The sequence below is a fragment of the Danio rerio genome, chromosome 16 (genome assembly GCF_049306965.1).
Source record: "Danio rerio strain Tuebingen ecotype United States chromosome 16, GRCz12tu, whole genome shotgun sequence".
In the NCBI taxonomy this organism is placed as follows: domain Eukaryota; kingdom Metazoa; phylum Chordata; class Actinopteri; order Cypriniformes; family Danionidae; genus Danio; species Danio rerio.
Genome location: NC_133191.1, coordinates 25,166,712 through 25,238,800, shown reverse-complemented (window position 1 = coordinate 25,238,800; position 72,089 = coordinate 25,166,712). Strand labels below are relative to the sequence as shown.

Here is a 72,089-nt window from a genome sequence, read left to right as displayed (position 1 = left end):
ATGCAAACTCCACACAAATGCCAACTGACCCAGCCGAGGCTCGAACCAGAGCTGTGCTGTGACGCAAACATGCTACCCACTGCGCCACCGACCTTACAGCCTTTTTTTTTTCCTAGCTTAGCACTAAGCATTGAATCGGATTAGACCATTAGCCAAAATTTACTATATTAATGCTTGACTCTTCTGTAGCAGGCTTTGGTGCGGTACCATGGCTTCAGCCAGCTCAATGATATTATGCATCGCTGTTACCTTGTGACCTAATTTTGCGTACTTCTTTTTATTGCACCTGGTGCAGCCATGTAATGGCAACAATGTCCTTGATTATTATGCCAGAATGAGAGTATAGTTCCAAACCATATTGACCTAAAATTAGCAACTTTTAATTTTCTGTTGGCTTTAGTACACAATGTAACTGCAGAACATTCATTCATTTTCTTTTCAGCTTAGTCCCTTCTTTAATCTGGGGTCGACACAGCGGAATGTTGGCGACTTATCCAGCATATGTTTTATGCAGCGGATGTCCTTCCAGCTGCAACCCATCTCTGGGAAACATCCATATACACACTCATTCACTCTAATACACTACAGACAATTTAGCCTACCCAATTCACCTATAGCGCATGCCTTCGGACTGTGGGGGAAACCTGAGCACCTGGAGTAAACCCACGCGAACATGAAAAGAACATGCAAACTCCACACATGCCAACTGACCCAGCCGAAGTGTGAACCAGCGACCATCTTGCTGTGAGGCACAGCACTACCTACTGCGCCACCACGTTGCCAACTGCAGAACAGTGATCCTTAATAATAGCACAATTATTGAATAATTTTTTTTTTTTTTTCCATTTTGGAGTGGGACGCTAATGGTTCAATCTGATACAATGACTATTAAAATAAGACTAATATGACTAAAATATGACTAATAAAAATGCTCCAATTAGACCCAGAGATCAGCTGAATTGATTAAAAAACTTGTGAAATCTTGAGTATTCCTTCAAGTTAGATTTTTTTCTTAAGTTGTAATGAATCATTTCTTCTTGGGCTAAATGAAAGTACAATCTAGAATCTAGAAATTGTGTTTGTTGAGTAAAGGTGGAAGCACACTGTACAATATACAGTATAGTAGGTCTTTAAAATTGTTTCTTATCAGACTGTTAGACCAGCTACTGTGTAAGCCCTGTCACACTTTGGGATCACAGTTCTTATTATTGTCAGACTGTACATTCAACTCCTTTAAACCAGACATACTGTAGAGACGAAGTCTAAAGTTCAACATCATAAACCCTCTGAATGCCCTGCAAAATATGGAATATGCCTAGTCAAATGAGCCAATTGAATAAACTCCAGCATGCAAACTTTTGAACAGTGATTTCCCTTTTAAAACGTAATCTGAACTGTCGGTTTCATATTTTGTCTGGTCTTCTGTTAATCTCAGAACATGGTAGATCAGGATCTAGATTTAAAGTATTAAATAAAAGTACAAACTAAACTCTAAAACAGAACAGAATACTGATTATAATAAATTGTATATGAAGAGTTCAGATGCAAAAAAAAAAAAAACTGACACAATGCTATCTGAAATGTTATTCTAAAATTAGCATTTTTATTAGACTCTTGTGTGTAACCAGCTTGCAAAATTCATGTGGCTCAAATCCGGCCCACACCACTTACATCCGGCCCACATAGCACCTGGAAGGACGACACTTTGCGATCAGCTCCTGTTTGCTATGGCCACAATTAAGACATAGCAGTAGCACATATCAGCCAGTATTCAACCAAATGAACTAGAACTGACCCTATTTAGGGCCACAGTTTGCTTTTATTCTCGCCCAGATCTGGCCTACACCGTACACTTGCTGGGTGTGGCAAAGTACAAAAATCCCAGCATGCATTGCAGTATGAATACATTCTGTAGCTTATTGATGCAACAGTTTTCATTATTTGCTTTTGATTCTCAGTGGTGTACAGTAACTAATTACAAATACTCAACTTACTGTAATTGAGTAGTTTTTCTCAGAAATTGTAATTTACTAAGTAGTCTTAAAAATTTATACTTTTCCTTGAGTACATTTTTAGTACATCTGTACTTTTACTCTCACTACTTTCCTATAACCTGCAGTCACTACTTTATTTTTTCTTGTTTATGGGATTTAGAAAAATCAGTCCTGTAATTCCAGTCCAGTCAAATCACACATAGAAGGTAAATTGCATTATAATGAACTACTTTAAGACATGTGCACTTTACATTGCAGCAAACTGTTTGGAAGAATTAAGTGTCCAAGAAGGTGTTCAAAATCATTTCACGCATTGACCCAGAGACTATTTAGATCAGGGATGCCCAAACCCAGGCTGTTTCTCAATTTCAAGAACACAAAGAATGGACTTGGGTTCTTGTGGAGATCGGTCTTGCCAGGTGTCCTTGGAATAACGAGACCACGAGGGCAGAGAACGCGTCCTTTGAGAAATTAGATGCTGCCTTCTTCCTGATGGTCACGTGACCTTCACACGTTTTAAATGGTAAATTATTTAAACATTACAGCATTCATACAACGATTTATTGTTTTCCCCCTTTTTAAAATATATACTTTGCATAAAAACATTATCAATATACTCTGCACAATATAAATAAAACAGATTTTAATACGAAATTCAGCAAACAAACACCTTAATGTGTTTATTCCTTTGTCCATGGAAATGTTTACTTTTACTGTTTCATTTAGGGAAACTCCTGAGGTAAATAAGTTAAACCTCTGAACTTATAAATCTAGATAAAATGATGGCTTCCCACCTCCAGTCGCAATGACTTCTGGGACTTCCAGAGCGAGCTCGGTGCTCGGTGCTCAAGTCTTCGGTGTGTCCTTGATATAAAGATGATGATGTTACACAAGGACACAAGACCGCTGAAGAATGCATATTGGGAAACAGCCACAGTCCTGAAGGGCCGATGTCCTGCAGATTTTAGCTCCAACTTGCCTCAACACACCTGCACGGATATTTCTAGAAAGCCTAGCATGAGATTGATTAGCTAGCCCAGGTGCATCTAATTGGGATTGGAACTAAACTTTGCAGGACACTGGCCCTCCAGGACCGAGTATGGGCCAACCTAAAACCAACCAAATATCAACGTCTAATGATGTTACAGCTTGACATTGTATCAACGTTACCACTATGACATCTATCAGATGTGAATTTTGGTTGCCATAAGTGATGAATAAATGTCAGTATTTGATGTCAATATGGCATTGGTTTAAGATGTTGGCTTGACATTGGATTTCGTTCACTTTCTAACAACCTAAAATCAACCAAATATCAACGTCATTTGATGTCATTATTGGACATCAAAATAATGTCCTTAGACGCTGACATTGAATTTTGGTCACTTGACATCACAACCTAAATCTAACCTAATATTAACGTCTAGTGACATTGTGTGCCTGCTGGGCAATAACTAAATGCACTACAGAATGTTACGTTTACAATGTAAATGTACATGTAAATGCATCAACTTTTAACAGCATAATACTCACTACTCATGAGTACTTTTAAAAGGGCTACTTTATACTTCTACTTTGAGTAATATTTACAATAGTTACTTTTACTCTACTCACACTACATTTTTAGGCAAGTAATGGTACTTTTACTTAAGTATGCTTTTTCAATACTCTTTCCATCACTGTTGATTCTGCAGTTTATGTAGACGTTGTTGATTTTATCAGTTTTAGTATCCTGTTTGTGATGTTTATGGGTTTTGTTCATTTTGTTGATTGTCTCCATTGTTGTGGTTCATACTCTGATTACTGATGTCTCCGTGAGCATAAGATAAACCATATAGGTTTTTTTAGCTTATAAACCTTCATAATTCTGTGACATGGGCAAACATGTTATTAAATTACTTTTAATAATGGATTAAACATTGGTTAACAGTAGTGAATTATATATTTTCATCACAGGTTGTGCCTCACTTAATTTTATTTGTTTATTTATTTATTTGTTTAATTCTTTACTTGTTTATTTATTTTTATTTTATTTTTTTTACTTGTCAGAGTTTTTAAAAGTTACAGCAGACCAAAGACATTTTATATTAAGAGGTTCACGGCTATGAGCCCAACTAAAACAAACACTTTTCTCCATGATGGTGACTTTAGTCTATGTTTCTTTATTTTATAACCCATTATCTTTAGATGTGTTTTACTGTTTCTTGAGCACTCAGTAGTGTAGACACTTGGATTTTGCTGTGGGGTTTAAATGATTAAATGTTTGAGCTGTAAAAACACAGTAAAATGTATTTTAAACAGTAATATACTGTGAATGTAAACTACAGGAGTGGACTGTTAAAACACATTATGTGGCTGACAACCCAGCTGCTAGTTTTTTTCTGTAAATTTACAACAAAATGTTTCACAATGTATAATTACCACCCATATCTGCCATGTCAAAGAGCTATGGTTTGACCTCTATAATTATCAACCCTTTAATGACCCCGTACTGTTCCGAATATTCACCAAAAGTAGTCCGCATATGTTTCAGGATAACTGGGCCACATTTGCCTTATCTTCTTTGGGTCGTTTTAGGCTCACAGCCACAAAAGCCAGAGCCCACTTCAAATATTTGCTAAAAGTGGGCCATATTTGATTTAGGATAACTGCACCACATTTGCCATATCTTCTCTTGGCCACTATAGACTTAAATTCACATTATCCATAGCTTACTGTGCCGAATAATCACCAAAAGTGGCCCACATATGTTTTAAAATAACTGGGCCACATTTTTCATGCCTTCTCTGGGTTACTATAGGCTCCCGGCTGCATCAGCCAGAGTTTACTGTGCCAAATATTTGCCAAAAGTGGCCCACATATGTTTTAAAATAACTGGGCCACATTATGTTCGCAGCCACATTAGCTAGAGCTTATTGTGCCAAATATTTGCCAAAAGTGGCCCATATTTGTCTTAAGATAACTGGGCCACATTTGCACTTACACATGTAGCCACTTTAGGTTTAGACCCAGATTACCCTTAAATGACTAGGCCACATTTTTGCCAACTGTTGTCCACATTTGTCCTCCATTATTTGGGCCAAATTTATCATTTTCCACATGGGCCACATTAGGCTCACATTCAGATTGCATTTTGCCATAAGTGCCAAATCTTTGCCTTAAATGGCCCATATATGAATTGGAATAGTTGCCCCCCCCCCCCCCCCCTTTGCCATTGGGCCACTTAATTTTGTCTAGGCCGAAGACAGACCATTAGTGCCGCATAACTGCCTAGTGTGGCCCTTATTCGTATGCTATCTGGGTAGGTTAAGTAATTGTACTTTTATGACAAAGAATAAGTTCTTCTTATGATCTTCAAAGTTAAATAACCCAACATAAACAAGGGAAGCTGAGAATGACGCTCATTTTTGATGAAAGTTTTAGATGTCGCGGTTTTTGCGTTTTTGCGTGTGTATGAAATGTATGGTGTGTATATGTATAGAGTGTATCATGTGTGTATGTGTATATAGAGTGCCATGTGTGTATATGTATAGAATGTATCTTGTGTGCATATGTGTTTCATGTGTGAGTGATGTCCAGTAGCTCAGTGGTTGCTTGACTCTCCTCTCACAAGACCTGAGTTCTATCCCAGACCCTAAAAGGAGTGTATCATGTGTGTATGTGTATGGAGTATATCATGAGTGTATCATGTGTGTATATTTATGGAGTATATCATGAGTGTATCATGTGTGTATATGTATGGAGTATATCATGAGTGTATCATGTGTGTATATGTATAAAGTATATTGTAGCAGCCCTTGATTTCCTTTAAATGAAGCAGAGAGTCTCAGATTTACAATGAATTCCTACACATTTACAGTGCATCATCATGCGTTTGCACACAGTTCACAACAAATGAGCTATGCAAAGCAACCTACCTAACAATAATTCATTCAGTTGACAATTTCAAAACAAAATAGTTTCCAAAAATAGACCATTTAGACATTTACATAATAACTTTTCATAAATCAAACACAAACATAAGTTACACACCTCACTGCGCTCACCAAGGGGTGCTAGCTTTAAACACATAGCTTAGTGTTGGTAATCTGATGGTGATGGTAATCTGGCTTAACAGTTCACACGAATATAAACATGAGATATTGCAAAAAAACAAAACAAAAAAAAACATTATAATGCATATAATCGTGCTTAGAGAACTTGCATTCATTTACATTTGTCACAGGAATTTATCACCAAGCTTCTGAGATGAGAGCGTTTTGATGAGTGCGGCATAGTAGGGTTATACAGGTTCCGAGGTTTGCTTTAAAGCCATTAACCTGAATTAGGTGAGTGAGGATTAACGACCTTTAGTGACCTCTTGTGGCCATTAACATATATTATGTGTGCATATGTAAAGAGTGTACGTGTAAAGAAAAATTGTTTCATGTGTGTATATGTATGGAGTATATCATGTGTGTATATGTAAACAGTGTATCATGTATGGAATTTATCGTGTGTATATGTATGAAGTGTATCTTGTGTGTCTGTATAGAGTGTATTATGTGTATATGTATAGAGTGCATATGTTGAGAGCAAATGTATAAAGTGTATCATGTGTGTATATGTATGGAATGTATCATGTGTATGGATTGTATCATGTGTGTACATGTATAGAGTGTTGTGTCATGTGTATAGGTATAGAGTGTATCTTGTGTAAATATGTATGATGTGTGTATGTATGGAGTGTATCATGTGTGTAGTTGTATATAATGTATCGTGTGTATATATAGAGAGTGTATCATGTATGCATATGCATGAAGTGTATCGTGTTTATATGTATAGAGTGTATCATGTGTGCATATGTATGGTGTGTATATGTATGGAGTGTATCATGTGTGTATATGTATAGAATGTATCATGTGTGTATATGTATAGAGTGTATCATGTGTGCATATATATATATATATATATATATATATATATATATATATATATATATATATATATATATATATATATATATATATATATATATATGGAGTGTATCATGTGTGTAGATGTATAGAGGGTTATGTGAGTATAGGTATAGTGTATCATGTGTGCATATGTATGGCCTGTTTTTATATGGAGTGTATCATGTGTGTATATGTATAGAGGGTTATGTGTGTATAGGTATAGAGTATCATGTGTGCATATGTATGTTGTGTATTTATATGGAGTATATTGTGTGTATATGTAAACAGTGTATCAAGTGTATAGGTATAGAGTGGATCATGTATGGAATGTATCATGTGTCTATGTATAAACTGTCATGTGTGCATATGTGTAGAATGTGTGTATATGTATGGAGTGTATCATTTGTGCATATATATGGAAAGTATCATGTGTCTATATGTATAGAGTGTATCATGTGTGCATGTGTGGTGTATCGTGTGTGTATGTATGATAAATTAAACATACACAATCCATACATAAAATCCTGCAGAGTCTGGGATAGAACCCTGGTCTCTGGTGTGAGAGGAAACTGACTTTACCACTGAACCACTCATACATATACACACTCCATACATAGGCATGCATGATACACTCTATACATAGACACACGTGATACATTTACACTGCATACATTTCATACATATACACACTTCATACGTATGGATAAATATGTACACACATGATAAACTTCATACAAGCTATACATACAAACTCTATATATTTGTACACATGATACGAACTATACATAGACACACATGATACATTTACACTCCATACATATGCACACATGATACACTATACATACACACACCATACATTTTATACATATACAAAGTTCATACATATGGATAAATGATACACACATGACACACTTACACTCCATAGATATAAATATTATACAAACACACACTATATACATATGCACACATGCTACACTCCATATATATACAAACAATACATGTCTGGGATAGAACTCGGGTCGCTGGTGTGAGAGGAGACTAACTTTACCACTGAGCCACTAGAAGTTGAACAACATGAACAACATATGAACAATATTCATATGCACACATGATACATTTACACTCCATACATACATACACATGATGCACTCTATACACAGAAACACTCCATAAATATACACATGCTAAACAAATACATTTGTACACATGATACACTCCATACATATTTACACATGATACAAACTATACATAGACACACTTACACTCTATACATGCTACACTCCATATATAAATGATACAAACACACAATCCATACATATGCACGCATGATACACTCTATACATAGACACACATGATATACATACACTCTATGCATAGACAAACATGATATACTTATACTCCATACATTTACATATTATACAAACACACTCCATACATATGAACACATGCTACACTCTATACATAGACACACACCATACCTATACAAACGATACACATGATTAAAACTATACATAGACACACATGATACATTTACACTTTATACATATGCATACACTCTATACATAGACACACTCCATACATTTACACACAAGACACACAGTCCTGTCAGAAGCTGGGAAAGAACCCAGGTCGCTGGTGTGAGAGGAGACTGACTTTACCACTGAAACTGGAAGTCAATAAAAACAAAGACACACTCCATACATATGCACTCTATACATAGACACACAATAAACTCTATATATTTGTACACATAATACGAACTACACATAGATACACATGATACACTTACACTCCAAAAATATGTACACATGATACACTCCATACATATGCACACTATACTCAAACACACATGATACATTTACACTCCATACTAGGGATGTAACCGTATTGTAAATACCGTCATACCGCAATAGCAATTTTTTTCAAAATTACCGTAGTCACATGACTCTATAAAACTATAGGTCTTCTGAGAAAATTTGCTCAGGCGAATGAAGCGATACATATGCACATGAAGCGATACATATGCACATGGATAAATTATACTTACACAAACTCCATATATATACTCACATGAAACACTCCTGTCAGAGTCTGGGATAGAACCCGGGTCTCTGGTGTAAAAGGAAACTGACTTTACCACCGAGCCATTGGAAGTAGATGAACACAGCTGATACACTCTATGCATAGACACACATGATATACTTACACTCCATACATATAGATTTTATACAAACACACACTCCATACATATGCACACATGCTACACTCTATACATAGACACACTCCATGCATATACAAACGATACACTCTATACATATCAAAGTCAAAGTCAGCTTTATTGTCAATTCAGCCACATGTACAAGACATATAGAGAATTAAAATTGCGTTACTCTCAGACCCAAGGTGCTTAACATTAATATAAAAAATATATATTAAAAAAAGTAGTTATGTAGTATATGTACACATGATAAAAACTGTACATAGACACAAATGAATCATTTACACTTAATACATATGCCTACACTCTATACATTTAAATGTAACATATGCACACAAGATACAATCTATACATAGACACATAGACTTGTCAGAGTCTGGGATAGAACCCAGGTGGCTGGTGTGAGAGGAGACTGACTTTACCACTGAGCCCATGGAAACTGATGAAAACAGATGATACACTCCACACATGATACACTCTATACATATGCACACATGATACATTTACATTCGATACATACATACACATGATGCACTCTATACACAGACATACATATACACATGCTAAACAAATACATTTGTACACATGATACACTCCATACATATTTACACATGATACAAACTAAACATAGACACACTTACACTCTATACATGCTACACTCCATACATATGCACATATGATACACTCTATACATATAGATAAATGATACAAACACACAATCCATACATATGTACAGTTGATACACTGCATACATATGCACGCTTGATACGCTCTATACATAGTCACACATGATATAAATACACTCTATGCATTGGAAAAACACGAGATATACTTATACTCCATACATTTACATATTATACAAACACACACTCCATACATATGAACACATGCTACACTCTATACATAGACACACTCCATACCTATAAAAATGATACACTCTATACATATGTACACATGATACAAACTATACATAGACACACTCCATACATATAAACACATGATACAAACTATACATAAACACACTTATGCTCCATGCATGCTACACTCCATACATATGCACATATGATACACTCTATACATATATACTCCATACATTCTATAAATATGTACTCACAACACATTTACACTCCATACATATGCAAACACGATACACAGACCTGTCAGAGTCTGGGATAGAACCCGGGTCACTGGTGTGAGAGGAGACTGACCTTACCACTGAGTCACTGGACTCACTCCCTACATACATAGATACACATGATGCACTCTATACATACAGAAATGATACATACACACATTCCATACATATGCATGCATGATACACTCTATACATAGACAAACATGATTTACATACACTCCACATGATAGAAACTATACATAGACACACATGATACACTCCATATGTTCCACATGATACACTCCTATCAGAATCTGGGATAGAACCCGGGTTTCTGGTGTGGAAGGACAATACACTCCACACTTACGCATGCATAACACGTCATACTCCATACATATGGAGACTATACATTCACACTCCATACATTTTATACATATGGATAAATGATACATACACAAATTCCATACATATACACATGACACACTCTATACATATACACACATGAAACACTCCTGTCAGAGTCTGGGATAAAGTCTCTGGTGTGAAAGGAGACCGACTTGACCACTGACCCAATGGAAGTTGATGAACGCAGACAATACACTCTATACACATACACTCCATACATACGCATACATGACACTCCATACATATGTACACATGATACACCATATATATATATATATATATATATATATATATATACTATATATACACACACACACACACATGATACATTTACACTCCATACATACCATACATTTCATACATATACATACATATACACACTCCATACATATGGATACATGATACATACTCACACTTCATACAACATGTGGCAGGGACTTAATTACATCACAGACTTTAAAAGTAACAAATCCGCCACTGTAAACATTGCTGCATCTCTCCTGGATGAGCTTAACTCATTCTATGCCCGCTTTGAAGCCCAGGACAGCACGCATACACTAAGCTCCCTTGCAGCCGAAACCGCAACTGCCAGTACACTCTCTGTTTCTGTAGCGGACGTGAGGAGATCACGAGCCCAGATGGCATCCCTGGACATGTACTTTAAGCATGCGCACACCAGCTAGCGAGAGTTTTCTCGGACATCTTTAACCTCTAGCTCTCTCTGTCTGTGGTTCCCACATGCTTTAAGACAGCTACTATTGTGCCCATACCAAAATCACCTAAAACCACATGCTTAAATGACTGGCGTCCAATTGCTTTGACACCAATCTTCAGCAAGTGCTTTGAGAAGCTCAATAAAACGCACATCTGCTCTGTACTGCCCGCTCACACTGACCCTCTGCAATTTGCATACAGGAATAACCACTCCACTGATGATGCAATTGCTTTTACCTTGCACACTCCTCTGTCTCACCTGGAAAACAAAAACACATATGTGAGAATGCTGTTTGTGGAATACAGCTCAGCATTCAACACCATAAAGCCTGCTAAGCTGGTGGTTAAGCTCCAGGATCTGGGTCTTCACAGCTCTCTGTGCAACTGTTTCCTGGACTTCTTGTCAGGCAGACGCCAGGAGGTCAGAATGAACAACATTACAACATCAACACTGATCCTAAACACTGATGCTCCACAGGGCTGTGTTCTCAGCCCACTCCTGTACTCCATGTACACACATGACTGTACAGCCAAACACAGCTCCAACGTCATCGTTAAATTTGCTGATGACACAACAGTGGTGGGCCTAATCACAAATAATGATGAAACAGCCTACAAAGAGGAGGTGCACACTCTGATGCAGTGGTGTGAGGAAAACCACCTCTCACTCAACATCAGCAAAACCAAGGAGCTGGTGGTGGATTTCAAGAGAGAGAAGAGAGATCACACACCCATCACCATCAACGGGACACCAGTGGAGAGAGTCAGCACTTTTAGTTTCCTGGAGTCCACATAGCTGAGGATTTAACATGGACGACTCACACAGATGCAGTGCTGAGGAAGGCACAACAACGCCTCTTCTTCCTCAGGCGTCTGGTATGGAAATAGCACCAGCAGCAATCACAAAGGCCTACAAAGGATTGTGCAAACTGCTGGACGTGTAGTAGGAGGTGAGCTTCCCTCCCTCCAGGACATCTACACTAGGCGGTGCATGAGGAAAGCCATGATGAACACTTAACACACCCCACACAGACAGACTCTTCCATACCCTCATTGCACACCATCAATATGTAGCATGCACTGCACTTTAACCAATCCATACTTGAAACAATACTGCCTACAACAACTATGTGGACAACTACTCATTGTACATATTGCTTTTTTGTATTTTGCATCATCGTTGTATTTGCACTACCTGTATTTTGTACTGTCTGTATTTTGCACTGTGGTTGTATTTACCTCTCATTGTATTTGCACTGTCTGTATTTTGCACTGTCGTTGTATTTGCACTGTGTATTTTGCATTGTCGTTGTATTTGTCGTCTGTATTTTATGTATATGTATGTATATATATATATATATATATATACTGATGATACACTCTATACATATACACACACCATATACATGATACACTCTCTCTCTCTCTCTCTCTCTCTATATATATATATATATATATATATATATATATATATATATATATATATATATATATATATATATATATATACACATGATACATTTACACTCCATATATATACACACTCCATACATATGCACGCATGATAAACTCAATACATAGACACACTTGATACATTTACACTCCATACATTTCATACATATACACACTTCATACATATGGATAAATATGTATACACATGATACAAACTATACACACATGATAGATTTACACTTCATACATATGCATACACTCTATACATAGATACACTCCATACATATGCACACACACGATACATTTACACTCCATACATTTTATACATACACATATGCACACATGATACATTTACACACGATAAACTCTATACATCTATACATTTGTAAACGATACACTCCATACATATTTACCCATGATACAAACTACACATAGACACACATGAAACACTCCATTCATATGCACGCATGATACACTCAATACATAGACACGCTTGAAACATTTACACTCCATACATATACACATATGTATACACTTCATACAAACTATACATAGACATACATGTTACATTTTCCCTCCATACATATGCACACATGATACACTCTATACTTAGCACATAGACCTGTCAGGGTCTGGAATAGAACCCTGGTCTCTGGGATGAGAGTTGACTGACTTTATCACTGAGCCCCTGGAAATTGATGAACACAAACGATACACTCCACACATGCACACATGATACAGTTACACTCCATAGATATAATGCACGCTATATATAGACACACGATAAGCTCTATACATTTTTACACATGATACACTCCATACATATTTACACATGATACAAACACACTCGATACAATTACACTCTATACATACACATACTCCATATATATGCACACATGATACACTCTATACATAGACACATAGACCTGTAAGCGTCTGGGATAGAACCCCGGTCTCTGGTATGAGAGGAGACTGACTTTACCACTGTTTTCATACATATACATTTTATACAAACACACACTCCATACATATGCACACATGATACAAACTATACATAGACACACATGATACATTTACACTCCATACATATACACACGTGACACACTATACATATACACACACCATACATTTTATACATATACCCATACATATACACACTTCAAACATATGGATAAATGATACATACACACACTCAATACATATACACATGATACACTTACACTCTATACATATACACATGATGCACACTATACATAGAGCCACTGGAAGTTGATAAACACAGACGATGCTCTCTATACATAAACACTCCACACAAATGTACACATGATACACTCTATTCATATGCACACATGATACATGCCTGTTCCTTTCAGAGTCTGGGTATAACCCGGGTTTCTGGTGTTGATAAACACAGACGATATACATAGACACACATTTTCACTCCATACATATACACACCATAGATAGACACACGTGATACATTTAAACTCCATACATATACACAAGATACACTCCTGTAAGAGGATAGAACCTGGGTTTCTGTATGAAAGGAGTCTGACTTTACCACTGACCCACTGGAAGCTGATGAACACAGGCGATACACTCCATACATTTACACTCCACACATAGACATACATGATACATTCTATACTTACACACACTTCATACATATGGACACATGATACATACACACACATGATACATTTACACGATACACTCCATATATATGCACACATGATACACTCTATACATAGACACACATGATAAATTTACACTCCGTTTATATGCACACTATACATTTTATTCATATACACACTCCATACATATGGATATATGATACATACACACACTCCATACATATGCACACATGATACACTCTATACATAGACAAACATGATACATTTACACTCCATACATATACACACATGACACTTTATACATATACACACAATACACTCCATAAATATGCACACAATACATTTTCTACTTGTATACAGTCCATACATATGCACACATTATACATTCTTTACATATACACATACACTCCATACATATGCACACATGATACACTCTATACAAAGACACACATGATACATTCTATACATATACACTCCATACAATTGCACACATGATACTCTCTTTACATAGACACACATGATATGTCTATGTAAAGAGTCTCTATGGAGTGTAAAAGAGTCTCTATGGAGTGTAAATTTATCACCTCCTGTCTGGGTCTGGGATAAAGCCCGAGTCTCTGACATAAGAGACGAGTCACGTAACCACTAAGTAGAAATCATAGTGTATCATGTGTGTATATGTACTGTATATGTATAAAATGTATGGTGTGTGTATATTAATAGAGTGTATCATGTGTGTATATGTACAGTATTGATTGTATAAGTGTAGAGTGTATTGTGTGTATATTTATATTGGTTTTTTTTTTAAGAAATGTTTTGTTAGATAAAAAGTATTACTATATAGTTATATTTAGCTTGTTTTGACACGTTTAAAGTTTGTGGCTAAGAAATAATAATTGTTTATGTTTGGTGTGGTCAGAGATAAATTTAGTAAATGCTTAATTTTGAGCTCTGTAAAGTAATGTGAAATAAAAACTAATTGTAATACGACACAATGAAACCAGGCCCATTTGCTCATGCTCATTGAGCAAGCTCATACACAACACACAAAAAGTTAAATAAATGAGGAGGCATGTGGAAATAACAAAATCTAAATCAAGTAATTTTAGCATGTCAAAGTCAAATTTATACATATTAAATATATTTCCCAACAACAAAATTGTGGTTAGTGAAAATATTGATTGGCTTAATGTTGGAAATCTACTAGCCACAGTGGCTGGTGATCAAAAAAGTTAATGTCAAGCCCTGATTTTTATTATTATTACAGTGAAATAATTCCTTAAAAATGACAGGGCGAGGCGAGCTTGTGTCGCGAACTTGGTGCAACAGAGATAAGAACTTTTCAGCAGCGGTGTGGAAGGAGCCTCCACTTTTACAAGTCGTTACAAGTCGACTCTACAAAATGTTTATAAAACAAACTTAATTTTACTTATCAAACAAAACATTCATTCACTCGCTTTTCTTAAGGGTATTATAGTAGTAGAATATAGCCTAAGGTGGATAGCGTTTTGCAAAAAATAAAAAAATAAAATAATGTTATGTTGTGTTGTGTACATTCTGGCCAAAACTAATTTAGAATCTTATTATTATTTATCAATCTTTGTATATATTTATGATGTATGTTATTATTTTTTTTTTTTACCAATATAAGATGTTTGAAAATGTTAAGATTGATATGTTGCATTTTTGCATGGGTTTTGATTTATTTATTAACTATTTATCGACATAAATTTCAATAAAAATATCCTGGATTTGAAAATATTGTGTTCCTGGCCTTCACTGAGCTCAAGTAATAGTTTAATGTGCAAAAATTTGTGAATGAAATTGACTGTTGATGTCTTAAATAATAATGTCAAATAAGCAACATTTCTCAAAATGGATTTATCTCGTTTTGCAACGAAACTTCATATGTTTAGAGTGTATCGTATTTTATCCCAGACCCTGACTGTAATGTATTATGTATGTATATGTATGGAGTATATCATGTGTGTATATGTATACAGTGTATATGTATATAGTGTATCATATGTGTATATGTATAGAGTGTAACTTGTGTATATGTGCAGTATAGATTCTATGGTGTATTTTTTTCCATGCCTAAGTTTGTCTCCCAATTAACATTGTTTGAGTTAGCTCAGAGTGTATTATGTTTTATAAATTTAATCCTTTTCAAACTGTGGTACCGTACTGTGACTCCCTTCTACTGGCTTGCAGAAGAATCGCTAAATAATAAAAGAATAAAATGAACACACAGCATTGGCTGTTCTCTGAAGCATTCGATCACATTGGTGTGCTTAGAACCCAGATAGCATACAAATGTGGGCCACTTTAGGCAGTTATGCGGCACTGGTGGTATTCCTTCACCCCAGACAAAATGAATGTGAGCCTGAAGTGGCCCACTTGTACAATGGCTAAGGGGTGCCAAAGATTCAAATTCATTTATGGGCCATTTAAGGCAAAGATTTGGCGCTTATGGCTAAATGTAATCTGAATGTGAGCCCAATGTGGCCCATGTGGAAAATTATAAATTTGGCCCAAATGACAGAGGACAAATAAGGGCAAAATAGTGGCCTAGTCATTTAAGACTAATTTAGGTCTGAACCTAAAATGGCTCACACATATAGGTGCAAATAAGGCCCAATTATCTTAAAACATATGAGGGCCACTTTTGGCAAATATTTGGCACAGTAAGCTTTTGCTATTGTGGCTGTGAGCCTAATGTGGCCCAGAAAAAATATGGTAAATTTGGCCCAGTTATATTAAAACATATGTGGGCCACTTATGGCAAATATTCGGCACAGTAAGCTCTGGCTAATTCAGTCGTTAGCCTCTAGTGGCTCAGAGAAGATATGGAAAATGTGACCCAGTTATCTTAAACCATATGTGGGCCACTTTTGGCGATTGTTCAGCACAGTAAGCTATGGCTAATGTGGATTTAAGTCAATAGTGGCCCAGAGAAGATATGACAAATGGAGACCAGTTATCCTAAAATAAATGTGGGCCACTTTTGGCAAATATTTGGCACAGTTCTGGTTAATGTGGCTGTGAGCCTAAAGCAGCCCAGAGGAGATATGGTAAATGTAGCCCAATTATCTTTGAACATATATGGACCATATAGACTAAAGTCACCATCATGGAGAAAAGATTTTGCTTTAGTTGGGCTCATAGCCCTAAACCTCTTATTATAAATTTTCTTTTGGGCTGCTGTAACTTTTAAGAACTTTGCTTGAAATGTTTGTCATTACAGCAAACAAAATGAAGTGAGGCACAACCTGGGATGAAATAATATAATTCACTGATGTTTACGAATGTTTAATCCATTATTAGAAGTAATAGGCCAGATTTGGGCCAGAATAAAAGTAAACTGTGGCCCAGAATAAGGTCAGTTCTGGTTCATTTGGTTGAATTCTGGCTGATATGTATTATTGCTATGGCTTAATTGTGGCCCAGATCTGACAAACAGGACCGGACCGCCAAAGTGCCATCATTCCATGCGGTATGTGGGCCGTCCTAGAGACACATGAATTTTGCTAGCTGGGAACCCTCTTAGACCATGCGCAGAGGGTATTTTTCCGTTCCTTAAATAGCAAAAGTGGATTCGGACACGCCTTTAATGCTTTTGTGGCGTACAGTTTAGACTTGGCTCCGCCTAGATTGTTAAAATAGACCCCTTGGTGTCATGGGTTAAACTTTTCAAAAGTTTGCACATGCTGTAAAAATATGGTGAATGCAATGTAAGCATCTACCAAATACATGTATGTAAAAGACAAATATGACTTAAAATAGCTGTAAGCATTCTACGCAGGACCACCCAGAAGTTATAGATACAAGTGGAGGTTGACAGATGATGGGTAGATGTATGAGACAATATATTTGGATTAATTTTTTTTGCCCATATACATATAAGTGCAGTGGTCATCTAACATACAACGCAATCTAATATTCTAGCATTTTTTTTAGTTAAAACTTTACAACAGGGTTCTATTAGTTAATATATTTTCATAAACAATACATATCGTCATCTTAGAACTATGAGGTTCCATCTGACATTTTTGTCAAACTTGAGTTATTCACATATTTTTATCAAATGACAAATTTACATAATGGGAGGTTGTTTACATTTTAAGACTTTTTATTTAAAATAAAAAAATAAATAAAAAAATTAAAAAATAGCACTTTTTGCTTTGGTATGCAAAAAATTTGGAGCTCAATATCTCAAAATCATTCAGAACGCAGGTAGAACTTTATAATTCCGAGGTGATGAAATATTACAGTACATATTCATCTTTGTTAGTGTTGGAACTTTAGAATTTAAGAATTTATTTGTAAATGCTGAACTATGATTGATAAATGCTGTGCAGATTATTTTTATGCCAGTAAATACCATAACATCAACTAATGAAACCATATTGTTTTCCTGTTGAGTGATGAATATAAGTTTTAAATATATAGGCAGTGGTAAACCAAATATAGCCAAAGAAAAAAACAAGCAACAGAAAAAACATAGTATTTGAGCAGGTGATCAAAAAAGGTTAACATCAAGCTTTCCCAGATAGCATACAAATGTGGGCCACTTTAGGCTGTTATGTGGTATTCCTTCGGCCCAGACAAAATTAATGTGAGCCTGAAGTGGCCCACTTGTACATTGGCTAAGGGGTGCCAAAGATTCAAATTCATATATGGGCCATTAAAGGCAAAGATTTGGCACTTATGGCAAAGTGTAATCTGAATGTGAGCCTAATGTGGCCAATGTGGTAATTATATATTTGGCCCAAATGATGAAAGACAAATGTGGACCACAGTTGGCAAAAATGTGGCCAAGTCATTTAAGGGTAATCTGGGTTTAAACCTAAAGTGGCTCACACGTGTAGGTGCAAATGTGGCCCAGTTATCTGAAGACGTATGTGGGCCACTTTTAGTAAATATTTGGCACAGTAAGCTCTGGGCTCTGGCTAATGCTGCCATTTGCCTATAGTGGCCCAGAGAAGATATGGAAAATGTGGCCCAGTTATCTTAAAACATATATGGGTGACTTTTGGCAAATATTCGACACAGTAAGCTCTGGCTAATGTGGATTTGAGCCTATAGTGGCCCAGAGGAAAATGTGGCCCAGTTATCCTAAAACAAATGTGGACCACATAGACTAAAGTGACCATCATGGTGAAAAGTGTTTAGTTGGACTCATAGCCCTGAACCTCTTAATATAAATTTTCTTTTGGGCTGCTGTAACTTTTAAGAACTTTGCTTGAAAAGTTTATTTATTACAGCAAACAAAATGAAGTGAGGCACAACCTGTGATGATATAATATAATTCACTGATGTTTACCAACGTTTAATCCATTATTAGAAGTAAAAGGCCAGATATGGACCAGAATAAAAGCAAACTGTGGCCCAGAGTAGGGTCAGTTCTGGTTCATTTGGTTGAATTATGGCTAATATATGGTATTGCTTTGGCTTATTTGTGGCCCAGATCTGACAAACAAGATCGGACCGCCCTAGAGCCATCATTCCATTCAGTATGTGGTCCAGATGTAAGTGTCTGGTGTGGGCCGGATCTGGGCCAGAATAAAAGCAAACTGTGGCCCAGAATAGGGTCAGTTCTGGTTCTTTTGGTTGAGTTCTGGCTGATATGTGACATTGCTATGGCTTAATTGTGGCCCGGATCTGGCAAACAAGAGCGGACCGCCTAAATGTCATCATTTCATGCTGTATGTGGGCCAGATGTAAGTGTCTGGTGTGGGCCGGATTTAAGCCACATGAATTTTGCTAGCTGGGAGTGTTTATTTTTCATGTCATTAGATGTTAAATATTAGTCCGCTTGGCGCAGAGCCAGAGGAAGAGGCACACAGCACTTGCAGAGCAGATACGCGCTAGAGATGCCTTTTAGCAGAACTGTGTTGTTTTGTTGGAACTTCAGTTACTGCAAATTCAGGAATTTTATTAATTAGGCCTACTTCGCTACTGTATTTTAATACTGGTCATTATGGTGGCACTTGGAAAGACAATTTTGGTGGTACTTGGTGAAAAAAGTTTGAGAACCACTGGTTTAAGGTATTGACAACTTACAGCACAGTTAGCTAAATGAGGTCAGGAATCTAAGAACTGTGTTCAGCCAATAGTTTTTATGATTTTAGCAATTGACAAACTGTAATATCTAGTAAGCTATTAGTTGGGTTTAGGTATTGGGTAGAATCAGGGATGTAGATTAAGATTGAGCAGAATATTAATACAAATAAACAGCCAATATCTTAAGCAGGCAATAAGCCACTTGTTAATTGTGATAACTGTCACTTAAACTAAAGTGTTAACTTTTGTTTTAATTTCAGAAATCTGGTCACCTCAATCAGAATTGATTTATACTTTTCTGGAGGATTTATTGGGCTTACTAATTTACCACACAGCAATACTAGTTTAGCAGGCACATTTTATACATTACATTACATTATACATCTCAACAGGTCATTGCTTTCTAAATATACAACAAATAAGATTCTAGTACAACTCTGTGTTGATGAAAAGGGCAATTGTTATTGCAGTTATGAAAGTCTTCAGTTCTTGCATTTTTCTCCAGACTCTCTTTCAGCTCTTCACTTCTCTCCCCTTCAGATTCTCAAATTTCAGAGCTTCTCTCATGTGATTTGCTGCCTTCTCAAATGGATCGGTGACAGCTTCAATGTAGGGCTTTAGTGCACACTTTACAACGCTCATTTCCTCTTCTATACGATTCTTTAGCATGTCAGCACCTTCTGTGATTTGGGTCATCAGAGGATCCATCGTTTCCTTCAGGTTGGTGGTGTGCTGACTGGTCATATTGACATTATTTGTGATATTAAAAATCTTACTAGAAGTTATTGGTAGCAGATTTCTATAAAGAAAATACAAATCTTGACCTACTTGAGTTCTTGTCCCACTTGGGAAGTCTGAATCTTCTCAATGGTTTCCTCTGCAGTGCGTCTGGCTTGGTCAACGAAGCTCCTGAATACATCAGCTAACTTTAGTTGTGGCTTGGGTTCATCAGCATCGAAAAGGTTGGCTTGGCAACCTGCAGATATCAATAATATATGTTCAAATAATATAATCTTTTTTATATATATTCTGCTATCCACAAAAAAATGCATATGCAATAGATGCAAATGAATAGCGTGAATAAAATACATTGAAAGACAGTGAAGACTTTTTTCAAAGCACCATAAAAACTATTTGCTAAATTTGTTTTGTCTTGTCTAACCTGTACACATCGCCAATGTAATAACCAGGAGAATCTTCATAATTTTTAGTTTTAGTCTGCAAGAAAATTACAGACATGAAGTAAGATATAAATCAAATAGAAGCAAAGTAATATAATAATAATATTAATAAAAAACTCTTAAAAAAATATCAAATTTTAACCTGCGTTGGTGTGTTTCAACTCAATTTGTCCCATCTGAAGTTAAATTGTGAATCAACAGCGGTTGTTAATCTGCATTTATACTAACAGAAGTGATTGTCGCAATGAAGACCCAAAGTCCAGTGGGTAGTGCGTGACTCATGATTACTCCATATCAAAATGTCCTGATTGGAACTTTTTGTCACTACAAATCCTCACGTTCAAAGCAAACATAAAACTCAGTGTGTGTTTGTAAGCAATGGACACTTCAGAACAAGTACAGATCTGTATTTGGTATTGCACCACAACTAGAATTATGGTGTTTTGGCAGAATTGTTTTCTAATACATTTTTTGTGGAGCATTTTTGGTTAAAAAAAAGATGATGGCTGTTTGTTGTGGCATATACACCTGTTAAGAATATCACCATTCTGTTAAATTGTTTTTATTGATTTATAGTTGGGCGTCACGGTGGCACAGTGGGTTGCATGATTGCCTCACAGCAAGAAGGTCACTGGTTCAAGCCTCGGCTGGGTCAGTTGGCATTTCTGTGTGGAGTTTGCATGTTCTCCCCATGTTTCACGTGGTTTTCTCCGGTTGCTCTGGTTTCCCCCACAAATCCAAAGACGTGGTATAGGTGAATTGGGTTGGTTAATTGTTCGTAGTGAATGGGAGTGTATGGGTGTTTCACAGTGATGTGTTGCAGCTGAAAGGGCATCCGCGGCGTAAATCATATGCTGAAGTTAGCAGTTCATTCTCCTTTCGCGACCCCAGATTAATAAAAGGACTAAGCCAAAAAGGAAATGAATGAATGAATGATTGATAGTTATGGTCAAATGTGTGGCATTTGTAAACATCACAAACATTTTGTCTGAAAAATATTTGATATTTTATTAAATAAATATCCAGCACCACACATTAAAACAGAACATTTGCAAATGTAAAGGACATTGAATATTGCACAGTTAGGAAACTAGACTTAATTTATGGCATGATAGGATGAATCGATAGAAAAAAACATGGATCAAATATGTCAAATTTCGAAGTTTGTGAAGAGTTAATTTGGTAAAAAAGAGAAGTCTTTAATGCATTTAATTTCTCTTGATGAAAGAGTCATACAGAGAAGCGAGCTGGTCCTTCAAGTTCTGTGCATAGGGGTCCAGCTTCTCCTTCACATCTTCAGCATAGGGTGTAAGACTCTGCTGGACCATCTGGGCTCTCTCTCTAATCTGGACCTGCAGATCCTCGGTCAGGGGAGTCACGGTCTTCTGGAACTCCTGCAGATGCTGGTCCACTTTCTCCTTGAGTTCAGCAGTGTAGGGCTCCAGCTGAACCTGCAGCTCCTTCACACTCTGCTCCAGGTTTCCTCTCAGCTCCTCACTCTTCTGGAGCAGAGTGGCCTTCAGGGTCTCAGAATCCAGGGAGTCAGCATACGGAGCCATGGCCGCCCTGAGCTCCTCCACTCTCTGCTGGATCTGGCTCTTCATGTTGTCAGCATAGGGCTCGAGTTTATCTCTCACATTGATCAGGTCCTGGCCCAGACGCTCCCTCAGCACTTCAGTCTCCTTGGTGATTTTGTTCATCAGCTCTTCAGTCAGAGGATCCACCTGTTTCTTGAGGACGACGGCGTATTCACTGGCCATATCAGCACTCTGGGTCAGTCTTTCACTGTGAGGTAAAGAAGAACATTTGAGTTTCATTCAGAAATACTCTAAATAATGATGTCCAGCAGGTAAATGTTCTTGACTTACTTGACTTCTTGACCCAGTTGAGACTCTCTGATCATCTTAATGGATTCCTCTGCGGTTTGTGTTGCTTTAGAAACATAGCTCCAGAATGCATCTGTCAGCTGCTCCAGCTGTGGTTTGGGCTCATCAGCATAGAATATATTGGCCTGGCAGCCTGTTGATTGAAAGATTTAAACAGATTAAATGATGTTGTAAATAAACACTAAATTTATTAAGCCTGAAACATTTTGAAGAGGCTAAAAGTTTAATTATAATTTTAGTTTCTTACCTGTAACCACAGCAAGTGTGAGCACCACAAGAACCTTCATGGTCTTCACTTTTAGTCTGTAATTAAATGACATGTTTCATCAGCATTGTTTTTTTTCTCTGTCAAATCATCATTATAGCAGTACCTTAAATGGAAAGAAAGTAAGTCTGTCCTCTTACCTGTGTTGGTGTGCTTTAATTGATGCTGTCCTGTATGAGGAACAAGTGTGAAGGTGGATATTTCACATCTGTATTTATACAGTATAGCACAGGGAGGTGACTGCTGTAGTGGAAACCCAAAGTCCAATAGGTAGTGCCTTGCTGTCAATGCTCCACATCATAATGCTCTGAACTGCACCTTTAACCATCACAGACTTTCAGATTCAGAGCAGATATTGATAACAGTGGAACTTTGCATTTTAGTTTTTATGAGTTAGCACTCGAAAGGTTATGAAAGGGATTTAAATTTTCTTGAAACATCAATTTATTAAATATATCACAAAATGAGTGATCTGGAAAACATATTATTTAAGGCCCATCTTAAAAACTTAATCCATGCAGAGTAATTTGAACCACTGACCTAATAAAAAGTCAAATGATTATAAATAAATAAATAAAAATAAATTAATAAAAACAATGTTATGTGTGTTCAGATGATGTCTGACAGATCTGTTGGCATTTTACTTTTGTATAAAAACTGCTTTAAAACAGATACTAAATTTTGCTTCTGATGTGATTCTGGTGTTATAAGTGGTTTTAAATGTAATATATTCAATGGTTGGTTAATTCTGTAATTTTGCCACTGGACCTCAATATGAACATAATGTCATGAATGTCATTAACATAATGCCAAAAGAACATAATGTTAAATAATCCATAACAAATTTTGACTGGTTAGTCTACAGTAAGGAAATGTATATTTTTAATCATATATTCTCTTTTCAGCACAGCTATGTAGTACAATTTACAAAAAAATGGAAGCATATTTCACCACTAGAGAGCAATGTCACTACTTTTCATTATACGAGTTAAGTGTTCTATTTCCCAGAGTTGGTTTGCGGCTGGAAGGGCATCTGACCCCAGCTTAATAAAGGGACTAAGCCGAAAAGAAAATGAATGAATGAATGAATGAATGAATGAATGAGTTAGTGTTCTATTTACAAGCTATGCATTTGTTGAAATATATAAAAGAATAGGTGATTTAACTGTAATGACTTATTTTCAATTGGTACACAGCATGCACTGTCAGAAATAAAGGTAAAAGAGCTATCACTTGGGCAGTACCTTTTCAAAAGGTGCACATATGTGGCTAAAGGGTCCACATTGGTACCTCAAAGATACATTTTAGGTGCGTTTGTGTACTAATATGTACCTCGAGGTAATACTTTGGACTCTACAGGTACAAATATGTATCTTTTGAAAAGGTACTGCCCCAGTGACAGCTCCTGTGCCTTTATTTTTGAAAGTGTTGTAGCAATGTTTTAAAATCAAAAGTGACTTTCAATTAGTATTTTGGCACTACGCTGTGATCCTTAAAAACAAAGTTCACCCCAAAAATGAAATCACTTTAATCGTTTACTTAGCCCTTAGTTGTTCAAAACCTATTCGAGTTTTTCTTTTTTTTTTTTCTGGTGAACACTAAACAAGTTATTATAAAAAATGCTGATTGACTGTACCCATCAACTTCCGTAGTATTTTTCTTATACACTCCCAGAAATAAAGATACAATATCTTTCACTGGGGTGGTAACCTTGTCAAAAGGTACAGTTTTTTTACAGGTCCTTTAAGGTACATATAAATAGCTAAATGTCTAAATGCATAGCACCTTAAAAGTGTACCCTAAAGGTAGTAATGTCCACCTGTATGGTACAAAAGTGTACATTTTGAAAAAGGTACTAAACCAATGACAGATTTCTGAGTGTGTAATTACTGTGAAACATCTTGCTGTAAAATATAATTTATTGTGTTCAACAGAATAAAGAATCTCATAAAGGTTTACAACTAGTAAATCGTGGAGAGAGGTCTGGATGCAGACCTGGTGCAGTGCAATCCGAGCTGCATCCAATGCTTTTTAATGCGCTCACCCAATCCCACCTCTGACCATACCCGCCACAGTCACGTCACTCACTCCATTGAGTGCATTGTGTCTGACATTGCATCGCTGAGTGATACAATCTTAGCTTGCGTCACAAAGGCTGCATCCAGATACTTTTGAAATGGTGGGGATTATTACACTGATTGATATGGTAGTGTTTAAATAATGGCCAGAATGCATGAAAATCTTTTTTTCCCCTCAGACAAAAATATAAATAATGCTCAAATTCCCCCTTTGAGCCTTAAAAGTTAGCATGCTTTGCAAAAAAACGACGCCTCTTGTTGCACATTCTGGAATAATAAACGGTGCAAAGAAATCATTTGTAAAATATGTTTTCTATAAAAGACATAAACCTACACAGAAGGTAGATGTTTTATTGCTGTATTAACAGAAACAAGTGTAAGAAAAATGCAATGCAATGCAGAATTATAAAAGAGAACTCAGACATAACTCAGGTTAATTATGGGACTTGAGATCTTCTGTTGAAGCAACAAATGATTCTTTCATCTCATGCATATATTGGTGCACATTCTCCTTGAGTTCAGCAGTGAAGGGCTCCAGCTGAGTCTGCATGTCCTTCATGCTGTGCTCCAGGCTTCCTTTCAAAGTCTCGGTATTCAGGAAGCCTGCATATGGACCCATGGCTGCCTTGACCTCCTCCACCTTCTCCTCGAGTTGGCTCTTTAGATGGTCAGCATAGGGCTCCAGTTTATCTCTCATGGTGTTCAGGTCCTGTTCCAAACGTTGCCTCAAGATTTCAGCCTCCTTGGTGATTTTGGTCATCAGGTCTTCAGATGCAGGAGCCTGTGTTTGCCTAATGGACAGGGGAAATACTAAATTCATGTCTAGAAAATGTTAATTTTGTTTCAAATAAAATTTGTGGTAAACTTACTCTACATTCTGGGACGCGCTGGTCATTTGGGAAGTTTCATCAGAAGTATTTACGGTTTGGAAAATATAGGTCCAGAAAGCATTTATGAAGGGTTGCAGACGAGGATTGTGCAGCTCTTTGGAATTAGATGAGTTGGCCTGGCAGCCTGTCATTAGGGATTGAATAAATCAGATCATTTCAACGTCATTTTGGAGCAACATAGTGCCATTTTTGACATTTCAGGTTTGGAATAGCATCATTTTAACATCACATTCTTGAAATGTATAGCATCTTAATACAATAAGAAAGGAGTATCATTATGTTTTAATCACACACTACTTATACTAATAATAAAACAATAATGGAAATAGTAATGTTAGTCTTTAAACAGAGAAAAATATGGGGTTTTATAATTATTCAAGACAACTATGAGAATATAACTGAACTTTGTCTAAACATTTAAAGGAATGATGGTGGGAGAATGTAATTAGGCTAGACAGAGCTTCTTGCCATGAAAACAAAGTTCAATCTTCCTCTGAAAACTTAACTAAACAGTACCATGTAAATGTTAAATAAAAGAAGGACCAATACAGGTCACACTTTATTTTGATGGTTCATTTGTTGAATTTAAGTTACATTGCATCTACATGCCAACTAATTCTTATTAGATTATAAGTAGACTGTTCGGTTGGGGTATAGTGTGAGTTGACATGTACTTGCAAAGTTTCTTATAGTCAGTTAAATGTCTGTTGAAAGAGCAGTATCAACAGATATTAAGCAGTGTATTAATACTCAAATGGACCATCAAAATAAAGTGTTACCCAATTCAAAGCCTTCTGAAACACCGGAGATATCGAAAGAATAAAATGATATAAAGAGTTCAGATGCAAAAACCTCTAAGTGCCATCAGAAATTTTGTTCTAAGTTTAGCATTTTTCTCAGGCTCCTATGTTTTGATTAAGTAATTTCACTTTATGGCAAAGAATAGGTTATTTTCATCGCTTTTAATAATAAAAAAAATGAACATAAACATAAGAGGCTGAAAAAATGCTCCTTGTAGAAGAAAATTAGAAGTGGCGCTTTTAGGTTTTTGCATCTGATCTCTTCATTTTGATTTTTTTGTTTTTGCACATAATAAATGTGAGCAGAGAGGAATAATATTAGGGGTACCAGGATTTCTAGCAGAAATAATTATTATACAAAAATCATCATTTATATTTGTCTACAAAACTATGTGCAAAATATATTTGATATGCTTTAGAATCTTGCTTTTTAAAACAACAAAACTGTATTTTTTTTTTCACCAGTTCCATATCTAACCTGTAAAAACAGCCAATACAAGGACCGCAAGAGTCTTCATGGTTTTGAAGATTAGTCTGAAAAATAAAATGAATATAATGTAATGAAATGCACGCTATTTAACATATTAAAACATATTTGATATTTTTAACTAATAATGAACGTCTCCTCTTACCTTTGTTGGTGTGATTTAATTGACACTGTCCAGTGTAAAGAGCAAGTATGGAGATGGCTGTTTCATAGCTGCTTTTATACAGGATTGGGAATAAATTTGAGTATCTCCTATCTGGATATGTTGGGACTACATATTCTTGTGTGGGTAATCTGGACGTCACTTGAAAAGACCATGGGCATGAGTTACTGCACACATCTGCATCAGTACTGATAACAAAGAACGGACAGACATCATGTTAAGGTATGATTTGTCATATTATAAGTACAACCACAAATGACTGTAAGTTCCACCTTTGGAAAGTTCTCAACCTTATCTTATCTTTATTATGCGTCAGTTGAGATGACCTTGATTTTTGCACGAGTCTATATTTGATAGTTTCTTTTAAATAATATTTCTGGCAAATGTACAGACATTCAGAAATACAGTTTTTTTTTTAACATTTCTAATGCCAAATTTGAATTCTACAAACCTTAAATATTACTACCACAATGGATGTCTAGTCCCTAATAGGTCTTTTTGACATTTCTGGGATGTCTTATTTGAAGTGCAGTTAATGGGAGAGTACTACAAATAGTTTTTTTTTTTTTTTTTTGAGTTATTTTTTATATTTAAATTTTTATATTATATTTTTTCCCTCAATTTTTGTTTATTGGAGAGAAGATTTTTTTTTACACATTTCTAAACATAAAAATTTTAGTAAATCATCTTTAATAACTGATTTATTTTATTAAAAATATATTTTATAAAAAAAAATATTTTATTAAAAATATAGCTTAAAGGGGCAAATTATTTTGACCTTAAAATGGTCTAAAAAAAATTCAAAACTGCTTTTATTCTACCTAAAATGAAACAAATAAGACTTCCTCCAGAAGAAAAAATATTATCAGACATACTGTGAAAATTTCCTTGCTCTGTTAAACATCATTTGGGAATATTTAAAAAGAAGGAAAAAAAAAAATCCTAATAATTAGGGGGGCTAATAATTCTGATTTCAACTGTATATACGTATTTTTTGCATTGCAATTTACTTTTTTTGATGCAAAGCTGATATAACAAAAAGTAAAGATTTAGAAATGTATATATATATATATATATATATATATATATATATATATATATATATATATATATATATATATATATATATATACATTTTTTTTATTAAATAATGATAAACTTTTAAGAAGCCGAGGATTGTTAAACCATTTATTCATTTATTTTTAGAAATAACTTTGTTTGTTTGGTGCTTTCATTAGGAATGTGTAATCTTGTCATGGCGTATTTCATTGATAAAAAAAAAGAAGTAATGTTGTCTTTGTGCTTTTTTAGAGCTAGAAATGTAATATTTAAAAATGTATTATGATTCAAAGTCACTTGTAATGCATTACATGTGTGGGTTGAGTGGACATAATGCTCAGAAGCACTGTGTTAATAAATTGCAGGTGTTTTATTGTTGCATAAATACGACAAATGATACACTTGGCATTTATACATTTGCAAGAAAAGCATTTTCTGTCAGAAGTAATAAAGAGTTGCTTAATAAATACACAACAGTTAGAAAGTGAGTGAAATTTCTGCATCTGGTGGGATGGCTAATGTGTAAACAACTGTATTTTAGAACAAAACCAATCCCCAATTCCTTTATGTATATTAGTGTTTGACCCAAAAAGATCTTGTTGTTGTTTAGAAGTGTGATTTGGGTCACAGTAATTGGAGAGTTAGATTTTAGAGTAAAAAAAAAAACTCATAAAAGGAAAAACAGTTCTGTTAGTGACATACAGTAGGAAGAAGTCTGTTGAGCATTTAATATCTCTTGGTGAAAGAATCGTACAGAGAGATCAGCTGGTCTTTTAGGTTTTGTGCATAGGGGTCCAGCTTCTCCTTAAGGTCTTCAGCATAGGGTGTAAGACTCTGCTGGACAATCTGGGCTCTCTCTCTAATCTGGACCTGCAGATCCTCAGCTAGAGGACTCACAGTTTTCTGGAACTCCTGCAGATGCTGGTCCACTTTCTCCTTGAGTTCAGCAGTGTAGGGCTCCAGCTGAGCCTGCAGCTCCTTCACACTCTGCTCCAGGTTTCCTCTCAGCTCCTCACTCTTCTGGAGAAGAGTGGCCTTCAGGGTTTCAGAATCCAGGGAGTCAGCATACGGAGCCATGGCCGCCCTGAGCTCCTCCACTCTCTGCTGGATCTGGCTCTTCATGTTGTCAGCATAGGGCTCGAGTTTCTCTCTCACATTGATCAGGTCCTGCCCCAGACGCTCCCTCAGCACTTCAGTCTCCTTGGTGATTTTGTTCATCAGCTCTTCAGTCAGAGGATCCACCTGTTTCTTGAGGGTGACGGCGTATTCACTGGCCATATCAGCACTCTGGGTCAGTCTTTCACTGTGAGGTAAAGAAGAACATTTGAGTTTCATACAGAAATACTCTAAATAATGATGTCCAGCAGGAAGATTTTGACTCACTTGACTTCTTGACCCAGTTGAGACTCTCTGATCATCTTGACGGTTTCCTCTGCAGTTTGTGTTGCTTTGGAAACATAGCTCCAGAATGCATCTGTCAGCTGCTCCAGCTGTGGTTTGGGCTCATCAGCATAGAATAGGTTGGCCTGGCAGCCTGGTAAAAAATACAAATAATTAAATCTATGTTCCCCAATCAATTTCCAAATCTGCACCAATTATAAACATTCAAGTGAGTTTTTTTATATATATAACCACTATACAACCGCTGAACCCGAGAAGAAAGTGCACCAATAACTGCAATTCTCATTAGACTATTAGCTGACTGCTTAATAACTGTTGACACTGCTCCACCAACAGACATTCTCCTCTCCATGTAACTTACACTAACCCTAACCTTACAATCTATAAATACTCTAGTACTCTAGTATTTATTTAGTAGTAGAATCAACAAAATGTGCAAAAGGTACCATTAAAACAAAGTAACCCCAAATAAACATAAAGAATGCAAAAGCCTATAAGGGCTCTCTAAAAAATATTCTAAAACAATTTTCAAGGCTCCAATGTGAACTTTAGATGCAGTAAATCCGCCATCAAAATACAGTGATACCATCTTCATTTATATCATTTTATATACACACATATAGATGTATTAAAAAAGCTAAACCAAAAGAGGATTTACCTGTGAATGCCACAAAGGCAAGTATCAGATACAGTTTCATCTTCACTGTTGTTTGCTAAAAAGAGAAAATGATTTTAATTATTTGCATTAAAATGTCTTAAACGGTGCATGTTTATATGCATAATACATTTCAGTCATAGTCTGTCAAGCTCAAATTACCTTCAAGTCCCACTGGTATTGCTTAGTCCAGTAAGCTTTAGTGAGGACAGTCGGCTATATATATCCATAGAAAAAAATCAAAGTCCAGCTTCCAATGCCATGTTGTCAGTGGCGCTCCCCCACCATCACTTTCAGCCTGCGGTCACATGATGCGATGCTGTCCTTTGAACTGACTGATACTAAGGCTCAATACAAATTAATGTCAGAGAGATTACTATTTTTACTTTCTCTAAACACAGACTCAATAGATATTATATTATATGGCATACAAAGCCGTCAGCATTAACCCTTTAACAGGCATTGTAACCACCTGGTTGACCTTTTATCCATAGGTTACCATTATCATAGGATATCATAGTATTTATCAGTATAATATTTATCAAATTTGTGTTAGAATCTTTTTTCTCAAGTTCTGCATGTTAAAGGGTTAACCTCAATTTTAAAAATGAAATTGCACAAAAGGAATTAGATCTTTACAGTCTATTTGCTGTAATTTACTGAGTATAAGTGATTGATTTACTTTAAGTAGTTTCACGTTTTTAAATGAGTGATTTTTAAAATCAAAAGGGTGGGAAACTTGTATGAAGTTTTTCTTAATGTTCATATTTTTCATTAAACAATATAAAGTTATGACCTTTGCGCCTCCACAATATTTAGTTCAGATGGACATGTGAACTTTCAACTAAGGGTAAATTGGGGCAGTTGTCTTTCACATGTGGCTGCGTTGTCTTTGTGCCTTCACTAATTTATTTAATTTATTTTGATACTAAGTCAACTAAAGAAAGAAAGAAAAATGTTTTATGTTTATCATAACAGTGTCATCATACAGTAGCGTATGTTGATATATGCAAAGGACAATCACCCCATTTTTTATTATTATTGTTATTATTTATGGAGGTATTAGTTTTAGGATTATTATGGCATTATAATATCTGTTATTTTTGGAGAAATTATTACAAATTTTTATTTACAAATTATGTTTTTCTTCTGATTAGTAAAATGTTGGTGAAATAAAAAGTTTAAAAATTAAAATGTATGTCATTTCAATTATTTTAGGGGGGTTATTTTTGTTTCATTACAATAATAGTGATTTAATTAATTTTGATCAACATAAACATTTTTTGTGCATCACAGAAGTGAAGTACGAGTAAATAGAAATCTATTCTTTTGAGACTAGTGTGAAATTTTGAATGTTTTATCAATTTTTAATATTTTATCTTGAATGATTAAATTTGACTGTTTTTCTAAACTGTTTTATATCTGTATTTTTTGTGTAAAGCACTTTGAGAATTAAGTTTTAACGGTGCTATATAAAATAAATTATTATTATTAAAAACATCTGTAAAATAGGGCATAATTTACTTTATCAAAATTAACAAACTATAAAATAAACTATAACTCTTACTGGAGAACTAAATTGGGCAACTTGTGTCAGTTCACGCCTGCCATTTTTATGATTTGGATGATTTTAATGTTTGTATTAACTGAATAATAATTTGAGTATATGTTCTGTAAGATCAGTTGTGTTCTGCTTTAATTAGCACGTGTAAGTTGCTGTTTTAACATAGTGTGGACTTTATAGTTCAGTTCAGTTGGCTCGTATTCACTTTCTGTTCAAGCCCCTCCAAACGGCAGGCACACCTCTCTCGTCGTCCAGCCAGCGTGGAGGGGCAGAGTCCACTTACAACACTTCAACTGCATATCTGATTTCCTCCACACATAAACATTTACTGTAGCCTTGAGGATTTAGAGCAACAACATGCAATCTGTGTCACTCTTATCAAACACAATGTTAGATTTTTGTGCTCTTTTTATCATCATCAATATTATTATTACAACAGTAAAGTTATCTTAAATATATTTGTTATTCAGGCCTGTTTTCTATGTCCATGTAAGTTATTAATGTTTGCATATATTTACTGGCCACTTAAAACTTGCTATTACCTTCAGAAGTGCCTTAATAATTATTGTCATACATTTAAGTTTTTGTAAACATTCTTCAAAGATTCAGTTTTGACACAGCCATCCAAATGTCACTATAATTCAGTAGTTCTCAATTCCAGTCCTTAGGCCTCCATGCCCTGCACATTTTGTATGCCTTCGTTGCTTAACATACCTGATTCAGATCATCGACACATTTACAGAAATCCATTAACTGATCTTTGTGTGACAAATAAGAAAGACATGCAAAACGTACGGAACCAATTAAGAACAGACTGCTATAATTGTAGCTTCTGTTTGCTGTTCTTATCTGGCTGGAGTGTCAACTACATCAGTATTTCTCAACCACATTCCTAGGGGACCACCAGGTCTGTACATTTTCCATGTCCCCTTAACCAAACACACCTGATTTACATCATCAGATCATTAGCACAGACTGAAAGACCTGTAATGGGTGTGACAGACAAAAGGGACAACCAAAGCATGCAGTGTTGGACGTCCTCCAGGAACGTGGTTGAGAAACACTGAACAACCAACACAATCTCATGGAAATTTGTAACTTTTTGATTTAGTGAAAAATAACTCAAGAAGTCTGTTACCACAACATAGTTTAATACATTGTTGCAACTTAAAAATTCTAAATTGCTGATTAGAGTGTTGGCTACTCTTGGTAAATACAGTTGATGTTAGCATTGTTGTTTAGTTTGAAAAAAAAAATGTTCTTGTTTTACAAGATTACACAAGAATTTGAGAAGGAACTTGAAAGGCAAGTGATGACAATTTCCATCCCTGGTGATCAGTCTACTATGGAATTGAACTACAAGATGGAAACCATTATGGTTGAGGGCATAAGAATCCTAAATGGAATGGATATCTCAAGGTACTCTGCTCTGCTGACGGGCATAATAGGCTCTAAATCTAAGCTACCTCAAGGAACTTAAAAATACTTGTGAAGTTTCTCGAACTCGATGGACTGAAGCCCAGTGCAAAAGTAATGCATCTCAAGAACATTATTTTCTGAAATCTCTATTTCGAAGTAGATTTTGCTCTTTATGTTGCACTCTATGCTGTTTTGTATTTTTAAGTTCACACACTGATGTTTTTTGTTATTTTTCAGACTGTTTATATGAGACAGTGCACATTTTTTGTTTTGCAAAATACTGAAAAACTGTAAATAAATAGCAATTAATGCAAAGCAAAAATGTTGGATGTATTTCTTACATGAACAGGAAATTTGAAAACATACAAAACTATTTTAATTTATTTGAGATTCTAAACATGAAAACTTGCATGTATAATTATGGTAATTAAGTACATAACACTGGATTTATTTTACATTTTAATAAAAAAAATAGTTATTTATAGTTAAAAAGTGGAGCTTTATTGAAATGCCTCTGAAGAGGAAAAAGTCATTTGGCTAACATAATAAAGCTTGTTGTATGAACTTCATTTTGTCAAATAATGTCGTTACTTGAATATATTGATGCAAACTATTGTGTTATTTATTTATTTTTTTGTTTGGTCTAAACAATATTTTTTAGAGTGTAGTTCATATGAATTTGTACGATTTGTTTATTCCACCAAAAACAGTTGGGTTTAGGGGCAGTGTTGAGTGCCATGTCTCCTTTTTAAAATCGCACATTTTCATACAACTTAAGTCATCTGAATTAGCCACTAAACCGACAAAATATAAAATCGTTTTGCACATTTTCAACGTTTTTTCGTGAGATTAGGCTGTAACAACATGCAATAGAATCTGACTGCAGACTTGCATACGCTAGCTAAGTCATGCAATATCAGATACAATGCTTTCAATAGAGTTAGTGACGTCACTATGATGGGCACGGTTAAGCCACCTTTCCTCTGTACACGACTTTAGGACACGACTGTCAGAATACGCCCCCTTAAGGCAGTCACACAGAATATTCAGTTTTGTCATGCACCATGGGAGAGCTCGCTGTGCAAAAGCAAGAGCCTTTATTCTCTGTGCATTCACCATGGTTGAATAAATGAATACTAGAGACTCATAGACCGCCAAAAATTTTGGAGGGAATGTGGAGACAACATAAAAAAATGTATTACTCATTTTTGAATAGAAATGTGTTTTTTGAATATAGAATTTTTTCTGATTAAAAAAAATAAATAAAATAAAATAAAAACGCTTATGGACCTGCTTGGGTGATACTGAAATTCATCACATCCGGTTAGCCGGTCGCATTCGGTCTAGTCGTGGTAGTTCAAATATTTCAATGTATCTGCAGCTCTATTCGGATCTGAGTTTTCCGTTCTGCCGCTTGTCGTGTGAAGTGGAAAATCAGCTTTAGGGGTGGGGTTAGATGTGTGCATTTTTAAGCATTGCATGCAGCTCAGCTTGCATCTGCAGCTGGTTTGCAGCCAAACCTTTCTCACTATATGCATGTTCTTCTGCTCCTGGAGCTCATTCTTGTAGGTCATTCTTGTAGGTTGCTCTGTGTACATTTTGTTGCACGTTTCAGATGACAAACCTACAAGAGGGCACTGTCTACATTTTTGCGAATCTGAAATAATTTACTTGTAGCATGTTTTGTTGTACATTTTAGATTCTTTCTTTGAGATGACTATAAGAAGGTAGGGCTTGGTCTACAAATCATCTACCGAACTGCTCATCTAAGCCCAACAAACCAAACCCGAGTGCACCACATTACAAGTTTAACACCACCCAAAAAAAGGCTACAGAGCAAACTGACCACCATTAAAGTTGTCCATATGGAGATATTACATTGTTTTGTGGTATTTATTTATAAATGGTGCAAAAAACTTCACAAAAAACAATCCTTTATTGCAGTGTTTCTCAACCACGTTCCTGGAGGACCACCAACATTGTATGTTTTAGATGTTTCCTTTGTATTTCATTCCCATTACAGATCTTTCATTGCCTACTCACACTATGCTATCCGAACCGCGCCCAGGCCCTTTCCCGGATTGTTTGAGAAGTGTGAGTGCGCTGAATCGGGCTCAGGCACGGTTTACTTGGCTGGCCCTGGCCCGGTTGGAAGAGGTGGGCCTGAGCACGGTTCACTTGGGCTTTGGCGCAGTACGCTTGTAGTGTAAGTGCAAAATGCGCCAAAGCCCGAAACTGAAAGCGAGACGTGACTTTTAAGGGACTGTTTCATATGGATTTATTAATCAATCCTACTGTTCAATGAGGGCAAGGCAGTGGCGCAGTAGTGTTGTCACCTCACAGCAAGAAGGTCGCTGGGTCGCTGGTTCAAACCTCGGCTCAGTTGGCGTTTCTGTGTGGAGTTTGCATGTTCTCCCTGCCTGACTTAAACAATATAACTAGAGAAATCTCCACTGTGCTGAGCGAGAGCACTTACTGAACAGCGCAGCATCGGTGACGTAAGCGTGCCCAGGCCTGATTGTAATCAGATGTTGAGTTTGGGCCAGCGGGGGAGACGGGAGGGGGTACAAGTGTGCTTTGGCCTGGTTCGAGGCAACTGTACATAGTGTGAGTACGGCCTCAGTCTCTGCTAATGAGCTGATGATCTAAATCAGGTGTGTTTAAGGAGATATGGAAAATGTGCAGAGCTAGTGGTCCTCCAGTGAGAAACACTGCTTAATTCATCAATAATATGTCCCTGCAAATATCATTAGTGTGAAAAGGAACAAATGTTATTGGTATCATCATAGTGCCTTGTAGTATTCATTTAACTTAGAAACTGCAGTCAATTGTTTAAGCATGTTTTTTTGGATATCTGAAAATTTAGGCTGATATTTCCAATTAGCTTGTTTTGACAAGTTTTGATGTTTTGTAATTTCAGAAATGCTCTTCTGCAGACCTCTGTTGTGTTGAGTGGTTATTTAAGGTACTGCTGCTTTCATGTCAACTCAGTCTGCCATCATCAGCGATGGTGCCAACTCTATTTTCTCTCTCACTTTTTGAACATTCTCTGTAAAATCTGTGTGAAAATGCCAATAGATCAGCAGTTTCTGAATAACTCAAACAAAGCTGACTGACACCAACAAACATGTCATCAAACAAATCATTCCCCATTGTCATTCTTTGTTGGAACTAAAGCAGAATGTCTTAATATGTCTAAATACCACTGGACTGAATTGCCGCCATGCATGTAATCGGCTAATTAAAGATTTAGATAATAATATAGATCTGATAATAACTACTATCAGTGATTTGGGGGCTCTAAGCAATTTCAGGTATGGAGCCCAAGCATTGAAACATTCTCATTCTCTCTCTCTCTCTCTCTCTCTCTCTCTATATATATATATATATATATATATATATATATATATATATATATAGAAAGAGAGAGAGAGAGACTACCAATTGAAGTCAGAATTATTAGACAAATTGAATTATTAGCCCCTGTTTTTCCCCCAATTTCTGTTTAACAGAGAGATGATTTTGTCAACACATTCCTAAACATAATAGTTTTAAAAACTCTTTTCTAATAATTAATTTATTTTATCTTTTTCATGATGACAGTAAATAATATTTGACTAGATATTTTTCAAGACACTTATATACAGCTTAAAGTGACATTTAAGGGCTTAACTTGGTTAATTATATTAACTAGGCAAGTTAGGGTAATTAGGCAACTTATTGTATAACAGTGGTTTGTTCCGTACTATCGGAAAAATTTTTGCTTAAAGGGGCTAATAATATCATTCTTAAAATAGTGTTGAAAAAAATCAAAACTGCTTTTATTCTATCCAAAATAAAACAAATAAGACTTTTTCCAGAAGAAAAAAAATGTATCAGACATACTGGGAAAATCTCATTGCTAGGTAAAACATAATTAGGGAAATATTTAAATAAGAAAAAAAAAATCAAAGGGGGGACTAATAATTTTGTCTTCAAATGTGTGTATATATTTATTTATTTTTTTCTCTGTAGATTTTAATTTTTAGGACAAACTGCATGTTAAAATATATTTTAAGTGGAACCTTTATCTTCTTAATGTAAGAATTAAATACAATAAATTCACAAAATAAAAAACAAGTTCACAAACTAACCATATGTGAAGTTAAACAGCCATATTTGTGAGTAGATTTTTTCCACTATTCATGAGGGCCCCTGATTTTAAAATGAAGTAATAAGGTTAAATTCCTAACGGCTATAGACAGATTTTACAACATATAATAGAACAATTATTAAATGAACTATATGATTAATTTAGGCAATTCTTGGCTTTGGTCAAGGCCCTATAATTTCCCGCGGCTCTAAGCGGGTGCTTACCTTGCTTATTAGTTAAGTCCGCCCCTAATTACTGTACAGGGATGTTTTACACTTGTCTTATAATGCTGACTGCTATAATGACTGCTAATTTTAGGGGTTAAAATTGGTAAAAGTCTCTAAAATGACACTGAAGAATTGATTGATAAGTTTGTCAATATATACATCGTAAAAAATGCAGTGTTGTATTAACCAAATGCTGGGTCAAAAAAACATCAAGTTGAGTTAAAAATTTAAATTAAAATGAGTTTTAAAAAGAAACCCAACATTAGGTTAACACAACGCAACCTTTTTTTTATTGTGTAAGCTTGTGAATAATACTATTCAGTTGAAAGTAAATTATGGTTAAATTGATCATTTTACTATTCATAAGATTTAAATGATCTTTTTAATGTTCAATTATGTTATAAAGAACAACTTATCGTTTAAAAAATAGTTTTATTTAATTTTTGTGTGTGTTTTTACAGAAATTTTATGCTTTGTTTGATTTGGAGTGAGAGGAATAAAGTTTATGGCAGTTGCTGGCTGTTAGTTTTCTGATTATTGGCTCAAAGCAGCAGGGAATATTGAAGAAAGATGTATATGCGTACATTTGTTTATCCATTCTCAGTTGTACTGGCAGCCAGTGAAGCGCACACACAAGGATGAGTATATTACTGTCACAAATACACAAGCAGTTTGTTTGTAACAAGCTGTGTCTTGCACTGCCAGATGTCTAGACGTCATCCACAGATTGGCATTGTGCTAATTTGTGCAGGCAAGCACATGTCAGTTTGACTATTGTCGGCCATGATAGTGTCTCCACTGATGAACAGATTAGATATCTGATAATCTGATATAGAAAGATCAGCGCAAGCATACAAATATAGACTTGTTTGTGTACTTAGGTTGTGGCTGAGTTGATGTAATAATGTGCATGGTTTTGTGTATGTACTTGTTTTATTTCAGACTCATAGGGGCTTGTGACAGTAAAGATGCTTTTAAACAATAAATAAACGTTTCCTCTGTGGGTTGGGTTTAGGTGTAGGGTTGGGGGTAGAAAATACACAATTTGTATAGTAGAAGCATCATAATTACGTCTGTAAGAGTCCTACCCTATGATGTAGGAGTGAGAATGTGTGTGTGAGACAGAAGCAATAATCATATTTTACCAACCAATCACTAAACCTTTAGGATGGCAACATGTTTTTAAGTCCTGATATGTGTAGGATTCTTTTCCTATTTTTCTTTTCATCAAAATGATTCCTAATATTTAACAAGCGTTATGCTTTTGGAATTTTGTGTTTGCTACCTTAAACATCACTGAAGTACACAGTAATGTAAAAATACACAGTAAAAAATAAAATTATTTGAGAAAAAGTCATGACAACAAATGTTTTTATGTTACTTTGACTTATTTTATAAAGTAATTTTGTTTTAGTTATCCACAATGTAACTTTATTTTAGTCAGTTTGATGAAAGTGAGAAGACTAGAAAGGTTCATAAACAAAAAATATTTTGGTAACACTTTCAGAACTATTTCCCACTATTCTGATATTATTAAGATCTGTTTAGTACTTATAAAGTAGTCTATGATCTTATTCTGCATCCCTAATCCTACCTAATATACCTAACCTATTCATTGTGTTGCTGCTACCAACAATTCAATAAAAACTCAGCTAGGAGCCCTAAACGACAATCTGCACAATCACGCCAAGAATCTCGGAGTTATCTTTGATCCACTCTTGCAGTTTGACAAACATGTAAATGCGGTTGTGAATAGCAGTTTCTTCCAGCTTAGATTGGTGGCAAAAGTTAAACACTTTCTTTCTAAAAAAGATTTAGAAATCGTAACCCATGCTTTTAATTTCTGTTCCGCAACAACTGAATCGATTCACAGGTGTGAAAGCAACCCTCAGCGTTCAAAAAGTTTTGGTTTAATGTAAGATTCCAGGTCCTCCATGTGGTGAGCCACAGCAAGATCACAGCTCCACCATGTGGTCATTCTTTTTTTATGAAAATAGACCACTCTTATCAACACATTATAAAGAAGGATTGCATATTTTTGTACAATTAATCTTTTTCAGCCCCACTGAATGCAAATAAACATTTACAGTTAAAAATTACATATAAATGTGAAAGGAAAAGCTTTTGCTTCTTTCTACTAAACTTTCAGACAACACAGATTAAATTGTCGGTCCGAGTCCAAAAAGAACTGAGCTGGAGTCTTTTATGTTGGAGTGTGGTCGAGTCTACAATGTGAATTACATTTGAAAAATCACAAATCTAATATTAACTATTACAAATGTTGTCCAATTAAAACTCAAAATGGAGCCATTCTATAATATTTTAACTCTTCAGACTAGTGGCATAACAAGCCGTTTAATGCTTAATTGGCATTTTTAAAGGAACATTTTATTAATATTGCTGAAATAGAATTTAAATGATATACAATGTTGCCTGAAAAGTTAACAGTTTTGTTATTCTACCTAAAAAAATAACTACAAATCAGAAAACACTAAAGGGAAATAGTTACATAGTATATTTTTACATAGTAAAAATGTATGTTTACAAGCACTGTATTTCTGTCACATCATCAAGGAACATGCACTTTTTGGGGAAAAATGCAGTGAAATGTCAAAACATAATTATGCAGCACACAGAGTAAAAATGATGGGTTTCACAGTTTCTTTATGCTGTTCTAACACATTAAATTAACTCGTTGTTTGTACAGATTTAAGTGGAGAGAACATAAATCAATTACACTGTTCCAAAGAAACCCTAAGCATTGTGTTTAAATTCATTTAAAGTAAGTTTGAACAAGCAGCATACATTTGGTGTAGGTGACAGCAGATATTTATAAACATGTTGATGCACACATCGAGTCAATCATTAAGTTGATTATTCAGACACATGATTCACACTGTTCCTCAGAGAAGCACAACTCTTCAGTTTTCATTACAAAACAGTCAACAATGTTGTGTCTAAAATGTAAGTTATGCAAACAATAGCCCTTAGAGTTGGTTAAGTCTTATTTAAACCTACAGTCAAGCTAACTATTGTAACTGACTGTGTCCATCGCAGTAAGACCACAGCAAGCATGTCTTATGGCTGCTCAGTTCATCAGATTGATGAACTGTAAAAATTCATTTATCATTCAAGCTAGTCACTTTCTTGCATCCTGCAGTTGAAAGAGACTTCCAAACAGTCAATGAGTGTACAAAACACTGCACAAAATTAAATGTGTAAAGAACTGCCATTTTAATAATCTACCATCATGTAATCTGAGTGTCCAATTTCTTCACTATTTGCTTTCCCCCTCTCCGCCTTGCTCATTCACTGACAACATCTGCTACAAAAAATTCTTTCATCAAACTATGAGGCATATCATACCAACGTCACAAACAGAAAGAAAAATCAGCAGATGGCAGCAGAGGTGAAATTATGTTTCTGTTCCCTCTAAATCAGGGGCCTCAAACTCAAATTGGCGCAGGGCCATTTCAGTGACTGACAATTCATACGAGGGCCAATTTAACCACTGATAATGCAAATCCGTATGTTTATCATGTCACACATCAGCTGCTGAAATATGTCTGGTTGTTGTGTGTATGGAAGAGCGTTAGACACACACTCAGTCATTGTTTCACAGAGTATATGCAGTCAAAACTCTAGCTTTTTGTTTCTTGTTGTACAGTTAGTCAGAATTATTAGCCCCCTTTGAACTTTTTTCTCTGTTTTAAAAAATATTTCCCAAATGATGTTTAACAGAGCAAGGAAATTTTCACAGTATGTCTGATAATAATTTTCTGGAGAAAGTCTTATTTGTTTTATTCCGGCTAGAATAAAAAACAGTTTTTAAATATATAAAAAAAAAATTAAGGTCAAAATTATTAGCCCCTTTAAGCTATATTTTTATTTAATAACTATACAATAACAATAACTTGCCTAATTATCCTACCCTGCCTAGTTAACCTGATTAACCTAGTTAAGCCTTTAAGCTGTATAGAAGTGTCTTAAAAAATATCTAGTTAAATATCATTTACTGTCATGGCAAAAATAAAATAAATCAGTTATTAGAGATGAGTTATTAAAACTATTATGTTTAGAAATGTGCTGAAAAAAATTCCCTCTCCGTTAAACAGAAATTGGGGAAAAAATAAACAGGGGGGCTAATAACTCTGACTTTAACTGTACACATTGAAGGGGTAGTTTAAATTACTATGAAAATACTACAAATTATAGTCATAATAATTGTTATTCTGTCCAAACCAATTGCATTGTCCAATAGCGTAAGGACAGCAGAATGCAGTTTGGGTGACTTAAATGACTTTACTGGCAATTGTTCTTCTCAATATCTACTACAACAAAGAGGGGAAAAGTACCTAGTAGCAGTACAATTTTACTAATGTACATGTTTTTATGCAAATATTAGCAAAATTATCATATTTGTTACACCACCACCATATCATATGCCATGAAGAAAAGTCTGTACAACAAAATACAATTGGTATAAAACCAATAATAATCAAACAAACCTTTACTGTTTACAATAGAGCTTTAGAAAAGAATACAGCACTTACGGACACATATTTTAACATTTAAATCAGCCACATAATTAAAATGCATGCGTATTGCTTTCGACCGTACTATCTGAATGCAGTACTATAATTGTCGAGTAGGTAGTGGGTCAAAACAAAACATTAAAAACATATGTTTTGGCACGCCAAATCTCATATTTTTGACATCAGTTGGGGGCCTGCGGGCTGGCAGTTTGAGACCTAGAAAAGCATGGAGGATAACTGCATAAATATAAATAATGACAAAAACTAAAATGGTCATTTTTGTTGTATTTACAAAACTTTACAAAAAAAAGGGAAAAAAAAAAATCCCAAAATTGACTCAGGCCAGGGATTTAAATAAAACTAAAATGCACCTTTTAATAACTTCACATACTTAAAGCTTTTTAAATATTTCAACTTTTAGCAAAGTTTAAAAACAACTCCCAGACATAAAAAATCTGAGGATTCTTGTTTTCTCATTATAGCTTTTCAAGATGCAAACATGTTTTGTTTCTCAGCCATAGTCCAAATGGCAAATTTTTCACTTTAGCAGAATAAATTATTACAAACCAGCTAACCAGTTTCTGAATCCACTTCAACTCCAGCAAGTCAAGCCATCCTGATAAGACTGAGAGAAGACTAAACCATCTTCAAGAACATTACCTGAAAGTTTACCCAGGCATTTTAATGTCAGAGGGGAAACAGTTATACACACATAAGGCACAAATACTAATCTATTCAACATAGACTGATTTGTTAAGCATTTGTGATTCACTAAATGCATTTTAATTACATGCTGCAGATTTCCCATGTCCACAAATGTCCACCAGCATTTCATACGCAAACCTACGTGTGAGCTCAGGTGGGTTGTGGCAAACCCCAGCTGGGTATGGATGAAGAAGGAATCTCCCTTCTCAGCTCTAGGATCTTCTGACTGCGCTGAGCCTCAGTGTCTATGGTGTCCTGCTCCTCAAGCGACTGCCGGATCAGGGACTTGAGCAAGGGCAGTCCATGACCAGTCATGGCAGACACTGGCACGATGTGAGTGAAATGCATTAGGCTTTTAGGGATGACGTCTTCAGAAAACAGATGAATTGATTCTAAAAAAGTAAAGCACCACTTACAAGTTAGCAACCAAGAAAAAAGGCTTGTACACTACCATCAAAAGCTCCTTAAAAATCAATGCAAATGGAACGATCTTGTGAAACATATTTCAGCTAAATTTACTCATGGTACAAAATAGAGACTGGTAAAATAGCAAACAAATACAAATCTCTGACCCGGTCAACCTCCTACAAAACATACATTTGTGTATAGCAGCTATTTCTACACTGCTAATCAAACCTACATGAAAAGTAATTGAATCCAGTTGATCGCTAAAAGCATCCATCATTTTACAGCATTTTTCGGAGGTATATACTTACAATAACTCAAAACAAAGGCTATGTTTAAATGCAATCTGTGACCTACCTCCCTGGTTCTCCAATTGAGCTTCTAGCTCTTGGAAATGACTTTGAGCCTCTGGGAGATCCATTTTATTTATGACCAAGATAGCAGGCTTGCTTAACAGCTCCTCCTTGTACAACTCCAGCTCCTGTTTAACAAAGAAGGCCATGAGGAAGTATACAGCATAATCTTGTATGCAAAAAAAAAAAAAAAAAAAAAGCATTACAGTCAAGTTAGACAAGTTTGTGTGTGTGTATGCATTTATATTAACAGAAGTGCTTTGAATCTGTATTTTTTAAAGTTTTTTCTAATAAGCCTACACTACCTGACAAAAGTCTTGTCATTGATCCCAGTTGTAAGAACAACAAATAATATTTGACTTGTAGTTGATCATTTGGAAAAGTGGCAGAAGGTAGATTTTTTATTTTTAATGAGATATTTGTTGAACTGCATACCAATTATCACAAATACTGCAGAAGACTTAATGGAACCTGCATGGACCCAAGATTCTCATAGAAACCAGTCAAGTGTGGTAAGGAAAAATCGTGGTTTGGCATTACATTCAGTATGGGGGACGTGCAAGACATCTGCAAAATGGATGGCAACATCAACAGCCTGAGGTATCAAGACATTTGTGCTGCCCATAACATAGAAAACTACAGGAGAGGGCAAATTCTTCAGCAGGACAGTGCTCCTCCTCATACTTCAGCCTCCACATCAAATTTCCTGAAAGCAAAAATGGTCAAGGTGCTCCAGGATTGGCCAGCCCAGTCACCAAACATGAACCTTATTGAGCATGTCTGAAGTAAAATGAAGGAGGAGGCATAGAAGATGAAGCCAAAGAATCTTGATGAATTCTGGGAGTTGTGCAAGAACGTTTTCTTTGCCATTCCAAATGACTAAGTAATTTGAGTCATTGCAGAGATGTATGGCTGCAGTTCTCAAAGCTCATGGGAGTGAAACACAATTTTAATTATTTCTACACTGAACCATGACTTAATATTTTATACTGTACATTATTTCTGTTAAGTGACAAGACTGTTGTCTCAACAAAGTCAGACATTACAGTCCTAAAATAATTTAAAAATCAAAGCCTGATCATATTTTATTTTGGTAAAATAAGCATAATCTAGAGGCCTTTGCCTTTCATATAAGCCACTTTTGATACTAAATAGTCTACTAGAAGTCAAATTTTTTTTTTGCTGGTCCTAAAACTTGGACAGGCGATAAGACTTTTGTCAGGTAGTGTATATACATACAAATATTTAATTGACGAAAAAACGCTGTATTATGCACAATAATAGTATTACTTTATGATAATATCTTCATTTGTTAGGTTTATAGGCAAGTTTGATTAGACAATGATTGGACAACGGTGGTTTGTTCTGTAGCCAATTGAAACTTATTTCTTAAGGAGGCTGATAATACTGACTTAATTTAAGAAATAAACGTCTTCAAAAGACAAATATATTAGGAAATACTGTGAGATTGTACTAGTTCTAATAAAAAAAATCAATTTCTACAATTGTTTTTTTTACTTTTAAAAAAGCTGTTAAGCAACAAAGTAAATAAAAAACATGCATTTATTGTAAATAATAGTATTACTGTAAAAAAAATATTACAATTTTGAACAAAATTGAATTTATTTCACCTTGGATAAAAGCAGCACGGTTTCAAACGCAGACCTAAATGGCGTTTTACTAGCAAGCTGAAACCCGCAGACGTCAACCTGAAACATCAGAACATGATTAACCATATGTCTTTGATAGTACATAGTATTCAAGTGCTCAAAATAACATAATGGATGCAGTACCACAAACATGAGCTGTTTAGTTCTCTCTACATGCTTGAGAAATTTGTGTCCCATGCCTTTATTCACATGAGCACCTTCAATGAGTCCTGGTAAATCTGCTACTGAAACCTGAAAAACAAAATCCAGTAACTTACTCTGACTTCAGTCTAATAAAAATGCGTGTATTAAATGACAAACCATAAATATCTGTTCATCAAAACAAAACTATGTGGAAATTTTTTGTGTTTATTTTTTTAGACTACATTATGAGATGACAAGTATATATTGTGTTCTTCAAGTTGTTTCCTTTCCCAGTACTGGGTTGCAGCTGGAAGAGCATCCGCGGTGTAAAACATGCTGGATAAGTTGGCGGTTCATTCTGCTGTGGCAACCCCTGATAAATAAAGAGACTAAACTGAAGGAAAATGAATGAATGAATGAATGAATGAAGTTGTTTCCTATATTAAAGGATTTTAGATTTACTAACAGCTTGCATCAGATTAAAATATTAAAAACTGAAAAGATCCACTATTAGGAATCACTAAGATCTAGGGATGCAAGTTATTGTGATAAATCTGATATTGCAATATATATTTTTGCTACAAAATATATTGCGATATGAATATAATTGGATTTAAATAGCACTATTCAGGAAGATTTCATGAATTTGGATTGCCTGGGGTGATCAAGTCTTTATATGCAGAAATCAAAAAATATATATATATATAATTAATTAGAAGCATATATAAATACTAAAGAGCAAAAATTAAAGTGAAATGAACAGTGCTTTATAGTTTTATGGGGAGTCTTACCATATTCAAATCATTATGTTATGTCATCATAATATTTAATAATAGCTTTCTCTTTTAATCTTTAATAAATTATCTAATCCTGCAATGTGACTATTGTGGATACACACATTGCGATATCTATGCTCAAACAATATATTGTTCAGCCCTACTAAGAACATAAAATCTATAAAATTTTGAACAGGTTAATGACCTTACTGCATGTGCGTTTGTGAGAGTTTCCCTTTCAGACGCAAGTACTGAAATAAACCATTCATTTGATTTTCCATTTATTGTAATGTGATATTTCCCAGAGATGGGTTGCGGCTGGAAGGGCATCTGCTGCGTAAAAACGTGATGGATAAGTTGGCGGTTCATTCCGCTGTGCCGACCCTAAAATAATAAAGGGACTAAGCCGAAAAGAAAATGAATGTAATTTGATACAGGTAATTTACTGGTTTGCAGCATTATTTAAAACCTAAAGAAGAAAGTCTTAAACCATATTGTGCCGCCTTGTTAAAGATTATCTTTAAATTTAGATTTTCTTTAATTAAAATATAAAACAAAGTCTTATTGATTTTGCTACTTTTTATCCCAATATCCCAAATATTTTGAAGAATGTTCAAATCCAGAATTAAGCAATTTTAGCTTAGTGACAGAGACCATGTCCATTGTCCTCATGCTAATAACATTACGCACAAAACCGATTTTCTATTTTGGTTTTATAGAAAACAGGGAAACATCAAAGACCCCAATACGTTGCGTTACATTAAACTGCACAGAGCGGCATTATAACAAATGTCATATAGCACTGTTTCTTCCCCATGTAAGCACAACTGGAAGCGGAATAAATCTCTACTGCTTTCATGCCGCATTGCGCTTGTCTCTCACCAGCAACTGGTTCAGTGGTCTCATTTTGCTTCAAATACTGTTAGCTTTACTCTGCTCTACACTACCATGATGATAAGTTATGAATACTTGAGTCCGTGAACATGGTTTCTGCAGGAGTACTGTGGGATGCAATGAAGAAGACAACTCCCATGATTCCACATTCAGTCAAGGGGTCATCAAACTACACTTTTGTTGGTTGTGAATGTGCATCATCTAACAGTGAAAAAGCACAGTATTTAATTTAACTACCCGCACATTATTATTATTATTATTATTATTATCATCATTGGGTTTGTTTAGGTGTGGTCAATTTATTTAGCACCACTCTTGATAATGAGTCTTTGTGTTCATTAATTTCTCAGATCATCCACAGAACTTTCCAGTCTCATTAGTGCTGTCATGGGATTGCATTATTATGCCGATTTACACTGTTTAACAAATCTGGCCCGAAGACTCACATAATGTGGTCTTCTGAACAGGCGTGCCGTTGTCATAACTACATTAAGTCATGACATGACAGCATCCTCCTGTGATTAATAATGCCATTTCAGGGCATTTTGAAGAGCCTGTCATCCTACCTGCTTGTGGTCATCATACATGACCTTTCCAATTTCAGGTTTTATCGTCGTGACTAAAGGAAAATAAGAAAGAAAAGAAAAAACAACAACTGTCAAACTAATAATCATGTGTAAATGTAATATATAGATTATACGCTTATATACACACAATTGATTCATTTTTTATTAACTTTTTCAGATGTATTAACTATCTTAAATTAAATAAAAGAAGTTTCACTTCATTAGTTTAAATAATCTATTGCTGAATTCTGGTACTTACAGGGATAGTTGGCGATCTTTGGTTTAGCATGAGACAAGGCGGTCAGCAAGGAAGATTTGCCTGCATTAGGAAACCTGTCAATATAATGCAATTGTAAATCTATGAAAGGTTTGACATGTCAAATATGCATTAACAAAGAGAGAAAACAACTAAATGTATTATTTTGCTTCATTTTAACTATTTTTTTGGCTTGTAATTTGTTTTTCCTTGTAAAATTTCCCAACATTTGAGGCCAATTCTTCCTATCCCAATGCACATTCCAAGAATAGATTCTCTCACCCAACAAGTCCGAAATCTGCAATGAGTTTGAGGTCCAGCCGGATATTTCTGGTTTGGCCTTTATTAGGCAAGAACCCTGATTGTGGAGAGCCACCGCGACCACCTTTCGCCACCAAAAGCTTGTCTCCTTCACGGTTCAATTCTCCTAAAGCAAAATGACACAAAGTACAATTTCAAATGAAGCAGCAAATGGTGTTTGATAGAAAGTTTAAAAAGTGAGTAAATATATTTGCAGAAAAACAACTAATAAAGTAGTGAAGTGATGTGAGAGATGATTTAGATATTATAAAGATTACCTAGCATTCTCCCATGATCTGATGTAACACTGATTCCTGTGGGTGCAAAGACTTCAACGTCCTCTCCTTTAGCACCTCGCAAAGCTTGAATACTGATAAAAAAAAAACAATTTACAATTTTACTTACTTAAAATTTATATGCTACAAAGCATATAAACAAAACATATCAGGTGTTGAACACTTTCAATAGCACAGCTGAGGTTCCTTGAGCAAGACACCAAACTCCTACTGCTCACCAGCATTCCACTGCTCCAGATGCGTGTTCACAATGTGTGTGCAAACTAAGTTGATTTGGATAAAAGTGTCTGCTAAACGTAAATATTTAATAAAAACACTATGCTATAAAAAATAGGAGGTATTAGTTTTGTCTTTCACAAAATTGGAGAAAAAATACAATTAAACAGAGAACTGATTGATTGTGAATGTGTAATATCCTAAGCTGTTTCCAAAAACAGAACAACATGGATTAACACTGCAATATGCTGGAGCATGTGCATTGTGCATCATTCACCAACACTGGAAAAGCGGGAAAACATGATTCTGCAGGCAACATATGGCAAGAGGAATGCAACTGTTCATATATAGATCTATTAATGGTGTGACATCCTGTCTACTGAGATACTTTCATCTGATCAATTTTGCATCAATTATGTATGCTTTATGTACTCCCATTTATAATGATTCATTGTAAGTTTGCACGTTTTAACAATCTTGAATGATATTTGCTTAGCTATGGCCAAATCATTTAACTAAATGCTTCACACGAGAAGCTGTGTAAAACCACTCACCATATTCACTAAAAATTCTCATAGAATTTAACATTTAGCATATTCCCTAAAATCACAATTTTGCTTATTTTAACCTTACATGGGATAAGACACACGGATCAAATCATTTGTGCACAGCAGGTTCTCCTTGTGCTGTTCGTCTACCTGAGTGCAAACAATTCATTCTTTTGCATATTTTAATTTGAACAGGTGGAAGACAAGATGTTCAAAAACAGGTTTTCAATCTGTTATTCACATAAAGCCATTGAATGACTTTAAACAAGGTAAATACCTATCTATCTATCTATCTATCTATCTATCTATCTATCTATCTATCTATCTATCTATCTATCTATCTATCTATCTATCTATCTATCTATCTATCTATCTATCTATCTATCTACCTTTTTTAGATTCATATTGTTGTGCTGTTTCAGGTTTCAGAATTATAAAAACAACATTCATTGACATTGTCTTATGTTTTCAATAGGCTATTTCATGGCAATAATTTAAGCATTAAGTTACTGAGCTTCCAATATATCAGTAAATCAGATTCTCCAGACAAAGTGAAGAATAGCACCTACAACACGTTTCAAAGTTCTTACTCCAACACAGACAATCAAAAGGAGAGTTCACATAATCTGGTAGATAAAAAATAATATACATCAAAACAAAATCTCCATTTTATGATATCATTAAGAATAAATATATTTTTATAAACTATATAAAGGAGTTAGACAATGAAACTGAAATGCCTGGTTGTAGACTACATTAAGTTATTAGTATGGTGTAGGGCCTCCTTTTGTGGCCAATACAGCATCCATGTCATTAAAATGACATATACAAGTCCTGCACAGAGGCCAGAGGGATTTTGATTCTTCTTGCAGAAAAGTGGCCAGCTCACATCGAAGAAAAGCGTTTCCTGACCCGACCCTCCAAAACTCCCCMAATATATATATATATATATATATATATATATATATATATATATATATATATATATATATATATATATATATATATATATATATATATATATATTAGCCCCCTTTTGATTTTAAATATTTCCCAAATGATGTTTACCAGAGCAAGGAAATTTGTCTGATTATATTTATATGTCTGATAATATTTTTCCTCTTGGAGAAAGTCTTATTTGTTTTATTTCGGTTAGAATAAAAGCAGTTTTAAATTTTTTTAAAACCATTTTTGGGACAAAATTATTAGCCCCTTTAAGCTATTTTTTTTTTCAAACCATCATTATAGAATAACTTGCCTAATTACCCTAACCTGCCTAGTTCACCTTATTAACCTAGTTACGCCTTTAAATGTCACTTTAAGCTGTATAGAATTGTCTTGAAAAATATCAATTGAAATATTTTTTACTGTCATAATGGCAAAGACAAAATAAATAAGTTATTAGAAATAGGTTTTTAAAATTATTATTCTTAGAAATGTGCTGAAAAAATTTAACAGAAATAAGAGAAAAAAATAAACAGGGGCGCTAATAATTCAGGGGGGCTAATAATTCTGACTTCAACTGTATATACACACACAGTTGAAGTCAAAATTATTAGCACCCCTTTGAATTTTTTTCTTCTTTTTTAAAATATTTCTCAAATTATGTTTAACAGAGCAAGGAAACTTTCACAGTATGTCTGATAATATTTTTTCTTCTGGAGAAAGTCTTATTTGTTTTATTTCGGCTAATTTAAAAGAAGGTTTTCAATTTCATTATTTTAAGGTCAAAATTATTAACCCCTTGAAGCTAATATTTTTTTCAATTGTCTATAGAACAAACCTTCATTATACAATAGCTTGCCTAATTACCCTAACCCTCCTAGTTAACCTAATTAACCTAGTTAAGCCTTTAAATGTTACCTAAGGCTGTATAGAAGTGTCTTGAAAATATCTAGTAAGATATTATTTACTGTCATCATGACAATGATAAAAGAAATCAGTCATTAGAAATGAGTTATTAAAACTATTATGATTAGGAATGTGTTGAAAAAAAATCTCTGTTAAACAGAAATTGGGGGGAAAAAATAAACAGGGGGTCTAATAATTCAGGAGTGCTGATAATTTTGACTTTAAGTGTGTATATATCTTTATATTCATATTTTTAATTGAAGCTGTACAATATCATATTTGGGCATATACATTAGATTAGTCTGGAGCTTATTTAAAAAAATAACTTGCGATAACGGTCCAAAAATTAGTACACCCAAATTTGTATGTTATAGAAAAATGTTAAATACAAATAAAAAAATAGGAAAAACCTAAAAATAATTTAGTAGAAATTTTATTTTTTTTGCAATATTTTGTTTGAATTTAATTGTATTATTTTTCAATTTCTAAATATGTTTTGTGACAAAAATATTAAATATTATTTTAATAAATCTGCTTTGTTAAATGCTTAGATTCACTGAGAAATAAAAATGTTCTTTTTCAAAATTATATATATATATATATATATATATATATATTTTTTTTTTTTTTAAACAAGAAATTTCTATTGCATTTCTATTGCATATCAGATGCATTTCCATTTCTCTCATCAATCAGAATTAAAGGACTCACCTGCTGTTTGAACCAACACCAGCAATGAACCGCTTGTCAGGGTGCTTGTCTTTAATTTGCTTCAATCTAGTGTCTTTTTTGGCTACCACCCATACATCTCCACCATCCCCTCCATGTCCACCTAAACGGGGCAAACCCATTCCTCCAGTACCACCTCTAACATACAGCCGTACATTATCCACAAAATTGCCATACTGAAATAAAAAAAGACAAAAAATTATGGGTTAATTGTCATACAATTTTGTAGCATTGTCATGAACAGAAAGTTCAAGAGAAAGTACTGACTATTTTTTTATCGTAAAATTACAAATGATTTACTGTGACCTGATCTTTTTATTATGTTCTTGTTGAATAGAAGTTATTTCAATTGCCCAAACTGTGACATTCTCAAAAACTTTAAATATTATATTAACGCATTTATTATTTTTATATAATTTTAATATGATTACATTTTAAAAAATATTAAGCATTACAATATAAAAAAATACAAAAATCTTGAACTGCAAATCAACATATTCAAATAATTTCTAATTAATAATAGTAAACTTTATTATACAATGACTATCCATTGCTCAAGGGCGTTTAACAATAAGAAGCAGCACATGACAAATAGTCATATTCCCTAAATGAGTATAAGTACACACTCCCGCTGTTATTCACTTATAAAAAAGCGAATAACAGTTCATCATGACGCACAATGTCGTATACACACAATGTCATCAATATTGGTGCACTCAGTGCCCTCTGAAGTTAACAGACGTCAACATTACAGAAGAAACGAAAGGAATATGACATGATGGATAACGTAGTTATTCACGTCATTCTGCAACCGCTGGTCTATAACGAAATTGAAATAACTTAAGTAACTTAGGGTTATGTACACATGAAATGCTAATCTAAATATAACTATTTATGAATAAAAAATGCATTAACTATGAATGAAATAATGCTGTTAAAATGGCGTGATTTATTCTAGCATCACCTAAAATTACGTTGCATATCTTATTATTCGTAACAGTCAAATAATTACGCAGTAATTTACTACACACGGTCTGTAAACGATAGATACAGGAGCATGTGAAGGTCGGGCTACCAGCATCTAACGTTACATTAGCTAACGTTAGCATTAAATCCAATTCGACGAGCTGGTCGACGTTACTAACCTTCCGGAAACAAATTCTGCTTGTCCACACCATCCCAAAACAACTCTTGAAAGAAAAGAACGTACTGAAGTGATTGTTTTAAGCTACAGGGTGACTGAAGTTCAGGGCCAAACACGTGTATACTTCCGGAAACATGGCAATGTGCGCTGTGATTGGCTGCAAGGGCTGTCTATCACCCGTGTTTCCGCCTCTGCATCATAGTGAAGGCGTGAGCTCTCTTTATGAGGGACTTCACTTTAGTTTCTCCTATCCTATTTCTGTTTTATTGCTTGACACAAAACATATGATTTCTAATGCAACGTTTAAGAAATCTCCTGGAATAAACAATTAAGCGTAAGTCAAAAATGAAATTACAATCAAGTTACAATTTGAGCCAATTTGTCGCCAAATTGATGATTTTTCGACAAAACACAACAGATATTTGTTCTAATAATTACTATTGAATAAATAAAGAAATTAACGATTTTAAAAGTGTAGTAAGCTTTCTTTTTTAGCTTATTAGCTACAAATTATTACTCATTTATCACCATTTTTCCAACCTTTTAAGTGAAATAATTTGTGGCTGACCAATTGGCAAATAATAGCAGGCTAATCATTTTCTCTGAGTACTTGTGTTCTTTAGATTGTAATTGAATTACGTCCTTCACGTCAGGTGCTTTTCAGTGTAAAGTGGAATGAGCTACAGTCAACAGCATGACGCTGGAAACGTGGGCGCGCACGGCTTTTAAAGTCTCCATAAGTCGTAAAACACTCGCTCAAAGACAATTATTCGCCTCAATGGTATGAAAGAAAACGGGTCTGCAGATCAGTCGCAGGACAGAAAAAACTGAACGACGTATTGTAAGTTAATTATTTAATTTTATTAAAATATTTTGCTGTGGTAGGAGCTTAATTTAAAAGTCGTTTTTGCATGGCATATTGCAAATAAATGCTGAATGCGGCTAGTGTTGAAACATCCTCTGCTTAGTAAGTTTTCAAGTCAAAAACAGATTTACCTGTTGATTCCAAAGGTTCCAATGGAACGTTTGATGGGGGTCCTCGCCGGCCAGTGGTGGCGCCTTCTGTCAGTGTGCTTGCTGCTGCTCGCCAGCGCTTCATCCTACTCCATACCCAGTCTCGAGGCGCTGAACACCGAAGGCATAGGGGGCGGTAAGGCTCCCGGGCACCTTGGCGAGATAAACCGTGAATGCTGGGACGCATCGTCAATAGCGGTTATACAAGGGCGTAAATTGCGCATCGCCGACTCGGTTGCAGGGCTCTGGGACTTTATGACATACTTAAGCGGGTCAAATCAACCAACACAACAAGACATGTTCATGGAGCTCGCGCAGGTGTTTTGGGAAAAGTATGTGGACTGCGTGCTGGCACGCGCGCACGGACTGGGCAGAAGAGCGAGGGCGTCCAGGCAAGAGATCATCAAAGTGTTGACTTACCATTCGGAAGGGATGGACATCTAGTTTAGCGTTTGTCCGAGTTTTTGTCATTCGAGATGTGAAGATTGTAGTTCGTTATTTCTTTGTGAAGCCGTCTTCTCTCAAACTGCAGCGAAATAAGCTTGTCGAAATAAATGTCGCACCAATTGTTGCACCAGTGTCAGATATTAAAACATCTTTTATAGGAACATGTTGTGTATAGGCTACATCTGTTTTTGCAAAATCATCTTAAAGGCATAGGTTACCCAAAAACTAAAGATTCTGTCAGAATTGCTCACCCTTCACTAAAGATATTTTGAAAAATGCTGAAAACCTGTAAGCAATGACTTCCATATTACTTGTTTTATTTAATATGATCAGTGGTTACAGGTTTCTTACATTTTCCCAAAATATCTTATATTGTGTTCAACAGAAGTAACTAATAAATATTTGAAACGACTTAAAATTGGGGAGTAGTGAGTAAATGTTAATTTCTGGGCGAACTATACCTTTAATTTACTATAAATTAATTGTTATTTGTAAAGATTTTTTTTTATTGGCCACTATAATACATGTGTAAAAGTACAGGAACATTCTTTACATACTTTGACCTAATTTATTGTGAGATATAGTATTTATATATAGGCCTAATATTTTCAAAGAACATACAATACATTTGGATGTTGAGTAAATTTGACATACCCAGGGAGCATGACCCTTGAGTTCAGTGAGTCATTAATACAGTGCAGATTCCTGCAGTGCCACAACAACCCCAGACAATAAACACAATCAGTGTTTCAATATAGCAAATCAACATCCAATTATGGTGCAAGCTGCTCAACTCCCCAACCTGGCTACTATGTTAAAATGTAGTATTTTATTACAAAGCTCTAAATGGTGGTAAGCAACAGTGTATCAGCATAGTATATTGTGTTGAACTTGATCAAAATCTCAGATCTGTGATTATTTTACTAGGAGGTTCTCTCAGTTATAATGATTCATTTGAGTGAGTTTGAGCAGAGCAGTTCAATGCATTTAGCTAATTATCACTTACCAATCCATCAGGTTCAGATAGCAGGATTAATCTTTATAACATTCTATAAGGACATGGACACATACAAGATGGTGATGTTTCACAGACCATGTGAAAGTTTAATTTGTTTATTTATACCATCAAGTATGATACATCATGAGCATGAGCTTATTTAAGGCAGAGGTGTTATAGTTAACTAAAATAAAAACAAAAATTTTCTTCCTTCCAATTTTAATGATAATAAAAGACACAAATGTTAAAGAGGGGATATAAAATATCATGATTATGTTTACAATTATTTTTTCTGGAGTGACACAGTAGTTAGCACTGTCTCCGTACAGCAAGAAGGTTGCTGGTTCGAGTCCTAGCTGAGTCAGTTGGTATTTCTGTGTGGAGTTTGCATGTTTTCCCCGTGTTTGCGTGAGTTTCATCCGGATGCTCCGGTTTCCCTGACAGTCCAAAGACGTCCGGTATAGGTAAATTGAATAAGCTATATTGGTCAAAGTATATGTGTGTGAATGAGTGTGTATGGTTGTTTCCTAGTACTTGGTAGCATCTGGAAGGACAACCGCTGTCTAAAACATATGCTGAAATAGTTGGCAGCTCATTCTGCTGTGGAAACCCCTGTTTAATAAATGGACTAAGCCAAAAGAAAATTGATGAATTGATTGAAAAAGTGAATTGATTAATTCTCACTTTATCTTGCCTACTGTATCTTGATAAGCCTGCTAAAATGTAATAAATAAACAGACAGCAATTTATTTCTCCCTTCATTTATTTAATGTTATTTCAAAACGTAAATCTTTTCTGCTTACCAAGACTGCATTTATGCATTCATTCATTTTCTTGTCAGCTTAGTCCCTTTATTAATCCGGGGTCGCCACAGGGGAATGAACCGCCAACTTATCCAGCACATTTTTACGCAGCGGATGCCCTTCCAGCTGCAACCCATTTCTCAGTTGCAACGCCAACTGAGCCCAGGATCGAACCAGCGACCTTCTTGCTGTGAGGCGACAGCACTACCTACTGCGCCACTGCGTCACCCCAGACTTCATTTATTTGATCACAATACAATAACAATAACATTTTTATAGATTACATTTAATATACTCTTGTGCTTCCAAGTATAATTTCATATATCATTTAGTTTTCAATGTAAGCTGATCCTTAGGAAATTATTCTGATTATTATAAAAATCAGTTGTGCTGCTACATATTTCTGTGTAAACTGATACAAAACATTTTTAAAAATACAATTTAATCAAGAACAATTATCAAACTGGTAAAATGATTTCTGAAGAGTCATGTGACACTGAAGACTGGAGTAATGCACTGACAATGGGCTATATGCACACAGACTTTTAATTTCAGCCAGCCAGCCCCAGCGCTTCTGCTGAACCGTCTTTCCATTATAAATTCCCACATTTAAGGTTTATTTTCTTTAAAAAAAACCTATCAAGTGGGTCTCAGACTGGACAAGAAACACTGCAGTAATTTACATTTCCCACACCACATCTTTCAAATATGACTAGCCTGCTGATCCTGACGGCCCTAGCCGAAACAGAGTTTCATCTCGTTGAACAACTAAATGACTGGATGTAATTACATTACAATATCGATGCTGTAAACGCAACCTTGTTAAATTGAAAATAGTAGCATGAAGCTTTCACTGAAAGTTGATCATAGGCTGAAGCACACTAGCTGTGCATTTAGACCATTAACATAGGAAAGTCATGTTAAATGTAAACATTTTCACAATATGGTTTGATTGTATTTTAGCTTAATTTTTAACAATGTATAGTAGTAGTAATACAAAAATGAATAAAAATGCAAATGTTTAAAAAAAAATAAAAAAATGTTTCATTAGTTAATGTATTTACTAAGATGACCAAAAATGAACAATACTTGCATTTATTGATCATACTTTAACATTTACTAAAGTATTATTAAAAGCAAAGCTGTGCTTGTTAACATTAATTAATGTACCATGAGTTAACATAAAGGCAACACAGTGGCGCAGTAGGTAATGCTGTCACCTCACAGCAAGAGGGTTGCTGGTTTGAGCCTTGGCTGGGTCAGATGGCATTTCTGTGTGGAGTTTGCATGTTCTCCCTGCGATCACGTGGGTTTCCTCCAGGTGCTCCGGTTTCCCCCATAGACCAAAGACTTGCGGTACAGGTGAATTGGGTAAGCTAAATTGTACGAGTGTGAATGAGTTTGTACGGATGTTTCCCAGAGATGGGTTGTAGCTGGAAGGGCATCCGCTGCGCAAAAACATGCTGGATAAGTTGGTAGTTCATTCCACTGTGGCGACCCCAGATTGTGTTGTTCATGGTATTAAATAGATAAACTAGTAAAACTATATTATAAACTGTTACCCAAACTAGAATATCACAGAAACACAAACACTGGCTTTATGTGGTACCAGTTAAACATATAAAATAGACCAATACAATGAAATATCCAACACTCACAAAAAAATAAATAAATAAATAAAATAAAAAAGGAAGAAAAGAAAAATCCAAAAGGTACACTTATTTTTGGTGCTTATAATGGCAACTTTTAAGGTACCAATATGGACCCATAAGTTGCAAACCTTTTTTTTGTTAAGTTACTGCCCCAGTGACATCTTTTGTCCCTTTACATCTGAAAGTGTATAATGGCCTACACATAATAGATTAAAGGCTTTTTAATTGAATATTATTGTTTATGTTTATGTTTCCTTCCTTTATGTTTCCTTTATGTTTCCTTATAAAGAAAGACAAACCGACAACCAAATAAGTGTGAAGACAAAATGTGTGTGTGTGTGTAGTGTAGTGTATAGAATGGGCAATGCCAATCCTAGAAGAGCATTGGTGTTCCTGAAGGGAAACTCATTTGAGGTTTACATGCTGGACTTCTGTAAAACAGGTTAGGAAACAGTGCGCGTGTACTACCTACGCCATCCAGTGGTTGTCAATGACTTATAAGAAAATGTTCATGCGAGACTAATTGTTAGTTATTTAATGATTCAAACGTGCCTTTAAATGTTGACAGAATTTAGAAAGAGCTTCACCAAGTGCAAATACACAAGTAGCCTAGAGCAAGATGAAGTTGACTAATTATTTTTTAAAAGTCTACTTTACATATGGTCGATATATAATTAACACATTTACTTGTGTTACAGTTGCAGAAAAATTGGATACTAAACAAAATATAAAAGACGTGTTTGCTACTATTATAAAAACGAATAAACTAATATGCCTTCTTATATAGGTGTGTGTTAAAGAGGAGATTTTGCCCGAACCGAGTAATGATCGATTGAGTTTCCTTCCGTTTAACGGGAAATAGTGCGTGTAGTTTTTTCTGTGATTCCATGAGCGCACGGCGGACTCCGCGGATCTGGGCTCGCACTATATGCCTGCCGGTGCGGCACGAGGCGCAGATGATGTTGGATGGAGACTGACGCCTCGCAGCTTCTCGGTGCTACGTCGGTTTAATTTCAGTTCTGTATCACTGGTGGTACGCTTTGGTTAACCGGCGCCATCCCAGAAGAAAAAAAAAAAAAAACAGTTGGCATCATCTTTAGAAAATCACTCGTCCATGTCATCCTGTGACTCGGCTTGGATCCTCCCACTAGGGATACGGACTATTTATACCGCGTGCAGCATCCCGAGCCTTCTAGAGATACGCGAATCTGAAAAAACAGACATTCTTGAAGATTTTTCGTTTGGAGGTAAGAAAATCATTATAGAAATGTATTTATTACCATTCCAAACAGTACTCATATTGGACTGTAGATGTGACCTAAATTATGGCAGATTAAATCATACATAATTCTCACAATTTAATGCGTTATCACAAAACCTTTTTTGTTTCACAAGCATTCTTAAAGTCAGGGCTTTTAATGCTTTTACCAGAGGACTGGAAAAACTGCCAATCCAGTGTCATTAATAACTACCACAGAAAGATGTATGCTGTTTATTCTTGTTTATAAATATGCATAGGCCATAAAGACATAATCAGAAGCTATAACCTATTTGTTTAAATGATGTGCACAGTATGCGTATGGTATTTCACTCCGTTACGTGCAATATAAACTGAACTAACACCAAATTGGCTTAAACGTTATTGCCTGCCCTGGTTGCGTTTTTTCTACTACTGTAGATCTATAATTTTGGAGGCGTAATCCTTATGGGCAACGTGCATACACACGTGCTTTCACAGACACGTGTGTGTAGGCTATGTGTACATACTGACATACCATCCAGTCTGGGCTTCAGACTCACTGATAGTCCTGTCTAGACAACACGCAGACATAATACGGCTTTCCCTCTTTCCCAATGAATGTACTTGCACTGTTTTTATTAGATAGCCATAAATCGTGGTTTTATTTATGTCTGATGTTTTGATTCCCAACCCAGGAAGCATTTTTAATTATTTTTTTAAAGATGTCTAATTGATGGCTAATAGACATCTAAACATATAGGGCTCTATTTTGACGATCCATGCGCAAAGTGCAAAGCGCAAAGCGCAAAAGCAATAAGGGTACGTCAGAATCCACTTTTGCTAATTTAAGGATGGAAAAATCCATTTTGCGCCGTGGTCTAAAAGGGTTGAGCGTATTTTCTTAATGAGTTATAGGTGTGTTTTGAGAATAAACCAATCAGAGTCTCATCTCCCATTCCCTTTAAGAGTCAGTTGCGTAGCCCCAAACCGCATTTGCTATTTACATGACGGACTTTGTCAGTGGAAAAACTGAACACTTAACTAGCGAGAAAACAGTTAAACAGAGCATCTACAGCGTAAGAATGAGAGATAAGGCCTTCTCTTGTTGTACGCACACACATCAATTAGCCTATTAATAAATAATTTTGTTTCTTAAGTGCGAAGATTTGTTTCAAAACTATTTTTAAATTCAGTTCTAATTTCCAGCAAACTAATAAATGAATAATAATAACAAAGTGTGGTCAAAAAACTGAGTTATATCCAAATACACATGCTGTGCCCCATATGGTCTAAAACCTGACAGGTGGGCACATCTAAGCTTGTTTTTAATACAACAAATATACATATGCATATAATAAATACCACTGCTAATAATAACATTATACAAAAACATTAGACAAAAATAGTCAATACAACTCTTGCGCCAAGCTGAAACTAGCAAACAACTATTGCGACTCGCCTTGCGCCGGGTGTAAAATAAGGACCATAGTCGTCTTGGCTAAAACAAGGCTAAAATTAGGTTTTCAGTGAAATCTACTACACATCTAAGAATAGGCCCAAACTAGACTACAGTCATCATATAAACGGAAATGAATGAATGACTACACACAAAGTCTGTCTAATTTATTTGTTTAGCCTTGTTTTAGCCAAGCTGTCTACATTTAGATGTCTATTGGACATCTATTAAACACAAAATTGTTTGTTGCCAACAAATGATGTTAGGTTTTTTAAAGGGGTTTTGAAATGTCCATTAGATTGTGTTTAATGTTATTGATGAAGAAATTGAGAGTTTACGGAGCAACAAAAACTCTATTAATTTTTATTTTTTTATTAACATTTAAAATTAGTTAAATTAATTACTTTTTTGCATGAGGTACAATGTACAAGTCAGTCATTATAGCTCAAAATACTACAAAATATCACAGGCACATCTGTAGGATACATTTGTTTTTCTGGATGACTGGTCAAAATTTTGCCTTAGACAGTGGTCATCATTCAGAAATATTTGAGTCCTGTGATTGACCATTCAAAATATTGTAGACATTATGTGGACTGAGTCTTTTTTGAAAACAGACAAATGAGTGTGGAAAACAAGTGGTAGGTCAGCCCATGTGAGTACCCCTTCTGAATGTGATCAGGAGACTGTTAAAATGGGGCAATGAGGTGGAAATGCCAGTTTCAACCCCTGCCAATGGACCCCTCCGCCCCTAACACACCCCTGTCCCGCCATCCTCACCCCCGATTATGCCTGGAATCCTGCGCACTCACTCTGAAAACAGTAAACAATCGTGGTCAAAGAAAAACAGGTTGTGATGGGTTGCTGCGATGTGCCGACTGTCAGCATGCCGACCCCTCTTTTTTCTTTCGAAAAACATAAACACGGGCTGCATGGATTATGAGCCAAACTGAGGCGTAATCAGGGGGTGATTTACACCTGTGAAGTTGAGACAATGAGTGCACTTAGATAACAGTGCAACACGCCACAAACAGATTATGATTAGCTTTTGTCAGAAAGTAGTGGCAGCGCTAATGCTAGTATTACCTCAGCTGGGTTGAGTTTCTGAGCAGTGTCTTTTTTTGCATGTAGTTTGTGACATGTTATTAAAATTTTGCGTTATACGACAAGTGAAGAAAAAGGGCAGAATATTCGACACAAAGTAAAACAAACGAGCAAAAAAATTTATGTATGCTCTATATTTGCGCACTATACACTATAGATGATGTATTAAAATGATTTACAGGCTATTAAAACTTGGTACCATGTATTTGTTATGCATTTATATTTTAGATAATAAGTGTAAATAAAATATGCAAAACAAATGCCATATACTCTACAATATTAATGTAACATGCTAAGATGTTGTAGGACAGAATCAAGTTATTGTGATTGCCACATTTCTTTTGTATTTATCAGTGCCAGCTCTAATTCTGGCTACCACTATGCCCCTGTTGGAGGAAAGTTCCTTGTCGAGAGACTGTACCCGAACTGTTCCAGTCGTTATCATTGGTGAGTCATAAGAAGGAAAGATCATATTCTACTGAGAAATGGGTATTCATAATATCATTAAATCTTAATCGCTATTAATTAGTGTGAATATGAGTTAAATAGATCTACAAACAAAAAGAATCTTCAAAAGAACATTCCAGACTCACAAGCCTCTCTCCTCACAGGTAATGGTCCTTCTGGTATATGCCTGTCATACCTGCTTAATGGATATACTCCTTATTTGGATCCCAAGGCTGTGCACCCAAACCACATCCTCTTTCGTAAACTACAGGAAGCCAAACAGCTACCCATCACTGAACAGGTAAAATGATGACAAAAACATCAGCAACTATAATTTTGGTCTTTGAATACTGTATACAATCCAAAACTGTGGAACAAACCAGGTGCCCGTGTGTTTGTTAGGACTTGGAATATCTTTGTGAAGGTTTAGAGGGACGTTCAGGGAACCCTGTAGCGGTGCTCTTCGATACACTTCTTCATCCAAATGCAGATCTAGGTTTCGAGTTCCCCTCTGTTTTGCAGTGGAGACTTGAAAAGAAACATCACATTCCTCATCTGGTCCTGGGCAAAGCTACACCTGGTGGTGCTTGGCATGTAAGTAAACTATTTGGGTATATTGCTTCTAAATTACAATTGCCTGAGCTGAAACAAACTTCCTTACTTTTCTGGTTAGCTTTGAGAGATATTTAAATGTGTTGCTTAAACCCTACGGCATTTGAAATAAGTCTTACCCCAATAGTCTTACTTTAACAGGTATCCAAGGCAACTTACATAATGGGTGTTGAGACTAAAAATAGCTATTTTTGTCTTAATGTCTTTCTTGACAAAATAATCTCCGTTTGGTCTTCAAGGCAATGGAAGGTTCAATGTTGACCATTAGCCTCGGCATTTGGATGGAGTTACCGGGAGTCAACTACAGAGACATAACCTCCGGCAAAAGAAGGTATGTGCTATGCATTACAACTTCATACATGATGAAGGCATTGGTACAGGGTGGTCAAGTCTCTTACCTGGAGGACCATACCTGTAAAGTTTAGTTTCTTACTCTAATTAAACGAACCCAAACCAAGAGGCTTTAGGGTTTTTAGGATTATTAGAAACTCTGATCCAGGTTTGTCGAAACAGGTTGGGGCTATACTATGCAGGAACATTGGTCTCCAGGAGGTGGACAGCACACAATAGTATTTATCAAGAAGATATTCTGAGTTTGTTTACTGAGATTGATGGATTCCATTGTGTGTTTGGGATTCCTTCACAGGGCAGCATCCAATGATCGAGCAACACCAGAGGAGATCTCCTCCTACTACAAAAATTATGTCAAACTCATGGGTCTCCAGAAAAACTTTGTTGACAATACCTACGTCACCTCTGTTCAAAAACTTCACCGCAGTCTTGAAAACAGGAATGGGAATGAAAAAGACAATGAAGTGAAAAATGGGTTTGATAATTGCAATAAGAACAGCACAGAGAACAAGAATGGAGTGGTAAATGGGTTTAGTAAGAAGTTACAAAATGGAACTGAGAAAAGCACTAAAAATGGTGAGATTGAGGAGGGGGATGAAGATGAAAGAGGCAAAGATGAAGAAAGAGAGAAAATTGGGTTGTCCCAGGGGCTTTCACAGGGACTCTGGGAGGTCAGGGGTTACCAAAAGCTCCAAGGGGACACTCATGTCCCTTTTAGCTTATTTGCAGAGAATGTTGTTTTAGCAACAGGGGCATCTGACTCTCCTGCCCGACTAGGAGTTGAAGGAGAGGATCTCCCTTACGTGTTTCACAGCGTGCGTGACCTTGGGGTTGCTGTCAGCGGTCATGGCAAACTGGGCTCTTCTTCAGACCCTGTTTTGATTGTGGGAGCAGGGCTTAGTGCAGCTGATGCAGTACTGTGTGCCCTGAACCATAGGGTCCCTGTGTTACATGCATTTCGCAAGCGTGTTGACGACCCAGGTCTTATTTTCAAACAGTTGCCAAAGACACTTTATCCTGAATATCACAGGGTCTACAACATGATGTGTTCCCAGGGTTACAAAGCATCACCTATTGCCAGTCCCACAGCTCCTTGTTCTTGTTTGCACCCCAGCTACACCAGCTTTCCTGAGCACTGTGTGCTTTCCTTTCAGCCTGACATGCACTGTGTAATGAGGGGATCCAGTGGTGTTCTTAAAGTCTTCAAGGTCTCTATGGTACTAGTTCTGATCGGGACCTATCCTAACTTGTTTTTCTTGAAGGAGCAAGGGCAGTACCTTGGCTTGGATCCTAGTAGGCCGATTTCCTGCAGACAGAATCCTGTCGACATAAACCCTTACACCTTTGAGTGCAATGCTGAACCTGGACTCTTTGCTATGGGACCCCTTATTGGTGACAACTTTGTGCGGTTCTTGAAGGGTGGTGCTCTTGGCATTGCTAGCTGTTTACTAAGCAGACTAAAACAGAGGATGAAGAAAAACAGGAAATTGATTGCAGAGGAAGGAGGATGTGGTGGATGGGGAAGAGAAGTAAGTGGGGATGGAGGAGGAGGGTTTGTGTAAGTCTCTAAGGCCGGGCATATGCTGAGTTCCATGCGATTTGGGCAAGGTACTAACTCACCCTTTACAGAAAGAATGCATGCAATGTAAAGCCAAAGGTCTGTATTCATGTGCTCACACTATTCTGTCCAATTGTTTAGCAGCATAGTGCATAGGAAGTCAGCACAAACTTCACCAAAGCATTTTTTGTGCTGCAAAACCAGAGCATCAGTTGTGAGAACTTCTCAAACTGTCAAAGCATTTAAAAAACATAAAACAAAATGCTTAGCGATTGGCTATGCAGCCAGATTTTAAAACTTTCGTTTACAACAACAGGAAAAAAAAATGCTTGTAGATCAAAAACAATTTGGTGGACATGCAACCTGGTTTGCCCTCTTGGCAAACCAGAGTATGTTTTATTTACGACTCATTATGGCCCTTTACACTGAGTGGTACAGTACAGTACAGCACGAGTCACCTTTATCAGGCTTGCATTTGTCTTTGAAGGGTTCCAATGGTACGACAGAAAGTTTCAGTCGACAACATTCTCACTCAAGGAAATATGGGTCGTTCACATATCGTATAAGAAGCATTTCTCACAAAACAGATGCTTTATACACATAAATTCTTGTGTATGAATGTTTATTACTAACTGTTCTATGAACATGCTTTGATTTTAACTACAGGTCAATGAGCGTGAAATAGCTTATTGCAACATCCGCATTGTATAAAATTAATAAATGCTAAATATATGAAAACATACAGACCCTTACACTCTCCGATACGTTACCAATTACAAAAAAAAAAAAAAAAAACTACACAGCATAGATTTAGTCATGATTTGGGTTCAAAAACAACACGCAACATATAGCCCGCAGTCAGTGTAAACCTCTCATCTGCATCTTTATTCTTCACCAGCACGTCACCTCTATCAGAAAGTAAATTCGTCATTTTGAGTTCATAATAGTCCACAAGGTGATGATAATAGCTAAACATGGCAGTGTGATCATCTTTTAAGTTGCTGAAAGAATTCTTTGCTCTTTTGTTTTTTCGCATGTCAGTCTTACGTTTGTCCGTTTCTGAAAGAATTGGATATTAGAAGCACTTCAATAATCATGCGCACGTTATTATTATTATTATTAAGTTCGCTATTTCAAATATAGACGCACGGCAAGTGCAAGCGAGAAAGTGAAACCACTCGCGCTCTAGACAGCATTGTGAAAAACAACGAGGCACAGGGTAGATTCTGCTCTTCTTCTTGGCTTTGTGGCTGTTAATCAAGACAACAAAAAGGTTTGTTTGAGCTCGGGTCGACCAAGGCTCATTATTATATGTATATATTATTACGGTGTAATGTCTCAGCTGTGTTTTTAAAATAGCAGTTCCTTCGTTTTCATTCTCCTGGCGTGTTGCATGAGTGAGTGACGTATCTCTGTAAACCAATAGCGTTCAGTTGCACATCTTGCTTTGCCTTTTGGTACCCTTTTGTTGTGCTAGATACTCTTTGCAAAGGGTTCCCAAAAAGTGGTATAATAAAGTTCGCTTTTAGGTACCTTTTGAAACACCCATACAAGCGTACCAAACCAAACCGTACTACACCATTGAGTGGAATAGGGCCATAAGAGGAAGGAGTCTGAAGCTCTGTTAGAATGAAAGAAATTTTAAAATACTATACTATACTATACTATACTATATATATATATATATATATATATATATATATATATATATATATATATATATATATATATATTCTAATCAGAACCATTTCTCCCTCACGAGGGCAGACTAAAATTTCTAACATTTCAGAAAATCTGATTGCCTTATCAGAAAAGCAAAAAAGGTTTATCGCACAGTGCATGAACACAGCACATGAAACGACGCATGACAAAGCTGAAATTCGCTCCGATTCTAAGATAATTTAGAATTCAGTGTATGCAGTGTATGCCCAGCCATAGAGAAGCTGTTTCTTGACAGGAATTGTATTGGAACACATCTCATTTTTATATGTATGCAGTGAAAGCTAAATTAAATGTAAATGTTTTCACCACTTAAAAGAGACTAGATGAAGCTACTCTCTTTCCAGTGGTGTCTTATGTTGATTGTTATACAAATAGGGGTTTTTGCTGGTCAGAAATGATGTGCTAACGTGTCAATTTAAATTTCAGACAGAGTATGTTCTTCGTATTGTTGCAAATGCTGTCAGTTGCCTTGTTATTTGTAATTATGTATCCGCTCTTGCATCACATCACAGACAGGATATCTCCCAGTCATGATTGCAGTGCCTAAAGGGACATTCACACTGACAGCAGTTTGTAGGGGTTAAGTAACCACACATAATTCAGAGCTGGCATCACAAGAAACAGACTGTTGAGAATGAAAAGTGTCAAGGTTGAGCAAAGCGAAGAGAAGCTGCTACTATCAATAGGAGTGCAGATAGTAAGAGTGCCTACAGCCCAGACACAAAAAAATCTTTAGTGAATTAATCTTGTCAGTGTGAAGTCAAGGATGCTTGCACTAAGCTGTAAAAGAAAGCAATACCTAAAGAGCGATGATGTAGTCAAAAGGTTTGATTCTTAAAGATTGTTGCAGACCGCACAAACATTTCTGCTGTGAAATACCAATGAACGCACAATTCATGTATATTAATATGCACACAGTTAATAACAAGCTAATGCATTTCCTTGTCTAAAGATTGACCGTACACAAACATGGCCTTATCCTGAAAAAAAGAAATGTTCTATTCTGTCTATTTGGATGTATCTATTTGGAATTATAATATAGAACACATAGCACTTTAAACAGAAAATTAATATAGTTTATACCAGCGCTTCACTGGTAAATAAACTTGCATAAAAGGCTTCTATAACTACATATTTGAGTGATCAAAGAGTGAATGTGTAGTGCCACTACAGCAAAAGAGCCATGAGCTCCTGATCTGCACAAGTCTGAACTTCAGACAAAAAAAAAGGCCAAATTGCAATTCCTAGACAATGTGTATCTTTCCCATCAGAAAACATCCAAACGAGCCTTACTCTGTAACCCAAAACAAGTGCCAAACCTTGCAACAATACATTTATATTATTATTTATAGTAACTGCAGTGCTTGTCACCCACTAAGGTCATTTTTAAGTAAAACTGATAAATATGGAGGTTAGAACTGATAGAATTAAGTTGAATCTAATGTGAAAGGTTTTAGAGCTTTGGACTCATGGCTAGGGCCAGACAGAATCTGCAGATTATTATTATTATTATTTTTGCTATTTTTGCTGAGAATTTTGTTAAAACTCTGCAGATTTATGCTGAATGATTTTGGGAGTATCATATATAAAAACTAATGTATGAAATAAAAAAAAAACAATGCATTTCTCACTTTTATTTAGTGTTTACAATACAAACACAATTATGTCCACTTATTTGGTAAACAAAGCAAGTCTCCGACACTGTAAAACCCAATAAGTTAAGGTAACTCAAACCATCTGAGGAAACTGATTGCAACAAACCATTTAAGTTCAAAAACTAATCCTAATGAGTACTGTAAACTTAATTCACTTGAGTAAACAGCAATTTAAGCACTGTAAAACCCAATAAATAAATAGAACTCAAACAAATGAAGTACTGTAAAACCCAATAAGTTAGGCAACTCAAACCATTTAAGGAAACTGATTGTTAAAAACCACGAGTTAAAAAAAAAAACTTTTCTATAGAAGTACTGTGAACTTTCTCCATTTAAGTTGAAGTAATAAGGTATCTGATTACCTCCAACCTTGAGTTCAAAACTCTTCAGCTGAGTAGAATTAACTTTCAGTCAATTTTGAGTAACTATACTCATTTGATAAAGTTGACTGTTGGGTTTTACAGTGTATATAATATAACTACTAAAAAGACAGAAAATATTACTTTACAAACTGTATGGTAAAGAAATGATATGAACATTTTAATATTACTATTATTATTTCACAATAATATTAGTGAAATTAATTTAAAAACTGAATATAAATTTAAAGCATATACACTGACTAAACCATGGGCTAAAAACCTGCAGAAATCTACAGATCTACAGATTTCTGCATGCGCAGATTCTGTGTGGGCCTACTTATGCATGAAGGGTTTTATAGAAATTAATAGCGAAATCTTTTACTTCATACTCATCTGTTGTGCCAAATAAATGTTTTATTCCTTAGAAGTAATGACTTATATACCTTCTCAACTAGCATTGTTAAAGTTAAGTCTCAGCATGCAAGTTTAGACTGCTGAGGGTATCTTTGTGTGGAGTGACAGTTTAGACAGTAGATATCATCTAAAGACTTGAAGGTACACTTGAAGGAACCAAAACAACAAATCTGAGCAAATGAGAAAGTTCTTAAATACAAGACTGACTGTTTGAAGCTGCTTCGCACGGTGATGTGAAGTTGGTCTGGATGTGAATTAAGACTGCTCAGTTTTGTAAAACTTCAACTTTTAATATATATATATATATATATATACATATGTTTTGTACACAGTATTTTTTATTAGAGAAATAAATCTCATAAAAACGGACATGTGTTTTTCTTTGCAGTCTTGCATCACACAGACATTAGTACTTTAATGATCTATCGTTTCTTTGCAGGCCTAGGGTTGTACCTGTGAGAAAAAGAGAAAAAAGCAAAATGGATTCAACACAATTGAAAAGCATTTCTACAGACCCAACAATCATTCCCACAAAGGCTTTTAAAATTCCTACCCTACGGTGACAATTAGTAAACAGTGATTGAATAACCGAGTCAACTGACACAAACTGGTGTGCTGTAAAAATCAGACATGGTTTAAAAGTCATCAAACCAGACATCCTCCTCCATAAAACATGTCTGGGACTATTCATTAGCCCGGGGGAGGGAGCTGGAGAAGATGTTGGAAAAACAGAGGTGCTGTTTTCTTTTCATTCTTTTTATTTTCTGTGTGATGTTCCCACTCCATGCATGACTGGCTGAGCAGATTCAGAGATCAAACAGTTGTGTTGGACAAACCACACGGCCGTGGCTGTGTGTATATTTGAGGGCGCGAGTGTGTGTTGTTTTGCTTAGCAGGAGAAATGGCACCACTTGAAAGTCCCCAGTTAGACAGGTTCAGTCTCCAGGCAACTATTCCGTGCCTGAAGAGGCCTAACCCTTCTTTCTCAAAGGAGTCTAAGACACAGGAGTATAATGATGATAATGATGTTACGGTTGTATGTGATATAACCTACGCCATTGCCCACAAGACAAAGTTACAATTATTGAAGCTAAAAAAATGTGCTGGTGATTTGTATTTAGTAAGTCTGACATGCCATTATTAGTTCATAAATATTACTGTTATAAATAATTAATAACAAAAGTACACAATCTTGATTCTTGAAGCCTGATTTATACATCTGAGTCATGTGAACACAGATGGTCTTTGGACGGTCGCATACCCTTCGCCGTTTATCTGAATGAGCAAGTTAAAAATACTTGTACAGCAAGTTAGCATTACATTTATTTCTGGTGTGAATAAAACATCTGTGAATAAGCTAGACAGGCACTTCACTTTCAGCTAATATTTCTGAAACATTTCTAACATTAAGCTAACATTTCTAAAAACATGCAAACTGCCAAATTGACAGCACCAACAAAAACGGCTTTGGATTGAGCTATAAACTATCTGTGCATTTACACTGAAAGTGGCGAGAGTGTCAAAGTAGCCAAAAGTCATTCATTTTCAATGGGAGCCGGTGGAAATAAGCGGCAAAGAGTGGCATGGCGCGTCTTTGCCAGTGTGGGTGTCGAGGAGAGTTGAAATAACATCACATTTATGGTAATGAGCTATGATGCAGTTCAGCCGCAAACAATCAGAATGTTATAGCCACCGCTTGAGAGGATCCCAGAGAACACAGTCCTGTGAACTTTGGTTCCCAAGAGTTTGATTATTGCGGTCACCGGATTTCCAATTATCTATGATGTTTTCTTAAAGAGACATAGACTAAAAAAAGTTACTGGCGAGTGACTGATTTCATATATATTTTTTCTTTAAAAAAAGCAGTAATCTTTGTTGTTCTCCTATAAACACTACACATATATGATAAAATATTATTCTAAATATGAAGTACATTTTAGACAAGAAAGTTCTTGGGATTTAGGGTTCGCAAAAAAGCAATCCTAAATTAAAATGTTATATTTAAAAAAAGACTTGGCCATGACCCACTGCCATGTGCAAGGGTGTAGATTTGCCTTTGACATTGGTGGAGACATACATCTCAGACATTATCCCGATTATTGTTTCATACAATCATAGAGGCCAAAATCGAAATCAAATATCGA

General features: G+C 35.6%; 8 protein-coding genes and 1 long non-coding RNA gene across 15 annotated transcripts in view; 2 read left to right on the top strand and 7 right to left on the bottom strand.

Annotated features, from left to right (window-relative positions):
• Positions 1–2,966, bottom strand: part of apoa4b.2 (apolipoprotein A-IV b, tandem duplicate 2) — a 5,847-nt gene extending 2,881 nt beyond the window's left edge. Inside the window, exon 1 of one of the 2 annotated variants that reach the window (XM_073925228.1) lies at positions 2,789–2,966. The gene's annotated coding sequence lies outside the window, so the exon portion shown is untranslated. The remainder of the gene's footprint in view (positions 1–2,788) is intronic. The other variant, XM_073925226.1, reaches the window with a different exon arrangement.
• A 15,568-nt stretch (positions 2,967–18,534) lies between these two features.
• Positions 18,535–22,317, bottom strand: si:dkey-7f3.14. Of its 2 annotated transcripts, NM_001386351.1 has the most exons (4): positions 21,861–22,317; positions 21,700–21,755; positions 21,366–21,513; positions 20,832–21,273 (listed from the first exon to the last, which is right to left on the bottom strand). In NM_001386351.1, the coding sequence occupies exons 2-4, from the start codon at positions 21,737–21,739 to the stop codon at positions 21,051–21,053; spliced, it is 411 nt and encodes a 136-aa protein (NP_001373280.1). In that variant the 5' UTR covers positions 21,740–21,755; positions 21,861–22,317; the 3' UTR covers positions 20,832–21,050. The 2 variants fall into 2 exon arrangements, with proteins under 2 accessions (XP_068070101.1, NP_001373280.1); XM_068214000.2 differs by having other exon boundaries at positions 18,535–21,273; positions 21,700–21,909.
• Positions 22,318–22,700: 383 nt separating this feature from the next.
• apoa4b.3 (apolipoprotein A-IV b, tandem duplicate 3) lies at positions 22,701–24,058 on the bottom strand. The gene is made up of 4 exons (NM_001386381.1): positions 24,010–24,058; positions 23,852–23,907; positions 23,587–23,737; positions 22,701–23,503 (listed from the first exon to the last, which is right to left on the bottom strand). Exons 2-4 carry the CDS (start codon positions 23,889–23,891, stop codon positions 22,927–22,929), a joined length of 768 nt encoding a protein of 255 aa, NP_001373310.1. The 5' UTR covers positions 23,892–23,907; positions 24,010–24,058; the 3' UTR covers positions 22,701–22,926.
• Positions 24,059–26,278: 2,220 nt separating this feature from the next.
• On the bottom strand, positions 26,279–28,483 carry LOC100005908 (uncharacterized). Its single transcript, XM_001344786.7, has 4 exons — positions 28,270–28,483; positions 28,116–28,171; positions 26,817–26,961; positions 26,279–26,738 (listed from the first exon to the last, which is right to left on the bottom strand). Exons 2-4 carry the CDS (start codon positions 28,153–28,155, stop codon positions 26,381–26,383), a joined length of 543 nt encoding a protein of 180 aa, XP_001344822.3. The 5' UTR covers positions 28,156–28,171; positions 28,270–28,483; the 3' UTR covers positions 26,279–26,380.
• A 1,214-nt stretch (positions 28,484–29,697) lies between these two features.
• apoa4b.1 (apolipoprotein A-IV b, tandem duplicate 1) lies at positions 29,698–31,600 on the bottom strand. The gene is given in 4 exon segments (NM_001079861.1): positions 29,698–30,649; positions 30,730–30,880; positions 31,406–31,460; positions 31,565–31,600. Coding segments are annotated over 3 exon segments (768 nt in total). The 5' UTR covers positions 31,446–31,460; positions 31,565–31,600; the 3' UTR covers positions 29,698–30,072.
• Positions 31,601–41,244: 9,644 nt separating this feature from the next.
• gtpbp10 (GTP-binding protein 10 (putative)) lies at positions 41,245–54,257 on the bottom strand. Of its 2 annotated transcripts, none has more exons than XR_012391406.1 (10): positions 54,113–54,257; positions 52,950–53,143; positions 49,606–49,697; positions 49,310–49,454; positions 49,031–49,104; positions 48,772–48,824; positions 46,536–46,908; positions 46,374–46,451; positions 44,747–44,870; positions 41,245–44,376 (listed from the first exon to the last, which is right to left on the bottom strand). XR_012391406.1 is itself a non-coding variant. In NM_001002454.1 (10 exon segments), coding segments are annotated over 10 exon segments (1,143 nt in total). In that variant the 5' UTR covers positions 54,146–54,218; the 3' UTR covers positions 43,239–44,134.
• Positions 54,258–54,290: 33 nt separating this feature from the next.
• Positions 54,291–55,733, top strand: LOC137487843 (uncharacterized). Its single transcript, XR_011006606.2, has 3 exons — positions 54,291–54,445; positions 54,765–54,952; positions 55,123–55,733. It is a non-coding gene; the product is annotated as an uncharacterized lncRNA (long non-coding RNA).
• Positions 55,734–59,545: 3,812 nt separating this feature from the next.
• The window catches only part of nbn (nibrin), a 49,145-nt gene continuing 36,601 nt past the window's right edge, over positions 59,546–72,089 (bottom strand). For 2 of the 4 annotated variants that reach the window (XM_073924943.1, XM_073924944.1), the window contains exon 16: positions 59,546–60,232. In XM_073924943.1, the coding sequence (XP_073781044.1) occupies positions 60,217–60,232 (16 nt within the window). In that variant the 3' untranslated portion in view covers positions 59,546–60,216. 4 annotated transcript variants of the gene reach the window in all.
• On the top strand, positions 60,219–67,234 carry osgin2 (oxidative stress induced growth inhibitor family member 2). The gene is made up of 6 exons (XM_017351495.4): positions 60,219–60,271; positions 63,179–63,271; positions 63,436–63,572; positions 63,674–63,865; positions 64,123–64,214; positions 64,530–67,234. Exons 2-6 carry the CDS (start codon positions 63,205–63,207, stop codon positions 65,794–65,796), a joined length of 1,755 nt encoding a protein of 584 aa, XP_017206984.2. The 5' UTR covers positions 60,219–60,271; positions 63,179–63,204; the 3' UTR covers positions 65,797–67,234.

Bases quoted from the DNA above. Each gene is read 5' to 3' on its own strand.
- osgin2 (XM_017351495.4), top strand. From the start codon at position 63,205: ATGCCCCTGTTGGAGGAAAGTTCCTTGTCGAGAGACTGTACCCGAACT. The intron at 63,272-63,435 runs GTGAGTCATAAG...CTCTCCTCACAG, and splicing joins TGTTCCAGTCGTTATCATTG to GTAATGGTCCTTCTGGTATA. The intron at 63,573-63,673 runs GTAAAATGATGA...TGTGTTTGTTAG, and splicing joins AGCTACCCATCACTGAACAG to GACTTGGAATATCTTTGTGA.
- si:dkey-7f3.14 (NM_001386351.1), bottom strand. From the start codon at position 21,739: ATGAAGATTCTCCTGGTTATTACATTGGCGATGTGTACAG. The intron at 21,514-21,699 runs GTTAGACAAGAC...TGATATCTGCAG, and splicing joins TACATTGGCGATGTGTACAG to GTTGCCAAGCCAACCTTTTC. The intron at 21,274-21,365 runs GTAGGTCAAGAT...CAATATGACCAG, and splicing joins CAAGTGGGACAAGAACTCAA to TCAGCACACCACCAACCTGA.
- apoa4b.3 (NM_001386381.1), bottom strand. From the start codon at position 23,891: ATGAAGGTTCTTGTGGTGCTCACACTTGCTGTGGTTACAG. The intron at 23,738-23,851 runs GTAAGAAACTAA...TTCAATCAACAG, and splicing joins CACACTTGCTGTGGTTACAG to GCTGCCAGGCCAATATATTC. The intron at 23,504-23,586 runs GTAAGTCAAGAA...TTTACCTCACAG, and splicing joins CAACTGGGTCAAGAAGTCAA to TGAAAGACTGACCCAGAGTG.
- LOC100005908 (XM_001344786.7), bottom strand. From the start codon at position 28,155: ATGAAGACTCTTGCGGTCCTTGTATTGGCTGTTTTTACAG. The intron at 26,962-28,115 runs GTTAGATATGGA...CCCTAATGACAG, and splicing joins TGTATTGGCTGTTTTTACAG to GCTGCCAGGCCAACTCATCT. The intron at 26,739-26,816 runs GTAAGTTTACCA...CCTGTCCATTAG, and splicing joins AGCGCGTCCCAGAATGTAGA to GCAAACACAGGCTCCTGCAT.